General features: G+C 35.9%; 1 protein-coding gene across 6 annotated transcripts; it reads right to left on the bottom strand.

Annotated features, from left to right (window-relative positions):
- Positions 1-3,411: 3,411 nt before the first annotated feature.
- On the bottom strand, positions 3,412-52,653 carry LRRFIP2 (LRR binding FLII interacting protein 2). Of its 6 annotated transcripts, XM_035898110.1 has the most exons (26): positions 52,542-52,653; positions 42,301-42,387; positions 40,707-40,757; positions 37,837-37,890; positions 35,983-36,048; positions 34,007-34,048; positions 32,984-33,049; positions 31,492-31,566; positions 30,783-30,830; positions 30,652-30,696; positions 29,176-29,223; positions 29,022-29,075; positions 26,146-26,253; positions 23,686-23,730; positions 22,897-23,010; positions 22,375-22,446; positions 17,734-17,904; positions 17,000-17,092; positions 14,872-14,964; positions 10,864-10,965; positions 10,483-10,615; positions 9,013-9,062; positions 7,431-7,551; positions 6,318-6,397; positions 5,022-5,126; positions 3,412-4,276 (listed from the first exon to the last, which is right to left on the bottom strand). In XM_035898110.1, exons 1-26 carry the CDS (start codon positions 52,629-52,631, stop codon positions 4,166-4,168), a joined length of 2,124 nt encoding a protein of 707 aa, XP_035754003.1. In that variant the 5' UTR covers positions 52,632-52,653; the 3' UTR covers positions 3,412-4,165. The 6 variants fall into 6 exon arrangements, with proteins under 6 accessions (XP_035754003.1, XP_035754008.1, XP_035754012.1 ...); XM_035898115.1 differs by lacking the exons at positions 26,146-26,253; positions 29,022-29,075; positions 29,176-29,223; ... (6 more) ...; positions 37,837-37,890; positions 40,707-40,757; XM_035898119.1 differs by lacking the exons at positions 22,375-22,446; positions 26,146-26,253; positions 29,022-29,075; ... (7 more) ...; positions 37,837-37,890; positions 40,707-40,757.
- Positions 52,654-62,590: the final 9,937 nt, after the last annotated feature.

The following is a 62,590-nucleotide window of genomic DNA, read 5'->3' as shown; positions in this document are numbered from 1 at the left end:
CACCTGTGTAGCTTCTAGGGGGTCGGGTGGTAAATCAACAGCGTGCGGTGAACGGACTCCCGGGGTTTCAGCGCCGGGTGAAAGTCTCCTTCTGGTGCACAAGCTGAGGCTGTGGAGGGTCACGGTCTCGGTGGAGTTTGGTAGAAAAAGCTGTGAGCTTCAGGCACCCCAGAGGCTGCTTTTTGGCATGCTGTGTCCCTCAAAACACAAATCGGGCAAATCTAGTTTCTCTTTACCTTTTTGGTGCTGCTGTCTGTCCCCCAACAAACACTCACTGGATCTGTCCACCCAGCCCCAACAATGGGCCCCCACAGACCAAGCAAAACCCCTGCAAGATTGAGGGAAGAACTAACTCTTCATGACCTCCATAAAAATACTGGTACTACGCCATGTTACAATTACCCTTATGCCCACTTTTCTACTAACTTTGCACCTTTTTGTGGGTGTAATTGGGTATAACCCCGCATGCAAGAGGCACTAACAACCTTCCCTGTCCCCTTGCAAGCATCTCTAAAATTAGCTGGCTAATATCGTTATAAATTAATCTCAACTTCCTTTTTTTTTCCTCAACCAAACCCCAGTCTGTCTGACCAAACCCAGTAACTTTCCCTATAAGCTTTCTGTAATTACAGCTAATGCTTGTTTTTCATTTGGCTGACAAGCAGTTTGTGGTCTCCAGCAATGCTGGTAAGGTCATGGTCACTGTTCACTTGCCTGTCACAGATACACTGGTTCTGATTAAATGAACTGTGCTTTGATTAAAACAAACAAACAAACAACTTCCTCTATTGCTATTCAAGTGTCAGTCGTTATTTTTTTAATTTTTTTTTTTGTGCCTATACTTGTATTGAGACAAAATAACCTTGTCCTTTTTTTTTTTCCTCTTGTTACTGCTTTTCATGGTACCTCCCAGATCATCTTGATAATCTCAAAAACACTTTGAGGTATTTCTCTAGATTAATGTCTAAATTCCAGTCCATGCTGATTCCTGAGAGCAGAAATTAGATGCTTTTCTCCAGCCAGTGAACGACCCCTAAACCCAGGCCCCACTGAAGGGATGATGGAGATTAAATGCAGGACCTCCGGAGGGTGCAGTCAGGCCACAGAATGCTGAAATGGAAGATGACAGCAGTTGGGTTGAAATGGCTGGTGTTGAGGGGGACACAGTGGTACCTGGCGAGGGGCTGAGTGAGAGCAGACCCTTGCCTCCCAAGCTAGTGCATCCTCGGCAAGCCTCATCTTTCCTGAGGTCATGCAATGCTATCTATTTATTTCACAGCATGGCCCTGCTATTGAAGACTTTTCTGATCTCTTTGGACTCCAGTGAGATCATGCTGGTCTGTCTCTATTTCGGGGTTATTGTCTTGTGCAGGATAGAAAGATAAAACTCCATTACTGAATTCTGTAGACATTACCTTAGTAAAGATTGAAGCACTGGAATCATTTATAGCTCATCCAGGGAGGTGTTAGAAGAGGCAGAAGTCTTTTGAAAGAATTTTCCCCCTCTCCCCCCGTATTACAGAAAAATGATAATAAAAAAAATCTTTAAGAAATACCAACATTTTGTGATGTGGCCTTTAGAGCCCAACTGACTTGGTGCTTAAAGATTAGAATCCTGATGCAATCAGTAAATCTTAAAATTCCCTTATGAACTACCCTTTTCTAACAAATTATGCCTAGGAAGTAAACCCAAAACTTTCTTCTGCAGAATGTTGGGAAACATTCTGCGTTTTCAGTATTAACGCATAGCGCACAAATCAAGTATCTCACCTGCTGTGCATGTTTTGTCCAAGTGATGTTTTTACCTGTGCTCCAGAAAAACTTTTGCAGTAGGCTGGTAATTCTGAGTTAGCAACTCCTTATCTGACTGTCATGGTTTAATATTGAAATCAAGAGTTTTCCCTATGCCATAAGATGTCCAGCTTCAATGGGATGGTTTCGAGGAAGTGACCTAGGAGGCAATGTGCTCCTCACCATATGCCAAGTAAGGTTTTAGCAGAGTTTTGTACATGTAAACGCTCTCAAAACCCCCAAAGGATCACTGTTATCTTCAGAATGCATGCCATGAAGAACAACTAAAGACCCTGATAGTTTCTTCTGAACAACAGAATGCAAAGAGTTTACAGCACAGACAATGATCTTTGTGATCCCTGAATTACAACTGTCTCCTATTTTATGACTAGGCCTAGATCTGCTCCTTATGAATAGGTTTCTCAACAGGGAAGGCATTTTCTTTTCCAAGCCCAAGAGACAGAAAGCTTCAGTTTTGCACCGTCAAGATGGCTGTTCTTTGGAAAGCAGCTCTGGTACAAGCAGAAATACTAACCCTCTGGATTAGAAAGGTCCCAAAACCTGCCTTATTCTGAGAAATACTCCTGAAGGGTAGCAGTTTGCAACAGGAAAGCATCTGATATGAGTGCAAAGGAACGACTCCTCTCAGATTAAACATTGGGCTCCTGCTGGCGTCGAGTAAAGTCCATGGCAGGGGCAGCACCACTTCAAATGCCCCTCACTACAAGAAAGACTTTGCATTGCTGGAACATGTCTAGAGGAGAGCAACAAAGCCGGAGAAGGGTCTGGAGCACAAGTCTGATGAGGAGCAGCTGAGGGAGCTGGGGTTTTCTAGTCTGGAGAAAAGGAGGCTGAGGGGAAACCTTACTGCCCTCTACAACTGCCTGAAAGAAGGCTGTAGTGAGGTGGGTGTTGGTCTCTTCTCCCTGGTAATGGGCAATAGGATGAGGGGAAATGGCCTCAAGTTGTGCCAGGGCAGGTTTAGGTTGGACATTAGGAAAAATTTCTTCACTGAAAGGGTTGTCAAGCATTGGAACAGGCTGCCCGGGGAAGCGGTCAAGTCGCCATCCCTGGAGGTATTTAAAAGATGGGCAGACAAGGTGCTTAGGGACATGGTTTAGTGGTGGGATGGCAGTGTTAGGTTAACAGCTGAACTTCATGATCTTAAAGATCTTTTCCAACCTAAGCAATTCTATGAGGTACTTCAGAATTGCCATTGCAGGTGCTGCTCATTTCCCACTCATGATGTGCCAGCTTGAAAAGGGTGGAAGTTCCTAATTGCATTCACTGTCCATAGAGAATAGGCTACAAGGCAAAACCCACACCATTCCAGAAAGCACCTTCTTATTTGTGCTGCCCCCCTACTCCATGGCAGTATGGTCAAAGAGTAGCAGACCAGGATAAGAAATTGGGGAAAAAAAGAAATTCAAACTCAGTATTGGAAAACCAAAAGGATACTTTTCAAAAATATGGACATCAGAATTTGTTATTCTGCAAAGATTTTGCTCTGTCCTGTTGGCATCTCAGTATTTAAAAGAAAACACAAAACATCTGGCTTTAGTCAGTAAAGTGTCCATTTAATAAACTCCTTAGCCACATCTCCCACCCCTTCCTCCCACCCTAAAATTTCAATTCACACTTAAGCAGCAGATGACATAATTTGATGGTGTACAACAGAAGTTTTTAAATCTGCACTCTTAATACTAAGAGTGTATCAGGGGCTAGTATTTGATAAAATTACCTAGAACTCAGATGTGCCCATGCAAAAAAGCAGATCTTTATATACAGTCCCTACCTTTTTCTTATAAATTTAAATATTTTACAAAAATGTACTTTCAAAATGTATAAAGTTTAGTGAATACCCCAAATGTATCTTAAAATAAAATGTTATCTGATTTCAAAGGTTATTTTCAACAATGAAGTCTAAATTGCACCAGATAAAAGGCACTTGTGCTGTGATGTCTTGAGCAAATATATGTTAGTTTATAGTACAGTAATACAGTGTCTTCTTGAATTCATGCAGTTGTCTCGAAGCATCAAGCATCATTAAAGCAGCCAAAAGAGATCGTGAGTAAACTTGATTCCACAGTTGTAAAAACATTTTCTATCACTAAGTTGAACATACAGCATTGTGCTCCAGCTCTGAGTCTAGAATGAAATGCTACAGAAAAATTGCTGTCATTCACATGGGAATTCAAACTACATTTCATTCTCTCATAAGTTACAAAAAGAAGTATGCCATTTAATTATGGAACTAAACCACCAATGAACAGCTCGGTGTTCAAATAGTTTGTGCCAATGAAAGTCTGTATTTAAAAACAAGCTAGGGGCTAGTTATCCAAGGAGCAGTGCATCATATTTTTCAATTTCCACTTCACTGTTGAGATAAAAGCGCAGTCCTATTTGCCTTCATCTTCTCCAGCCTTTTCATTAAGTGGCTATTGGTCATCTCCATCTCTTCTATCTTATCCAGTGCTGTTCTTAACTACAAAATGAAAGCAAAAGTTACTGTCACTTTAAGTGTACTTGGACTTTCTGCTGTTCTTAAGCTTTGACAGAGGAAATTAAGTCAGGAATACAAGTATTATACGCTTTGTAAGAGTGCCACGTAAGTTAATACTTGACACTTTCATTATTGCAGTCAGATGAACCAGAATTCAATTGTTAAAAAAAATAATTGGGAAGCAACTGAAACATGAAACATGCACTCATTCCAAAAGAGCCACCTGCAACTTCCTATTACATGCTATTTAAAGGTAAAGTCCTCTCCACCATTGCTACTTGCTGATGGATATATATTCCCGTGGGTAGCAGGCATCACGCTAGTCATGCAGCAGCTCTTAAGCAAGCACAATCAACAGCTCAGTTCAGTACAGCTTCTTCCCAGCTCCCCGTGAGGTACATGCTGGACTCTTCCCAGGCTGGCATTTGGCAGAGGGGGCATTCAACGCCGCAGATTGGTTTAAAATAGTACAAGTTATCACATTCAGAAGAAAATACAACTTGAGATCCTTCCTTTCAAGGAAGTACTGCATTGAGTTGTAATTAATATTAGTTTTATGTGCTACAGTCATCTTCTGAATGCGACACTGATGGACTTTGAGGCCTCCTCAAAAAACCACTTAAAAGCTGTAACCAAAGATTACAAAGAAACAGACCTTGGAGGCAAAAGACAGAGCACTTCAAGACTGAAAGGAGCATACAGCTGAAAAGGAAATCATGTGAATTACCTCTCGCTGAAGTTTCCTCTTTTCAGCTTTGAGCTCATCTTCTACTTTTTCTGCATTTTCTGCTGCATTTTTATACCTTGCAACCTGCCCCTCAAGTCGTCCAATCTGCAAACCCAAACAAGAAAAAGGAACAATTACTCAGGTGTTCCACCCTGAGCTTGCCTGCCACCAGTTGTGCTGCCCTTTCTGAAAAGCCACCACAACACAAGGCATCCTGTGAATCATCCACAGTATCTCCCTCTGGAAAGAGGAGGTTTAACTGTGTTAGCAGCAGCCACAATTGCAAAGAGAGTGTTTAAAAGAACTAATAAAACAGTAAAATAAATTGTGGGCAGAAACTTGGAATATCCTTCACTGCCTGTTCCTCCCTGGCAAGGGTCATGGGAAACACTAGGGAATGGAACATGGTATAGGACACAGCTGAGAAGATACAGAAGGTTAAAGAACTAAGCAGAGAGAGAACAGTGGAAAAAGAAAAACAAAACCAACCAACTAGAATTGGGGAACACATGGGATTAAAAACAAAAGCTGAAAAGTTGAAAAGCAGAGACCATATGAAAAGGTGCAAAGTAGAAAGGAGGCTGTAACTGTTACTAGGACATGATGCAAGATGTCTTGAGCTCAAGCACAGACTTCAGCAGTAAAGAGGGGGCTCGAGACAAATCCTGGTTGCAATCTGCAGGTGTTAAACCCCACCTGCTGTACTGTTATATTTATAACTCCCTGCTACCCCCAAATCCAGAGGACAGGCTAGTAGCCTGCTGCTGTGCAAGAGACACCAACTATGCATCTCTGATTCAAATTATAATCCTTTATGTTATTTTTAAGTGATCTACAGAGATTCTGAACTATAATACCATGTCACTGACTTACAAAGTGTGAGTAAATCAGTGTGAGATAGACTATCATATATGCCTATCCATAAAAACAAACTCATGAATTTCAAAGAGTAAATTATGTACCTTCCGTAGTATATAACTTTCTTACAAGTAATTAAGCTACATAAACTGATTTTTTTGAACTACTACCTTCAGTTCCTCCTTATATTCTGTCATACATTCACATTTTAGTAAATTAACTCCAGATTATTTTCTCTTCCGGTTAGACTATGCACAGGTATTGAATTGCAGGAAACATGAAGAAATACAAATGTAGTGCCACTCTGTGCAAACTAAAGAACAAACAGTAAATCAAATGATGAAATATGTTTTCATAAGCTTTTGTTGAAAAAAGTATTGTAAAAGTATGCAGAGCAACTATAATGATAACAACAGATGTGAAGAAAGACACACTTACATTTTGTTCCAAGGTAGTTATATCTTGTTCAGCTTTTGAAAGCTTAAATTTGTATTCACTAATTTGTCTGTTGGCATCTCCTAGACAAAAATTGACATGAATATATTACTCAAAGCAACTCGCTAAACTGTCAGTTTCCCTTTTAATTAACATTCATTAAAAAGACCATTTTATTGAGAAGCCCGTATACTGGATTATGAAGTGGTAAATGTTCTTTCAGAAGTCTTTTTTGAGAGTAAAAAAAGGAATTAATTTTCCCATTACTTAGAGAACACAACTACTGTCTCTGTAAGAGCGTGCCTTAAATCTCAGATGTATAAATGAGACACACACCCTATAAAACCCATATGCTTAGATCAGCAAACTTATCTCCCAAGAAAAGAGAATTGACACGATAACCAACACGCACTGCAAAACGGGTCAAATCACAACAGACAAAATACCAGCATCATTTAGCATAAACATCTGTAGTAACTTTTGAATGATACAGAGCACAAGGCTTGAACCTGCCTGACAAACTCCAAAGAGCTTTGAAAATTTCTGTTGGTGTTATATTTTAGCCCTGACATTGCCAGTTTTCTGTTCATGTTCCTTGCCACAAACATGTTAAATGGCAATCTGTCAAACAAGTAGTTTTCAACCAAAGAAATAGCTTGCTTGAAATGGAAAGTAGCTTAGTGCTCCTATGAAGCAACACTGATTATTGTGTTAAACTTTAAAAATTTTTCTTTTTTGCTTCAGAGAATAATAGTCTTTTAGATTAAGTTTCTGTAAAAGATTCAATAAAAAAATCAGGTAGAATATATTAACAAAATACCTCAGCTGAAATGCTATCATCTAAAAATCGAAATTGCTCAAGTAGTGGCACCCATTCTAGGCAAAGTCATCAACTGAAAAATAGCTTCCCAGTATATTGTTATTCAACACAGAGAGGCAGATTTTTAAGCTGTTCTGCAGTGAGAAATTTCCTGCAAGGTGATATACCAACAAAAAACCTAGCTATTCAATGATATATTCATTCACAGTATTACTACTGCACAACAATATAGAAAAAGAGCTGGAAGAGTCTGCTTCCCCAGTAAGAACACCTTTGAACAGTAACCATATACCTACTCTGCATTTCGATTAGCTGCAAGTCAGAACCGTTCTCTAAGCCTATGATATCTGGATTCATGCCATCGCTTTTAGAGTATTTCTGTCGTTCTTCTTCCAACTGCATCTTCAGTTTTCTAACCTGAAAAAGAAGCATTCTTTCGTGAAAAAGAGACTCCCAGAAGTTCAGTAGTTGTATATCTAAGTGTTCAATGGGAAAAAGGCAAAGCAGTCCTGAGATGCCACTGGCTGAGATGGTTCTGTAAGCAGGAGTAGCAGAGCCACACAGGGAAGGCAGGGAAGCCAGTCCCCGAGGCCCGTGGCTGCAGTCCCCTGACCCCATTGCTGGGCGAGTGCCCTCTACCTGTCAATGCACCATCCAAACCCACCAGTTCGGTCAGTGCTGCAGGGACCTCTGTGCAATGCAGGGGCACCCAGCAGCTCTAACCCAGCTGCCTTTCCAGAGGAGGTGGTGGCATTAAACTCTGTTTATGCATTTCTTTTACAGTATACTTTTTACACTCTATGAATTCACTTCTACAGTAAACTTTTTACATGTATGAAGATAACACACAATATCGTGCTGAGTATACAGAAAGAATAAGCCATGGCTTTTTTGGGGTCCTCTCTTACACTCCACCTGGAAGCAATGGTCCTAGGCAAGTCAATAGCGTATGTTAGTCTTAAACGGTTCCATTTCATGCTACAGGAGCTGTCTCGGGATTTTTCCAGTAGTTAGGGAACACAGATTCCTCAGCTATGTCCTCTGTGTCTGGAGTGTATGAACAAAGTGGGAGCTACTTTTTTTGATTCTCTTACCAAAATATTGCCCTACAGATTAGTGGTATGGGAGTCATACTTGCAAAACTCCCATTCTTTACATAAATCAAATATTTTAACAGTGATTTTTACAATTATATGGTGATAAATATGCATATACATCTTTATACACTTAATAGCCTTGTTTCAATACTAACATTTATTGTCATTCTAACCCAAGTATCTATACTAAAATTAAGGTAACATTCCCAGCAAAAAACAGATGTTGACAAACACTTTAAATTTGCAATGTGTTCAACCACAAGCACAAAAACGATGGTATTCTTGACAACTGTTCAATGGCTATATGCTTTCTTGAGTCCTCTCTTCTCAATACTGAACTGCACTAAAATACAACTACTTTGATAATATTAATTTTCTATTTGATTAACTGAAGTGATCAAAGCAATAGGTACCACTTAGCAATGTGGAAGAAAGTGCCACTTGAGCTTATGAGAATGTAATTTTACTGACTTCAGTATTTCTGCATGAGACAAAATAAAAGGAAGAATGTGCCCTAACAGAGTCAGCAGCAAGTTAGATTTCAGCTATCCAGTTAGTGAAATAAGGGTTCTTTAGCAACAAAGATCAAAAATCACATATATAAAGACACTAGTGAGAGGAGCTGGTAATTCCTGGCAGCCAGCCAGTTAAGAAGTCAAGTATTTTATTTTGTTTAGTGCGTACACGCCTTTGGTGCTTAATATTTGTTTATTGCTAATATGTTAATAGTCTGCAAAAGGATATATATGAGTCTATTTCTTAAAATAATAGCTTATGTTACCTGGGACAATAATTCCTCCTTTTCTCCAGCCAGTTTTCGTAGCCGGACATCTGAAAATGAAAGAATCCAACTAAAAACCAGATAAATCTGTAGCTAAGAACATATTTTTCATAACTTTTTGCTCAGTTTCAAATAAAATGCTCTTCAAACTTAAAGCTAATAGCACTGGCAGCATAAAACTTTGATATCTCAGTAATAACAACATACAAGCCTTCAGTTAATAGCAAAAAAAAAAAAAGGAAAAATATTTCATTCACACTGTTTATTACTATAACAATTTTAAAAGCAAGACCTCTGAGTTTAGTAGTTCTTCAAAGTAAATTAACAACTGAGGATTTTTTTTTTTTAATATTAAAACACAGTTTTTCCCCCAATATCTAGAACAGCCATTTCCAACAAAAGTTTCTTCTGATTGTATACTCTTTTCCCTGTCTTATTCTTAAAGATTGCTGTCTCTTCATGGAAGGTGGTAAGCTTCCCCTTATGTTTAGAAAGTTTGTAGAAAGTGTTCTCAAACCACAAAAAAAGTACTTGGGAAAGGCCCACAGGAATGTTGCAGTATCTGTAATCAGTCAGAAGATCAGTAATAGCTATAAAACAGTCTGTAAGGTAACACAGTGCTAGGGTTAGAGAAGCTCCCTAGCTCCCTTAGAAATTGTAACTTTGACGCTAACAAAGCATAAAGACATGTATTTCACTATGATGGAGCCAGAGCAGAAACATGTATCAAGTCTAATATCTGTCAAAACAAAAATATATAACTATTATTACATATTATGTGCAAATATAATGCAAGTGTATAAAGATGTTTCTTTGCATGTTCACTAACAGTTTTACAGTGGATCGACTATGCATACAATAACTTGTTCAACCCAAGGACAAAAGCAAACTAAAATAAAGGCCCCCAAAATCTGTATCTTTCTGTTGTCTGTGTCATTTTTTGAATGTTTTAAAACTTTTTTTCCCCCCTAATGAATTCAGTGAAAGACTGTACTTGCTTTACACTAATACAGGCAGAAATATTTTAAGGAAGGGGAAAGAATATACAATACATTGTTTTCTATAACTGAAGTTCTTTCACTGATTATACGTACTTCTAAAGAATTTTTTTCATGAAACACAATGAAAAACATACTAATCCAAAAGACTACATTTCTAGGCAAGGTATTTTCTGACAGTAAAAAAACAGAAACTGGAACAAGAGATCTAATCAGTTACAAACATCCACACATGTACTATTATTTAGCTTTTACTCAAAAGATGTATCTGTCTTTTCACTCAGAATAGTAATAATAATAAAAAAAACCTGAAGCTCCCCCCCGAAACCACCACACAATCTTGAAAGCTGTGTAAGCACGCATTCCAGAAGCACCACAGGTATCTTTTTGTGGCTGTAAATCACAACCCACTGTGAACAGGAGGGAAACAAAGATGTCAAACACTCTATAAAGTATGTTAGAATATTTTTACCTAGTGGTCCTTCTCCTGCAGATTCCAAGACTTGAGCAGCTTCCTGTGATACAACTGTTATTGCACCAACCACTGATTCATGGTTTACATCACCATTTGGTGTGCCATCTGGAATAATAACTAATCCATGTTTCTAAAAATACAAAAGAAAAAAACTAATCATACAAGAGCAGTGCTAAAATATAATTGGACAGAAAATTTTTTAAAAAGCTTCTCAAGTTGATCAAGACAGTTACAACAAAATGCGCCATTTATCCTACTCTAAGGTCAGGTTTTGAAACTGCACAAGAACAGTAACCATTCTTCCTCTTTTTCATTGACCTTGATTTCATGCCCCATTCCTGGATTTCTATTACTGTCAAGTAACTACTACCAACATACCTCTCCTCTCTTCATTGCTTCCTTCAGGTCAGCCAACTCCTCTCTGAGCTCATCTCGCTCATTCTTAATGCAGTCAAAGTAATCTTTCTGTCTTTCTAGGGCCTGGGTTCAGGCAGATAGCAAGAAAAAGAATGGTACAGAGAAAAAGTATATGACAGATAGCAGAGAGATTTGCTACAAGGAAATACAAAGAGCTCAATAAAAGTAAAGAAATTAAAAGGGGTATTTAATATATATAAGAATACATCTCTGATAACTACCTGTTACAAGTCACATATCTAGCCTACTTGCTGCATGTTTGTCATGACATAAGTTTTACCCAGGTGAGTCTTAGTAGATTCTACAATAGATTTCTATTTAGTGGATTCTAGTTTTGATAAGCTAAATTGAATACCAAAAGAGGGGTTGTTCTTAATAGAACCAATAGAACCAATACCAAAAGAGGGGTTGTTCTGTGGCCAGAAATAAAATTTGCTGGAACTCAGTTGGAAAGATCCTAAAAAATTACATTAATTGAACTAATTTCTCTACAGAAGAAGAAATCTTACCTCACAAAAGACCTTGGATATATAAGCCTATCATCCACTTAAAAATACTAGTTTATTTACTACTTGCTTAAATATGACAACCACCCTTTACTAAAACCAAAGTGATCAGTTTTAGAGGGGAAAAAAAAAGCAGGAAACTCTAGCAGCACTATTTTAGCACAAGGATGGATGGCAGCTAAAAGCACAATGTGGACATAGATGGGTTTGCCTACCTATGCTGGAGCTGTGTCACCTGGCAATTAGTCAGACATTTTCACTTGACTGGGCAGCATCCCAGCATTCCATTCAAATTCAATACTGCATGCATTACAAATAACCCTGACCATACAGCAACTGCAAAAGTGTACACACATCTTGCCAAGAAAATTATCCAACTACACCTTGTGTCATGCATGAATCTTTAGGAATGGACTGATACGAAGAAAGAAATGAAGGTGTATACCTTTGTATTGTAACAGCTCCACATAACAATTGCAGTATGCTGAATTTTAATAATTATCTAGAATCTGTAATAGTAGAGCAATGTTTTAATGCGTTGTCTTAATTTCAACATAAAAATGCAAGTGCTGTTGCACTTGATTTATTAGTATGTAAATGTAGCACTTAAAATATAGGTAATGCAGCATGTGTGAAAGCATTACCTACCACATCATAGTTTAAGAATTCGTAAAGTGTCCTTTATTTCCTAACACATACTAGATCTCTGCAACTACACTATAAACAGCACAAAGACCCTTAATCATTACACCATTTTGTGTTCCACTTAAAGATAACACACACTTTTTCCATTTTTAAAGAACAGTGGCAGAGGGAAATAAGCTCACCCACTTGAGAGAATGGACACAAAGGCCCAGCCAGAATCACACAGCAAACACAGATCCTCTGTCTGCTTGACAGTGCGCCAACCTTCCCAAAACATCCTTTCTATTCTCACCCCCTATGCGCAAGCGTTGGAAATCAGAAAATTTTGATGGGGAAGGAAGTGAGAGTGATATAACCATATATCTCTACCTATGGAGAGATTAGTAATCATTAGTCAGTGTTGAAAAACTTGAGCAAAACTGCTAGTGTTTGTGTGCTCAGGGGTTATGACACATGATTTTGTACTAAATCTGCTCCTGAAATTCTTCTATCATGGGGCGGGGAGGGAATAAAAATCAGGACAAGCAAGCTCTGCAGGCATGTTTTAACACACAAGTCTGATTAAAAGCTGATCACTTGGCAGAAAGCAGCCTGGGGTCCTATTCTCAAATATTCCAAAAACCTTCATAAAATCTATGCACTCAGACATGCCATTGCTAATTTCAAATTGGCAATGCATGTACAATTTGGCATCACCAAACAGTAAAATAGCTGTATATTTCGGGAATATAATCTGAAGTTTAATGTCTCCAAATTGATCTAATTTAAGACCAAATACAACTACAGATTTTAATCAATTTGTAGAAACAGGAAAATATAAGAAGGCAGGTGTAAATCAGAGTCATGCTATCTGTTCTGCTTGCCTCCCTTTCTTCCTCTGAGGCAGCATCAGTCTTGCATATGTTGTAAAGCTAGGTTGCAATTTGAATTATAAACTACTCCTTTGTGAAGTTTCTCAGAGACTTCTGAAGCTGGAACAGATTAAAAATTAGCAAAGCTACTCAGTACTGGGGAGAAAGAGTAAAACTGTGAGCTAAGAAAAATAATGTAAATGTTTTTAGAGAATGGAAGTGAGAAAGAAAAGACAGCAGTGTTTTTACATTTTAAGAACTAAGAAATTTCAATTCCAACATGGTAAAAAAAAAACCAACTAGAAAAACATCCAGTTATGGTATTTACAAAAAACACAAAAACTGGCAGGAAAGCTTTGGCTAAAGTAAAAAAACAAACCTTTCTTGTCAGTCTGGCTGGTAGGTAGCTTTTTTTAGTTACATAGATTATATGTTCTGCACTAACTCTAGCACCGTATTTGAAAGAAAGAAGTGCTTGCACAGAAAAATTGCACAAATTTGGACAGCCCAGTACACAAAGGTAAATAGTAAGTATGGAAAGAAGATGGTAATTAAAAGATTAAAAAAACCTTTCAGAAGAATGTTCAGAAGAAAACTTAAAAATGTTGAAATATTATTTTATGATGGAAGAGAGGATTGCAATATGGATTGAAGGACGGAAACGTGCAATAAATATAGACTGAATAAAGACAACATAACAGGGCTTTTTTTAACTGGGCACCACTGGCTACAAGTGACCTGAAATCCAGCAAATACAGCAATTTTCAAAGAAATCTGCATACATCAAAATCTGGCATAAAATTAACTTAGAGATAAATGGCCCTAGAGTTACTTAAAAGGCAGACAAATCCTTTCTAAAGACTCTCCAGCTAACTCCTCCTCACCACGAGGCAATATACTCGCAGTCCATTACAGCCACAGGTTCAGAGCCATGTAGTTATTGCCAAGGATCAGGCTGACTCTGAGACAGTTTTACTCTGCTGTGCTGCCCAGAAGCAAAGCTGACAAGCTCTGCCTGACCTACATTAGCTGCATAGTGCGCATCAACTCAGTTCTTCCTGCACCGCATTCCTTTCTACACAGGAGTCCTACAGATGCTCCTCAAACGGTCCCATGCAACCAGTTGTTTCGATTCCAACTCTCAATTCCAGTAGCTGGTAACTCTGGTATTTTGTTTGTGGTATCACAAAATCATCTTGGTTCAGTGTTGCACCCCAGCTAACCAGCCCTAGAAGGATCAAAAGTGCAATACAGGAATGTGCAAGTGTGGCTGCAGAACTCATTCTAAATCATATTTTTTAGCATTAGGTATGCCAAATGCAAGCACGATCTACAAATATTCACTGAAGCTTCTCTACATTTTGACCCTTAGTTCTTGGAGCTCCCTTGGTTTTCCATTATTTGTGGTGTTTTGTCTCTCTTATCCCAGGTAGTGGAGAGCAGACCATTTTAAAACCCACTAATTGTTATGCAAATTGTTAAGAAGATCACAGAAGCAGCAGCCAAATGGCGAGCAAGGTTTAAACTGTTAAAGTTTTGAAAATTGTATTTGTCTCTAAAGAGATTAAAAGCTTTAAAAATAATTCCAACTCTGTATAAAAACATATGATTGCTATGCCATTATGGATCAATATAGAGACCCAGGCAATTTTCACTTTGTTAAGAATAAGGAAATGATGAGTTTTTCAAGCTGTGATTACAGGTAAAAAATATTTTGTAAAAAAAATTATACAATTGTATGCATAACAGTTTCTTATATTATATGTTTAACTAGTATTATTCATCATCATGCAAGTGAAGATGAAGTGGAGCTCATTTTCTAAAGAGAAAGACTGCAAAATGTTTTAAATATTTAAATTGGGAGTGGCCTTCATTTCTTTGGAGTACACAGCATTCCTTGGGGAACAGGGGGCATCCATCTACTTCTAAAATGAAAAAATACCTTTCCCCCCATATTTGTTTCATACCCCTATTTTTTTATCTTTCCAATTAATTGTCTCCTGGAGATCAAACACCTCTTTGGTTATGGAGTCTATATTCTGCTGCATGCGTTGATTCTCCTGTAGTAAATAGGATGAGGGAAGAATAAAAAAGGAAAGAGAAGTAAGGAAACGGAAAAAAAAACCCAAGCATTCAAATAGATAAAGGAAATTAAATAGTAAAAGTCAACAAAAGAGTTTATGAGCATGAAGTTAAAGAAAAGTGCTATTAAGTGTAACATATTTCCCTTATGATTTCATGCAAGAGAATGGTAATTAATTTTATTCAATCACTTAATGTTGATGGGAGAATTTATTGCAACTAGAGCTACTTTTCTTTAGTGACAGTTCCCACTGCAGACTGGGAATAACAGCCTTTCTTTAGGAAAAAATAATTACCCTGTGGTTAATTTTGAGATACCTTCAAGTCCTGTTTGGAAGCAAACACTTACCTTAACAAGTGGTTTTATTAATAATTTTACCTTCTTGAAAGTGTAAAGAAGGAAGTTTGAATCAAGCAGCTGCTGACTGCTTTCTGATACTGTATTGATTCAGATCAAGTGTGGCCCTGTTTCTATCTAACTAACAGTGCATTTTGCTGTTTGCCCTGCAGACATGACTGAAATTCTTTGTTATGCTCATAGAATTATGTATAAAGATGACATAAGAATTTTTAGGGCCACAGATAATTTTTTGCCTTCCTAATGAGTGAACTTGATTTTTCATTTGGGAATGGAAGACAACGTCTTTCTGTAGAAAGCTAAACGGCTTCAGCTAGATTATCTGTTAGTGTTAATAGCTGCAGAAGTTACTCAAATAGATGGCAAATATGGGGCAAACTGTCATTATCTTTGATGGGACTTCATGCATTTGGTGAATATTCAACACACATATATGCTACATTCTACCAAAGCAAACACTCCAGACACATCTATTGTATGTTCTTGATTTACATACTTTTTTCAAAAAAGAAAAAAACCAAAAAACAAAGAAGAAAGTCTAAAGTGTTTTTTTTTTCTTCACAGTGAAGTCAAAGAGAATCCTAAGCAAGTGACAGAGCTACAACCGGAACTTGCCAAGTTTTTGCTTGTCAGCACTACTCTGCAAAATACTCCTTCTTAAGCTGATCTAACCCCCTTTCTTCTGCTAGTTAGTCATATCAACTCCAGGTCACGAAGCATATTATTTTCTCAGTAACCATAACAGATCTGGGACTTTCAGAAGTCTTTTGGAGTTACTGTATTACTGCCTGGAGAGCATGAGAACTTAATGGGGAAAGAAATCAATCAATGAAATACAGTATTATACAGCTTTTGAAAATCAGGTAGTGGAGACTTTGGCCCATACCCTTAAAATCATGAAGTTTAACTGAAACCAAAAGGCAGTGGGAAAACTACGTACTACTAGAAATACAACTTACAGTGGTAGAACCAAAACCAATGGGAAATGGACACCTGCATATTGTTGATAATACATATCTTTGTGGACCATTTTAAAATTAAGACTTATAATAGTGCTGGGATTTTAGGGCACATTTCTTCTGGAAAAAAAAAAAAATCAAAGAGGGGAGGGGGGGAAGAAAAGAACATACTACACACCCAGCAACATGGTTAGGACCCAATAACATGCTGACCAGTGTTGCTATATTTATGCTTAACTGGTAAGCAAACAAACATTTGTTACTGCAAACTTCAGTAGTTGATGCTCACAAAACTCTGAAATAACTGAAAAGGAAACTCTTGGGAAAGGCAAAGAATAATATTTGGTATTATTCATGCATCAGAACTTCTGGTTATGCAAAAATATTTTGGCCATACAAACATTAGCTCTGCCCTCACAAGGAAAGATACAAGGAACATTCATGAGAGAACCGCAATTCTCACAGGAATTAACAATTTTTCACATTTTAAAACCTTGCAGAGGTATTTTCGGCTTTATAAATTGAGAGATTCATAGCTTAAATTCTACCCACTAAAACAAGAGAAATTATTTCTTAAAAATGTGAGATAATATTTAAGCCCATTCTGTGTACTGATGGCTGTTCCCATTCAAATTTTACACCACAATTTCAAATTTATTCACACAAGTTCTATTGTACACTCTCACATGAACATACCTCTATCAATTCATCTCTCTGTCGAAGGCCCTCTTTAAGTTCATCCAGCTTATGTTGTAGAACACTGCACGTGTGTTTCTGCCTTTCCAATTCCTAAATTAAATAGATTCAAGATTTATTTTGATTTGTGTTTGACACTTGTTTTGAACAAAGTTTAAAAAAGTTAGTAATAGTACTTAACATTAACATTGCCTAAGAAATTACTGCAACAATTTGAAAAATCCTACCTACTGAGTGGCTAAAAATCACAGAATCAGTGTTTTAAATTAAGTTCTCCAGATACTTACTATACAGAAGATTTTATTTAATAAAATTTAGAGTGGAGAGAAAAGATGCCATAATATTAACAAGAAAAGCTCAGGTACTGAATTTATCTAAGATTACTGGAAAAAGCTGCCACACAGATCTTCCCTTCCCAAGAAAGTGAGACTGAACACGTCCTATTTGATTCAAATGCATATTTTGCCATTAATGTATTGCATTAATTAAATGCAATTAATTTGTATTTAATTGGGGTGGGGGAGTGTTTTGGGGTTTGTTTGGGGGGTGATTTTTTTTAAAAAAAAAACAAAACACAATATTCAATACATCTTTGGCCCCTGAGATAGACAGACTTTTCTACTAATCCAAAAGTTTTCAACTGTTCTTATGAAGTAGTCCAGGCTTCTGTGGTTTATATTTCAAATTAGGAAAAAAAAAAAAAAACAAAACCCAAAAGTCTTAAAAATCACTACCTTTGATTTCTCTTCATTCTCCCTATAGAACTCTGCTATCTGTTCTTCTTTCTCCTCAATGACGTCCTTTAGAGTATCCACTTGGTAAACCAAGTTGTTTTTCTCATTGTCTAGTTGAGCATTGGAAACCATAGCTTTCTTGTACTTCTCTTCAACCTCAGCCAGTGAATCCTATAGATAGTAGAAAGGCTTTATATGTTAGTCTAACTTTTTGATGCATTGTTAAAATACCACCGTAATACTGAAGAGTGCTATCTGTTATACAGTAAAATTATGCAACCATTTTTGTTTCTGAATTATTATGAATATCTTCTCTTCAGAAAACCAAGTCACAGTTCAATTTCCATTATTCAGGTTAAGTCATACCACAGCAATGAAAAGTTATCATATCAAAAGTATGAAAATTACAAGATAATATTCCACTTGCAGTTTCTACTCTGCTACCTTCACAACTTAACTCATAGGGATAAACTAGTAATATCACAGCTTTATTGTATTTTCAGTGCATGCACAAGGAAACACTTCAGAATGAGGCACAAGTCTGACACAGAAATCAAATGACTAAAAAAGATCACAGAAATATCTCTAAGAGTAGCTTTAACTTAATGCTTATTATTTAAGTAGTGCTGTATACCTCAGATCCAAAGTCTTAAGGTAGTCACACTAAGTAAGAATGATTCTCTGTTTAAGCAGACATTTTGTCTTTCTATTTCTTATTAAGATTAAAAGAAAAGCATGTAAAGATTCACATGCTGGATTCTCTACCTGAAGGTGCACATATGCCTTGCTATATAACCTCTTATGCAATTCTCTCACATTTACCAAAATTATCTTTTTTTTTCCCCAGTACTGTAACAGATGTCAACTATTCAAATGCCAGACCAACTATCACTCCAGACACTTTTAAACATGCAATGATTTCAATATGCATGCTTTTAAAAAACACAAAAATTGAGTTTCAGAGTCCTAATTTTAGAACTGAAAAAGAACTATTAAGCCATTCCCTTTCCAAAGCAGATCTGTGACCTACTACAAATCCTGTAGTATTTCATGTAACCTGTTCTTTGAAGGCATAGCATAACAATGATGTTTAATTATTTCTATTATGACAGTAGAAGTACTAGCACAGGAAGGGCAACAGGCTTTGGTTTTCTAGAAAATGGAACAGTAGGACTAAGATAGAGGAGAGGGTGGTAACAATCTAAGTTCCCCAAGAAAACCTACCACCACCCCCAACCCCTAATCCCATGTTATAAATTTCCCTTTTGAGAAAGCTGTCCTTAAAGTACATATTTTAACTTTTATAATTTTATCAGTCACATGTATTTACATCTTTCATGTTATACTCACTAAATTCTGGTATTCTGTGCTGGAGAAAAACAGTATTTTAGAAACCCCAGAAAAAATAACTTAAGGCATATCCTGACAGACTATAGAAGAGACAAGACAGTGTCAGTAGTGAAAAGATAAGAAAGGTACCATTACAGTCTGGGAAGCAACAGTAAACAAGCTTCATAAGACAGAAGAAAATTAAAAAAATAAAGACCAGATGTAAGTGCATTCAAAGTAATTCTTAAGATTAAAACCACTTTTTTGTGATGGCATAAACATAAACAAGACAAATCTTGTAAACACTGGTAAAACAAAATATCAGAGACAGTAAATCTTCCAAAGACTTTCAAAGAATAATTCAATTTAGAGGAAAAAAGGAAAATACTAGGATTAAAATGAATGCTATAGTCTTTTATGGGGAGATACAAAATTTAACAAGAATTACAACTAGGACAAAATTCCAATTTGGTGGTTTCTGTGAGCGAAACACCTCATGGTGAGTGGAGTCATGCAGTAATTTAGGTTGGTAGAGATCTCTGGATGCCACCTGGTCCGATCTCCTAATTCAACAGGGCCAACCAAGATCAGGCTGCTCACAGCTCATCTCCAGTTCATTTTTAAGTACCTCCAGGGATGTAGACTGCAGAACCTGGATGGATGACCTGTTCCAGTGTTTGACTGCCTGCCTCATGAAAAGTCTTTTTCAAAAGGGGTCTAATTGCAATTTCTGCCCTTACAATGCAACTTTTGTTTGTTGCATCTTTCACTGTCACTGTCCACCTCTGAAAGGAGTCTGCCCTGTCTTCTCTACAGCCTCCTATTAGGCAGCTGAAAACACCAATGATCCTGGTGCCCGCTTCCCCAAGACTTATCAAATCCAGTTGTCCCAGCCTCTTATTGTATGCCCTGTGCTCCAGGACTCCAGCCTTAAAGAGGAGACTAGGCTGGGGCTTAAAAGACTGGATTAAAATGCCATTAATCAACAAGTTAATGAGGGAAAAAATCTGCAGTTACAGAAGAGGAATAAATTGATTTTGAGACAGAAGAGTAAGAACTGCTTCCCAGAAAGAAACCAAACTACACCTAAGAGTCTCTGACCAGTTAAAAAAACTTGGAACATTGCTAGGGCTTCTTTGCAACTGTTTCTTCTTTCAGAATGAAGCATTACACATGTTCCCTGGGGTTCAAGAATTCCATGCAGTTTCAGTAATCTTCCAATTTGGTGAGAAATAACATATATTTGGAAGAACTTCTTAAACACTTGAATGAGGCAGTGGGATGCCTAAGGATGAAGCAGTGGGAATTGGCTGGAATGAAAATGGGTAAGGCTCTGCACATAACCTAAAGATATGAAGAAATACCACCCACAATTCTAGCAGTAAAGCCAAAGGGCTATGCAAATTAGTTTGCTTGGCTAGAATGGGATGATAAAACCCAGCAAACATGAAGAGTGCTCTGTTAATTGCATAAAAGAAATATTTTGAGGAAATAAAAAGGATGCCTTTCTAGTTGATACAAGGGAACGTAGAAAGAATCAACAAAATGGAATCAAACTGAGATATGAAAAGACTTGAAGACCTAACTAAATCAGAACTGTCCACATTAGAGTTTATTATTCTGCTGACACCCAGCAGATTTGTAGCCAGGTAAAAACCACACTCTTAGCAGCATGAGGGATGGGCAACCACAGAGATATGAAGGTAGTGTGATTGCAAATCACTGTTACTCAACCACTGAAAAAACACTTATAAGTGTAAAACCAGGTATCCTAGTAACTCTTCTAATGTAAACAAGACAAAACTGCTAAAGCAGAAGTGGAGAAAAAGGCAGTATCTTCCTAATTAGAAAGAAGGGCTCCTAAAAGAATCTATGAAGGGCAAATTAACTTAGGAACATATTATTCTGTATTAAGAGTAGCATAAAATGCAATTCAATTTTGTAAGCCAAGCACAGATCAAGATCTTACTGTCTACTGCATACCTGTGCTCTTTACTTACTGTAATAGATTACAATAAATAATAACGCATTAGTAACGATCCAGAACAGTAGTCACAAAATGCTGGCAAACACGCAAAAGTGTGAGTGTTAGATCCATTCTGAAATTATGAAGCAATCTCACGTTTTATTCAAATTTAGTACAATCATACCTGTGTCTAATAATCTTGTAATCTACTGCTCTTTGAAGTATTTTTAATATTCATATGGCAACATCATTAAAACAAGACGAACTTCATCTGAGCATATGGCCATCAGATTCAAAGTTACTTATCCTCTAAAGAGGAAATAATTTTTGCTCCACTGAACAGCTCAAATTACATTATTTTCTCTTTACTATATCATCTAATGCTGTTTAATCAAGGAAATTCATGGAAGCTGTTAATACATCACTGTTACATGCTCTAGTACAAGTGACATTCATTAAATTCCGTCTGTTCCTATATAAAGCAAATATGGAAAGATATGTTTACTTCTACATGGAACCATTCACTATTAAATAACAGAAAAGAGAACAAATATCCTGAAAAAGATTTGTAAGGCACATCATTTAGTGTATTCAGTTTCCCTTTAACACAGAAGAGGGGAAAATAATCATACTTTAAATTAACTTCAAACTCTTAATTGTGTGAAAACTTACAAAAGAAAAGTATACATACTGATTGAAACAAGTCAAAACAAAGACAAATCTTATTAACCTAATACTGAAAACACCAACCTATAATTTAGACACAGATAATGGGAATTTAAACCATACATATAAAAAAATAATGGCAAAGGATTAAAACAAAATTAATCTTCTCCTGCAAGTAATATGTCTGCCCAGATTAATTTCAGCACATCTGTCAGAATTATTACTTTGATTTTGCTTTATAAGATGTAGCATTTGCTGAAACTTGGAAGACTAATTCTTAATTTCTTAAGTTCTTTGTCATTAACTATAACCCATTTCTTTCTTCCCCATTCAATACATAGTAATTATTTTGAATATCCATTTATTTGCTAAGAAAACTCTGAAAAATATAAATTGAACTTATCTTACCAGAAACATCTGCTAAAAATATGAAAGTTTAGTACTATTTTAAAATAAACCAAATAATGAACACACACTATCTCATGTACATTTAAATTGTAACTTAATTTACTCGCGTGACAAATTTAAGCTGATGCTCTCTATGCATTAAAAGTTAGATACATGCTTTAAAGAAATTTCAAAACTTGTTAGTAAAGCCTTATAGAGTTAGTGGAACCAGTGGTGTCTCCATTACCCAAAAATACCCATACAGAATGCATGCTTGGGAGGAGCCCTGATACCTTTAGTTCTTTAAGTCCCTGCATGTATCTCCCTTCTACATCGTGTATCTGGTCCTTAAGATCATAGATATCCTGCAGGACATAGGAATGAACCATTGCATAAGAAGTATGGGGAGATAACTTATAGTCAAAAAAGCATTAAAAGGTTTACACGCAATTCTGTCAAATGCCAAAGCCTGCAGTAATTCACAGAAATAATTAATTCGCAACTTGATGGAAAATAAGATTTTATTTATATCTCTGAATCCAAGCAATCTCAAATAGGACAGAATTGTTTCAAATTTGAAATAAACAGTCTTATTTTAATATAAGCTAAAATGTTAGCACTATAAATATTTATGAACACAACAAATATAATTACCAAGATAAATACAGATAAATAAATCTTTCATGATTAAAAAGTACATCCTCATAACTTTTTCTTACTATTAGAAAACCAGAAGTTCTATAGGAAAGGAAAAATCCTCCTAACCACAAATACAATTTTAAACTAGCTCCAAATTCTCTGAAAATGCAGTTTACCCGTAATTCACCGAGGGAGGCATCAGGATCCACCAAACTGCTTGTGTCTCCACTTCCTCTCCTAGATGAGTTGCCACTCAGAGGAGTTGTGCTTATTGAATTGCGAGATGATGGCTTGAAAAGGGAAAAACACTGTATCAGGAGTCATACTGTCATTTCTGGTATACTTAACATTACCCTTTATAAACTGCTACACAGTCATAGAACACTTTTCTCTCTTGTTTTTAACATTTCTTAATATCAGCTTATAGACAACATATTCCATTGATTATTTTCCAGCACTTCTGTTTCTTCTTGGTGAAATGTTGGTTTCTCTTTGATGACTTATCAGTTATCACATTACAGTTCTGAGTCTTCTGTTCAGAAGACTTTCATGAGGAGGCTGTTAGTGCTGAAAAACTGTAGACTTTCAAAATATATCTAAAAATTGTAATTTCTGCCACACAGGATTCAGAAGAAAGTCTCCAGTGGAATCTAACATATGAATTTATAGCCCTAGCCTCTTAAAATTCAACCTTTCTCACACAGAAAATAAATTCTATAGGAAACTAGTACTTGCTAAAAGTAAAACAAAGAATAAAATTCTTTCCTCGGGAAATAGAAGATACAAAGCATTAATTTTGTAGATAGAAAAATATGTCCAAAAATATCTCTTTGAAAGCTCTTAGAAATGACCAAAATGCCCTCTACTAAAAACACACAGCATTTATACTTTTGGAACTATTTTAATACTTGTAAATTTATGGCTGAACACTGACTTTCAGTAATTTTTAAATTAAAAACTCTTACCCTTGAAAATATTTCTGAATGTGATTTTTCACTCTTTTCTTCCAGCTGAAAGAGAAAAGGGAAAGTGATCACAATACACCTTTTTCAATAAGGGACTACTGAATCACCATCTTCTGTTAAAAAATACTAAGAAATATTTAAGAATAAAAAAAATGAAACAATGAAAAAAATAAATTCCAGCAGTTAGCTTAGATCAAGACATGAAAAAAAATATTCAGCCTGAAAAAGTAGTTTTTACCTCAATTGTAAAATAAATGAATGCTTGTAAAAAAAAAAAGCTTCTGGCTTTTTCTTTACATTTTAAAAACGTCATTACCAATACTAAAGTACTGATCAACAAAACATATTTCACTATTTTGAATTTCAACAGGGTAGTGACTACAACACTTGGTGGCATAACAAACACAAAGCTTCATGCAAGTGCACTTCAGACAATCACTGACACCAGTGTGAATCTCCTAGTTATCAGAAAATGCATTTATTCCTTCAATCTCTTTGGTGAAAGCTGCAAATACATCAGGACAAAAGCAATTCAGGTAAAAGCTCAGATCTAAAGTGTACTAATTAATAGCAACCCACAAAAGAATTTCAATTCAATTCATATTTATATATATTGAAGCCTAAGCAAAAGAACTACCATTTCCCCCTTGTTATTTAAGAAACTCTGATATCACAAACTTATACTGTAGATTTCCATATTTTGTACATTTCTATGAATCAAAATAGGTCGAATTAAATGAAGACATTAACATGTTGCTGTATTTCCTAAAACAAGTATGATACCTTGAGTATGGTATCGCAAATATCTGGCTTCTCCAAACCCACCTTTTTTTCCTCCCAGCCCAGGGACAAGAGATTTAGAAGTCTGCTACAATCACAGTAGAAACAAATGTTACTTTACGAGATTCTTTCTTTTTCCTTTTACTGTGGTTTCTATATTGCCTTTCCATGGCAAATTCACCATCTCCAATGATGTACTGAAATTGTAAACCGCACATTATTTGTCACCACTGTGACAATAAAATGATGTTAAGAATCCAACTGATCTGCAGTATCAATTTAGAAAAACTTAAATAAGAATGCAATCTTGCAATCTAATAATACATAATAATGATGATAATAAAAGCAACTGAGAAGTTAGCACAATTGCCAGTCTCAGCCTCCACATTTTCTTTTAGCAGAGCATTAATTTCAGACAAGCAGGTTTATTAGAGAGGAAAAGGCTAAAATAAGAACTGGAGAAATGATTGGTCTATGGCAGGCTTTGAGCATCTACAGACAATAAATACTGTGCATTATTATAATACAAGTTACATATCATTATTAAGAGTATTAAATCATCTAAATGCAGGATGACAGAAACAGTGGTTGTAGGGGTACTCCAGCAGTCACCTGGTCCAGCCTCCCTTGCAAAGCAGAACTGCTGCCAACAGTCCAGGTTAGCTGTGGCTTTATCTAGCTAAGTCTCACCAGCTCCCGAGGACGGAGGTTCTCCAGCCTTGCCGTAACCTGTCAGAGTGCAACACTAACCTCCTCCTGCAGCTTCTTGCAGTGGCTCGTCTGAACCACCCCTAAGCTGCAGTGAGAGGCTGCTGCCCCTCGTTGCACCACTTGGCTCGGACATGAAGAGTCTGGCTCTTACCTGATCAAGCAGTTGCGAGCTGCTGATCACCACATTAGCATCCCCTTTGCCCAACTAAATAAGCCCAGTTCCCTCAACCTCTCCTCCTACTGCATGTGCTAACACTGTTATTTCAAAGACATGCCTAAGAACAGAATTTTCCCTATTTTTTCCACTATTAAACACAAAGTTTTGACCACAAGTAACAAGAGCTTCTAGAACTTACAGCAGCAATAAAGAGAAGGCAGCTAGGTTTGTTGTAAAAAATGTTCAGACTTAAAGGGATGCACAAGAAAACCGTCATCATTTTACTGTAACACGCTGTATTGACTTGAGATTCAGTACAAGGGCATAGCCAACGATCAAGTGCTCCAGTAATGGATCTTGACAAAATCTCATCCTGGATGAATGAACACTAAACTGCACTAACGAGGGCACTGTTTTAAGTATTTATTTTTGTCACTAAACCAAGTGGTAGTATTTCAAAAAGACACAAGAGACCTAGACGTTAATTTTCACAAGAAAAAAACTTCCCAATGTTCTACATTTGAGAGATGCTTAAGCTTATCACACAGACAAAATGTGAAGTGTTAACACTTGTCACATGCTTCTATCAACAGGCAAAATCCCTTCTAAAACAAAGCAGCATGCTTTTTAAAAATTCAGACCGAAGACATTTTTATACAAAAAAAACGGCCCCAACCCCTCCACAAACATATGTGCCATTAAATAACTCTGAATGCTTTTACAGTATTTACCCTTTCAGAGTATGAAAAGAAAATCGATAGTTAGTAAGTTTGCTGTATTCACCACGGTATAACAACAAGAATTACACTCACACTATTCAAACCTTGGACATCGTCTGCATCGGAAACAATGCTTCCCCTGCGGTTGGAACGACTAAAATAGTCAGCAGCAGTTTCACTTTGATCAGAAAAATCAGAGGACTTCAAAAGATAAGGAGAAGGATGAAAGAGAACTGAAGATGATACCACAGAATTAACAGAAGTTTATTTTAAAAGAACAAACAGGAAATACTAACTGAAATCTCCATTACTGCTATTTATTCTAGCTTGTCTAACAGTTTAACAGTTGTAACATCTTAATTACTCTTTTAGATCTTTGCTACTTTAAATGTGTCTACATGAATAAAACATGTGCCACACTGATATGAATACTTCAGCCAGCATATGCATTGTTTTAAAACACACTCTTCACATGTTTAGTATGCCTATAGTTTACTGTGTCTAAAACTAAAAACAATGAACATTTATTATTGGTAAGTTTTCCTCATTTGGAGTAAAATAAAAAATACTATAGGAGATACAAAAGGGTTTAGTACTAGCATAGTGCCAAACACAAGCTACAAGAATTACCTTTTTTTTAAAGAAAAAACAGGTTTGTAGATCATAAAAACAGATTATGTAATCAGAAGTTGATAAATAAAAGTTACTATTTTTCTCTACAAATGTTGTCTTTTCTTCAAATCAACACAATCCCAACACTACTAATTATGAATATGATCTGGGCTTCCCCTCATTCATAATTTTAAGAGGCCTCACAACAGAAGACAAGATTACTCCCCAAAGCTATGTGTCACACAGGCACCTAAAAAAGTGAGGAAAAAATGCTAATGCTACACATCACTGATAAAAAAGGCAAAATATATCGAACCACATTACAGTCATTACAATGCCATGAGAATTCAAGTGAAAGATTTAACTGCATGTTAAACGTACTATTTAATGAGTAGGTTTATCAGAAGTGTTGTATTGATAACATTCTACTTCAAAAGGCAGAAAGTTACTGTAAACATCGTATTTAGTTTTTAAAGTGATTATATGGAAAAAAAATCTTTAAATGAACAGGTTGAAAATATATTGTCCTTATCCCATTCTCACCACCGTAAAAAGTAATTTTTAATTTCCTTTGTAGTTGAGGTACGAGTGATGTAGCCTCATCTTATTCCAATTAAAAGACAGCAAGTTGCTTTTTATGCAAATGTGTCCAGTTACATATAAAATTGTTTGCTGATGAACACCTGTCTTGGATTATGCATGCTTAAGACTGCAGAATTTGTGGGCTTTGTTATTGCTTTGACTATGTTCTATTTCTCTGACAAAGAATTTTCCAATTATACCTACATTTTAAATATCATCTTTATTTTTTTAAAATAACAAAGTAAATAAGTTTTCACAAAGTTGGCTAAACTTTATTTCACTTGCATTTCACAAAGTATAAAGATGCTGAACAGAATTCTGCTTATATGAAATATGCTTACAGCAAAAGAACAAACGACTCGAGGGCTACAAACGTAATCTATGACAACACTGTGCTCTTTTTCATTCAAAACCAACTTATCTTTGCTGTTGAAAAGTCCGTAGGTCTGATAAACCTTACTGTTCCTCCTTCTATACCTTTTGCAATTCTAATATCTTTCTCAACAGGTTTATCAAAACCAATACAGTTTAAGACAGAGATGCACCATACAGATTTTCACCAGTGTTTTCTACTGTTTCTATCTTCTCTCTTACTCTTTCAATTTCCAGCGAGTACTGAGTTGACTTCCAATGCACTACCCAGAGTGAAACCAAAATATTAACCATAATAACAGTAGAAAGTGAAAGTTAAGTTATTAATAAGATTTTTACTTCACCTGCTCAATACCCCTTTCAGAATAATTTCATTAAACGAATACTTTGAACATTCACTACTGTGCATGAATTACCAGTACCTTGCCATTATTGGTATCACAGATACATCCTGAGATCTGATATATATATATATTCCTATATATGTATAAAAACATATACTTTTAAGAAACAATTCTTAACATGAAGAGAAACTAAGGAGACAAGTAGTATTTTCACAGTTCAAGAGACTGGATGTTAATACTGCTTAGGTTTTGAAACTTCATAAAGCAACAGCAAAATTCCCTTTTTCCTACACCCTCAAAAATTCACTCTGACATCTTTTGTAGCTAAAACCACCCAGTCTCTGGCAAATCTGTTTTTATTTCTTTAGTCTCTAGAACATCATTAAGAATATGTGAAAAATGAAAACAGCACAGAGCATTTCAATTTAACCTATACCAGATCACTGATTTGCTTTTTTGTGTAGCAGGACAAATGAGCAGCTGTACCAATGAAACTAAGACAGTTGTTCTGCAGCAGAAACGGGCAGAACTACTAAAAATCACTTTGCAGCACAAAACCCCATCTTTGGAATGACTCTTTTAACACAGCACAGATCCAGGAACAAACTTCTCTCAGTTTTAAATACTGGTCACCATAAAAATGAGCTAGCTACTTCTTACTGCATGATATAATGAAGTTAGCATTAGTCCACTTCCCAGCAAGAAAGACTTTTTCACATGTATTGTAGTAACAGTTTCATGTGCCTGCCCAACTATGACATAAGGTGCTAACTCCAACAAGGTACTATAGTCCAGTTCCCAATTGCTTCCAATTATACACATTACAAACATTTAAAAGATGTTTAGAAAAGCAAATTCCTTATCGCTTCTACACTTTACTGTCTTCCTGCTAAAACTTTACATCTTGCTAAAAATCACATCCTTAACAAATTACTTTAACGCGGCATTGAAAAATTAAGTCTGTGTGTTGGTCAGTAAAGCGATCCCCTGTGTAAATACTCATAATCATTGTGCGTTAGTTTCAAAGCATTCAGCAAATCATGCAAGAGGAACGCTCACCACAGGGCTGCTTCGAACTGAGCTTGCTCTTGAAGAATAACTGTATTCCGATGGCTAAAGAAAAGTTATGAAGGAAATTTTCACAATTTTCACAGTTTTTGTCTCCAGAAAGCAAAGATAATGAAAGAAACAACCAACACCCTGTTACACTTACAGTGCGAGAACTATATGAGCTATGTAATCCATCATCACGTAAAGATGCCTGAGAAAGAGGGAATGAAATACTGTTTATATTCAATCACAGAAACAATTATGCCACACTTATACACTGTACTCTATCTTATCCCATCTATGCATTTTCCAGTTAACATTATACTTTTTGAAAGGATGAACAATTTTTAAGAATTTCCAGCATCATTTCCTCCTACTACTAGGGGTGTCTATTTCCAAATAAAAATCTAAGTTCTTCCTCAAAAAACAGCCAAATAATTAAAAAATAATAACAAATCATAACTATTTTCAGAATAAAATCAAATTTTGTATTTAAATTGCAATTGGGTTTTCACTGTTCTGAAACCTTCAGAAAGTTTAGTCTACCCTGAGAACTGAAGCTGTATAGCATACTTATAAGTTTTACTTTGTGCTCACCCATGTAGGTTTTCTTGAAACAGAATGTGTTACGGTTGGACTTTATGACCTTAAAGTTCTTTTCCAACCTAAATGATTCTATGATTCTCTGACTATAAGGTGCAAGGCTGAAATCTATGTATGCAGTGGATAATAAAAGCAGCTCTGAGCAAAACATTTTAAAAAAAAAATTACAGTCTCATGCTGCTTTCCCCCTGCCTATGAAGAGTTCTCTAGTAGAAATTAGAATTATACGTATATTAGAATTGAACATAACAGCCATTATGGTCTCATTCTCTCACTGGATCTTCTGATGTCTTCTTGAGGATACGCAGAAAGCCAAAAAGGTAAATTATCTCCGTCTGCAATCCAAGTGCAGAGCAAGACCTCACTAACTACATAAAAGAATACTTGATGATTTTCTGCATAGCATAGGTTTAATGTCTCTCAGTGCCAGTATAATTTGGATTTGAACTACTGTAACAGCAAAAAGCATAAAGTTTCAGGCATGCATGTCACTTTTTAAAGACAACAACTTTCTGTAGAGCTCTCTTAGCCATTCTTATGTTACTTCTACTTTTTATTTTGTAAAGATACAGATTAGGTTTTCATCCTATTACATTTTTGTATAATTACTAAATTTAAATATGGCATCTTATTTGAAAGTATTTGAAGAGTATTTACCACAAATTTCTGTAATCTCCTGACAGTAATTTTTCCTGTTCAAACACTTAGCTTAACTTCTTTAAATACTTTATTAGTATTATACATGCAGTTGTTATTTAGTATGCTTGGATTAACTTCTTCTAAATCCAGCGTTCTTCAACATCATTGTTGTATTCATAAACTTTATGCTTGTCTAAAAAGATCAGTAAAACAGCAACTACTAAAATAGTTTAAGAGGCAACTTAATGTTAAAAACATTAAACAATGCCTCCACACGAAGTCACACACAAGCTGCAGCTTTATTTAAAAATATGAAAAAAATGCTTATGTAATACTGTCAAGCCTCATGGCCATACAATACAAATTTAAAGCAACCATGCAAATGGTGCTTACGAACCAAACTGATACTCCTTATCAAACCAGTGTTTACAGAAGGAGACACCTATAAAAAAAAAGTGTAATTTCATATTTCTGAGGGCCATTCAAACATCTAAAGATAAGCAAGATATTATTTTACATTGTACTAACCCTGTAACTCCTAGTTGTTGCCACTGGATCACTGTATAGAGATGACGACTGTAGCACGAAGAGTAGAAAAAGTCAGAAACACTTTTTCTGCATACATCCATTTTTTTTAATATATTGCTCTATATTCCCCAAAAGTTCTAAAAGATTGAAACACTAAATTGTGTATCTGTATTAGAGAGGAACTTTAAAGAAAGTGCAGATAAACATTGCAAGAAAACCCCTTATCATAATCTAAAACATTAATTAAAGCAATCTAGTATTTTTATCAGAAGATCTGTAGAGAATGATAAGTAGTTTTTTAAAAGACACATCAATTTCCTCTAGTTACTTCTTTATACCTGATCACAACAGTAGCTGCAGGTACTGGAAGCAAATACCCATCTCATGACAGACCATTGATTTATCGTTTATATTACTATAGAAGAAAGTAGTACATTGGCACTAAACTTATTGTTGTTGTTTTTTAAAAACAGGACTTTGAAAAAGCAAGTGTCACAGCTGCTCATTCATATGCAAAGTAACTTGCATGTTTTCCATTCATTTTATAAAAGGCAAACCTTATAAGGCAGAAATACAACTAACTACTACTAGCTGTCATAATTTGCAGTGTTACAGAGAGAGAAGTTTGCTTCTTATAGCATAAGTAAGCAAAACCAAATATATGTATTTTATATACATTAAGAAATGAATATAGGAAGACGAGACAGACCCGAGTATGGTAGGAAGAAACTGGTTTACTATATCTAAGGCTGCTATAATTTCTTTGATCATAGTAAATTCCACTCTGTGGGGGGAAAAAAGAAAAGAGAAAACAAAGGTTGCATCTGTAGATCTTAGAACTTATATTTACATCTCAACATTGACCAAATGTTCCCAAGCTTAGAACTTAAACAGAAGACTAAAAATTTTCCCTATGCTTAACCCAAAAATCTACGTAACTTTCTGAAGTAAAGCACAACCCCCCCAAAACCTACTTATGTATGCCGTATATCAGCTTTATCTGTAATGTCCTGCCCAACCAAAGGAACAGTTTTTTCTCCCTAATAAGTAAGAAAACCCTGAAAAGTTTATCTAAACTCTGACAAGTACAGCATGAAATACATGAAAAACATATTTGACAAAACTTGCTAATAATTATTAGTACAATTACTTGCTTGATCTTTTTTTCCATTAGATACCATTCTGAATCAGAGCATTTGGGAGAGAGACAGAAATTCTTAATAATTTAATAAGGGATGGATTTTTATGTGAGCATTAGTCTGTACCCTACCAGTACACATGCTGAAAGCCTCGCAATTATACTTTGGCTTATTTCTGTTGTTTTTTGACACTTCCTACACAGACTGCATATATATGCATATGTGAGGAAAAATTTGGTATACATGTATAAAGAAGGAAAAACACATGAAGACGTGGCAAAAAGTAGTGCTTTCAGAAAGTAGTGCTTTCTATCTCAATAGGCCATAGGAGGCAGAAAGATTCACATTACTCATTTAAGAACTGAGGGAACAGGAAAGTAGCATCTCAAAAGCACACAGAGAAATGCTGTAATACAAATAATTGCAAAGAGATATAAAAATTATTCCAGCCTTGTCAACACAGGCATCCACTGCTGCTCTAACTCCTCCAACCCTTGACCCAACTGCTGTTTCATCAGTGCTGAAACCCTCTGAAAACTTACATCAAAAATATTTAATTTCTTGGCACTATATTCACCTATATTACACACTGAACTTCCTAGAATAGTTTTTGGAAGATCAAAATAATCCACATGGCTTTCTCAACAGTTCACTGGGTTAACATCAAGGTTTATGGTAAATTCAATCTGCTTTACATCTACATTTAAAGTATATCTAACTGATAGCAGACAAAGTGTAAATAATAGAACATGTATCTCCATCCCGACTGAATAAACTTTACTGCAAAGAAGTGCCACTTTTAAATATTTCCAAGAGCCTTCCACAGGCCTCCAAGAGAACATGATTTCTATTCAACTGACTCCATTTGTGGGATTCGACTGCTGTGAGCACAGTCTCAAATGCTCAACTTTGGATCAGAATTTGGTCAATACTAGACGTTTCTTTTTTCTTGAAAACATTTATGCATATATCAGCAAGCTAATAAATTTATCCATAACTATATTAGTATGTAACTCCACACAGTTAGTATATTTATAGTAAATATTATAGTAGAAAACTAACCAATAAATCCTTATGGGAATAAGCAGCTTGCTTCTTTGAACTACGAGATTCGCTGTAAGCATGACTCTAAGAATAAAATTTAGAAAATTAGTATCACTATGTAATAGCATCTTCAATCTTAAAATATGAAGAAGTCAAACCTAAGGATTTAAGATATTTATCACCTACAACGGAAATACCACAGAAAGTTCTAACTACACAATTAGAATAATAGGCCATGCTTCTACCGCTGTGTAAAAAAGAACTGGTAAGTGAAACTACAATCAACCTTATCTCAATTAACACAGGCTTGGCTTAAGTCAGTGTTCACAAAAAATGTAAAACCAATAAATAAGCTAAAAAAACCTTAACATCACAGACTATTTTAAGTATTATATTGTCTTTGCCTATCTGTAGCTAATTCAGGTAACACTGCTGTTTAAACAAACCCAGCTTTTCAAGCTGCTTGCATGTTCCTTTTAGTGGTACTTGGTGATTTTCTTTGCTTAAGTAGACATACACAAAAGTTACTTGGTGTAATACCAATGAGAATGTGATTCACTCTGCCATTGCTTCATAACAATAAGAAGGATTTTTTTTTAAGTAAAGGTATACAAATCACCTGCTTTTTCTCAGGACTGAAATAATTTCCCATTAGATTAAGTTTAAGTTTCTATATGGAAATGGAGAATTCAAATATATGCATACACACCCTTTTTTAAAAAAATGTATGTCTTCCAGGTCTACTCTGTATATGTCACTTCACTACAAAGTTTAGAAATAACAGATAAATACTAACAAGTGCTTACTGTAAGATAGCTGTCTGTGAAATGTGACTTCATTAGATTTTCTTCCAGAGAAACTTTATACATGCATTTTATGGGATGTGTTAGAATCGTACTGCTATTCTAGGTCTGAAAGTGTGATAGTACAAGTTTATATATTTTTTTAAAATCAGTAATTTAAAGTAGCAAGTTAGTGTTATTACACCTTAAAAACAGAGCACAAAAGCAGTCTTCAAAGACATGCAAAGTGTTAACATACAGGGACTGAGTATCTTGTAGATCTATCCTTAGTGCTGTCATACTGAAGTAAAAGAAAATGAAATTAAAATCATGAAGTTAAAAAGATTAGCTTTTTTCCAAAGAATTACTAAAAAGACTTAAAAGGAAGTTACAAGAAAACTTATTCTACTAATTATGAAAACTTACACATAAAGGAATGCCATTTATCCAATCTAAAGGGCATTCTGAAGCTGGAACATTTAATAAAAACTATTTTTTTTTACCCCAACAGCATTCCAATTTCTGAAAAGTTAAGTAATTTTGGACAGCAGTAGGTTGTGTGAAATATTTCATGTGGTTTGGGTAGCAGAATTTTAAATAATTAAGCAGTCTCACAGTGGATTGTATTACACTAAGACAGTATTTTGTTAGGTTACATGATAAAAGGCTCATGACATGTGCAAAAGTGCCCAGAGGATCAGTCAGCCCCGCTGTCAAGGTATGAAACCCATCACGATGTGGGGGCTCTCCAGGGCACCCTACAGACTGAGGGAGGTTACTGCCTACAGGGCACAGAAGACATTACAGGATGCAGGGGAACAGCAGCTTGGGATCAGGGGAGGAATCAAAGGTGGGGAAAAAGAGGGATAAATGTGTTTTCAGAAGGAGCAAGTGCATGAAAAAGATAGGACAGTGGGACGAAAGGGCCACCTGTGTGCAAAGAGACTGCTGGTCTCCTGGATTTGGCAACTCTTAATAATACTTATGAAAACAGCTTTGTAATAATAGCTTAGCCAGTGTCCCCTAAACAACAGCAACATTCGTGGAGTTTTACATTCTTTTTTCAACATACTGATTTTAAATTTTCAGAGCAAGCTAGCTTTTTCCAGTTAATTTAAAATTTCACAGGTATAACATAGCTATTCTGACTGTAGGTAATGCACAATCCAAAAATGTTACTTAGTATCACTCTAAGCTTTCTTAACAAAGCAAAACAAATTAAAGGTAGTTTACTTTGAGAACATTACATGTTATACTAATAGCATGCTACAGCATTACCCACTGTAATTTTCAACGTAAGAACTACTGAGAGGATTACAAGAAAAAGTTTCTTCTTGTCTATTGATAGGTCTGAAAATTCCTTCTAGAGATCAAATTAACACCAAAAATTCCCTGGTTTTAGATTTTATACTTGTTTATAAGTTAATATAGATCAGGTTCAGTTCATATTATTTCATATTGTTTTCATATTGTCTCAATAGTTCCAATATATCCAATATTCATACTATATTAAATAATAATTTAATATTATTAATGTAATTTACAGACTATAGTACCCTTTTGTGTTGCTAAAAGCATTACTGTACAGGACCCATAGGACACCGTACCAGTTGTAACCAACTTAACCATTTATTTTTTTTAAAAACAGTTTTTATATTTAATTATTTATCTACCAATAAGCACTCTTGCTATCAGAGATGTGAGATAGATCACTCAGATAATGATTATCATCACAACACTTAACTTCTACCTTAACTATTAACAGCTTAACAGTCTACTAATGAATACTTAAGTTGCCTAAACTAGGAATACCACAAAATAAAAAGAAATACCCATTTCTGTATATTTTCCAGCCTTGACTGTAGGACTAACATTCCAAAATAATTGAGAAAAAAGGTTTCCTGCCATAACTTTTAGCAACACCTTTGTACTTCTCAAGGTTGATGCAGATCCTTTACCACTTTTACTTCTCTTTTGTGACATTAGAAGAGAGAGACTGTAGAGATTAATTCCCTTCAAACTTGGATTTATCTTCAAGACAGAACACTTAACACTTCCTTTAAGTCCTCAAACTTGTTATCACAAAGTGTTGAAATACATCAGTCATCGCAGCAGTCCACTTAATACCATTTTCTATAAAGAAGCATGCTTTCACCAAACTACTGCTTTGGTAAGTACACACAGAAAACATTATAATGTGAACACATCAAAGCATGCTCATTCCAGGCTACACACCACAAGATCTCTCCTTCTGGAGGTACTGGCTCTGCTCCTGTGAGACCCACTGACATCCAAAGAACTCTTAAGAATGAAATTGTAAAAATATATCAATACACAAAATAATTCTGAAAACCTCTAATGACAACTGTTAATCTTCACTGAAAGGCAAAAAATAACCGAGGCAGTCAAAGAAATTCTGGGTAAGCCCCGCAAAAATGAGCTCAATTATCTGCTGAGTTCAAGCCCCATTCTTTTGTCAAGGGTAAATTACTTAATCTATGTCTTGGCATATTTTGTCTGTTAACCGAGCTGAGAGCAGATCTGAGCAAACCTGTAGCAGCTCATAAATTTGTAAGTGTTGCTGCACAGCATATCTTACATGCTTTTTCTGTAAACCATTTATTGTTTGCAAAGTAGTCAACGCTACCTGAGTTTAATTTATTTGGTAAAAATCTCTGTGATAAATTTCAGAAACACTTTACTTAACACCAGGACTTGCAAGTTGTTAACACAAAATTCAGTTAATCAGAGATTACATTTAGTTGCTGAAACCTCTTAGTGACAACCACTGGTTTTTTTGAAGTCATGCAAAGAAACAGCTTATTCTGCCTTCCAAAATAAACAAAGCCAACCCTTTTATTTTAGTAATTTGTCCCTCTCTGAGCTTATACATGCAGATCAATGACAAGCTGATTTCTAGGCAGATCTACTAAAAACAGGAAAATGTTTAAAAACACTCAATAAACCCATTCTTTAACAATGCATATGGCATAGCATATAGGAGAGCCTAAAGAATGTAACAAACACTTCTATTAGCCGACTCTGGGACACCTTGCATCATTCAGGTTAAGTCTTTGCCACTAACGAATAATACCTCCCTACATTCTCAAAGAAATAAAACCCTACATCATATCAAACTCTTCTTCAAATTGTATCCTAATGTACTATTACTTTTTCTTGCAGAAATATTATAGAAACACAGGAATACTTAAAGCACAAGAAAAGACACAACAGCGAGCAGATGACTATCGGCATGAGTTTGGAATGAAAGTCCAAGATACAAATCAGTATTACTCATCTTCAGTAAGTGGCACTGATTCAGGACAACTGAGTCAGCAGTAGTACTCATTTTATTTAATAAAAATTCGCCTGCTTACAGAATTTCTGAGACAGATAAGGAAAATGGGAGATTTTTTTTCCCCATCAGACTTCTCTAAACTAGACCAGTGTTTGATCATTAATAGCACCTTCACATCTGACCATAAGATTTGATCTGTAGTAGTGATCATAACACAACTGACAACTTACGTAGGAATCTTAATGCTCTACCCTTTCAAGACAAGCCAATTAATTCTTACTAGCTGGCAATATCTGAAGTCTAAGCGACTACAATTACTCAGCTTTTTAAAAAAGAAATAAATCATATTAGACTGGAATAATACTAAAAGATGACACTTAAAACTTGTCATTAAATATTCACTATTCCAAAGAACTTATTGTTGAACTACATATATTTCCAAATGCCTACTCAATTATTTTCAGCAATGAAAATATACTGTAAACAAATATATGTAGAAGAAAAAAAGCACGAGCTATTTATAGTAAAAACATAGTCAAAGAATTAAAATGTGACAACATTAAACGCAAAGATTGAAATACATACAACTACCTTGTTGTCATTGATGCAAATAAAGTATCAGATGAACTATAACATTATAGGCGATTTAAGAGATTGACTCTGACACTGCTAATACTTGGAAGACTTAAAGCATCATCCGATCCCTAAGAAAATTAAACCAAAACCCCCAATTTATTTTTTTTTTTAAAGGCCATGGTGGAAAAGGAAAAATATACAATTCGAACACAAACCAAATATGAATGTCGACTGGACCGGTGAGAATACCTGGCCCTCTCTGAATCTTCCTGAGAAAGAAGAAATGCAGAGTTATTTCATAGAGGGGAAGAAGAAAAAAAAATATGATAAAGTAAAAGCAAGCAAACGTGAGCAACATGCTGTTAGCACTTCTAATGCACATATTATTTTGAATAATCCACTGTGGCAAGTGAACTCATTCAGGTAAGAACAACTGTGATTTCACCTGATTTGCGTAAGTATGCCAACACACTACATTAGGAGATGTAAATAAGAGGGGTTAATATAATTAATAATTAGTGTTCAGTAGTCAATCTTTCTTCCAATTAATGTGCAGAAAAAAGTACAAGATTTTTTAAATTAAGAAATTAAAGTAAAAAAATTTAAAAGCTTTACAAAATTACATTATTAAGAAATTTACTATAGAAGTACTACAGTCAGATTATGAATATTTTACAAAGTTATTTTAGCCCTAATAGAGATAATTCTCAGTTTCCTCACACATACTATAGATTTTCTCCTCTATTATAGGAACAAAGCTTCTTAAGCAAATTGATCAATTATAAGTCCTATAGGTAGTTCTGCTCTACAATGATAGTGAAAATAATAAACCCAACTTCTAAAATTTGGGGTACGACAACTAGCTAGGGCACCTTACTATCTTTTGCTCTATTGAAAGATTGAGAAATGCTCATTTTGGCTCACACAAAGGAATAGGTGAGAAGCAGGAGGACAACAATACAACTAATTTAAAAATAAGCATTAAAATGCTTCATGTGCCATAAGCTTCTCAAATTTTTAGTTACAGTAGGTAAGCATGTTAAGAATAAGCTTAATTTTAAACTAACCCATCTGAAGGCTACAACAGGGCTCTAAAACTAGGAATCCTTCCTTAAATTACTCACTTTCTACAGTTTTCAATATGTCAAACTATTCTAAAGACTGTAAGTGAGTTATCCTTAGGGTTAAAAGCTCAGCCTCCAGATCACAGATGGATAGCTAAAGACTGAAGCTGGCTTTTGTACCGCTTGTGGTCACATGGGTATTTCTTGCATTATCACTGGGTACATTAATTTGTTTAATATTATTTTGTGACATTTAGTCTTCCTTTCTATAGTGTCTACTTTGAAATGTAAAATGAGTATTTATGCTATATAACTTTTCAACACATTACAGTCACATCACTGCCGATTTTAAATATACTTTGTGTCTGTAGTCTAAATGGACAAATATCTGCTGCTAACATTTGCAGCTTGCAAGTAGACGGTTTGCTATCTATATAAGATTACTCTTAATTGCTGGCATAACACCACAGCTAATAATATGTTCCTGTTACGCAAAACTTCAACTTCTAATACAATTTTCTGTACATTTCTGTAACTAATCTACTTAGGGTAACAAGTCTCTTCCTGACATACAATCAGAAAATAGAAAGCCAATGTTAAGTGTTCAGCATATTCAGCTCAAAGGATAAAGTACCTACTACAGTACATGTTACAAACAGATAATTGTCGCTGGTAGCTATCAAGCTTGATTTCTAAGAATTTAAGCTTGAAATCTGTACTTTATCTAAGCCAAAGGTTAGGTCTCCCAATCCAGGAAAGGAGTGCACGCCTGCTCAGAAACCTTCTGCAGGAGATGTGCCTCTTATGAGTGCAAAAAGAAGGTGGCATTCAACTGAATGGCATTAATTTTGAAGTGAGATTGCTCATAAATGCTATCTGTGTTCCACAGGTTGGAAACCCTTGCTCTTCAGAAAAAAAAAAAAGAAACCAAACAAAAAAAACCCACAACACAAAAAACCCAAACAACCCCACACTCAAATATGCATTTCACCACGAGATAACAGAAACCTACGTTGTTCTTTATATGTGACATGAGAACTAATATACACACAAATGTCAGCTAGGCAAAGAAACATTATAAAGTCAGTACAACTTTTGCAAATAAAATTCATAATGACAGCTCTAGGATTTCTCAACATAAGTGCTGATTAACTGTCATGGTAGTTTTAACTGTTTGAAATTATGGTTACTCTAGGCATGTATTACTTAAATCTTCTTGATTCAAAATATTCACACAGTGAACACTTCCCTAAAAACACAAAAAGAAACTCACATCTCCCATGGGCCTTTTTAAGAGGCACATGAATTCTGTGAAAGGAACTCTCTCTCAAAAAAAATTGCACTGAATTAGTATAAACAGAGCAGCAGCTTTCTCAGATTGTAACTCAACTCCTACTTAGTGAATTTAAACTAAATAAATGAACAGTCAAATATAATTATTTATTGAAAGTGAGGGGCAAGGTGTAAAAGGATGCAAGTGATGCCTGGAGTGGTTTTTTGCTTGGGTGGGTTTTTTTCTTTTTGGGTTTTTTTTTGTTTGGTTGTTTTTTTAATCTTTTACAATTAGTTTTTTTCTGTCACAGAAGTGACTTTAACCATCAGTGAAAAGACTAGCATTTGCCACATGACTCAAAGAAGAAACAAATAAATGCAAGTCTGCTAAGGAAAAAAAAGTCAAAAACCTAAACCCCAGAAATTAACTGAAGCAAAAAAATTCACTATTGAAAAGATGTTTACCATGATTGAAATGAGTGTAATTTCATTTAAAATAGATTCATGACTTTAAGCCAGCACATGGTAGAAAGAAGAAAAATTTAATTTTAAGAAAAAAATCTCATTTCATAGTTTGTCTTTTGCTGCCATAAAGCGCCCTGCATATCCACATCCATATATGTAATTGTTTTCAGTAATAAACCACTTTGAAATGACACACAGCAAACCATTAGTGAATTACTTCCTTCGAATCCTGTGTTAGTTCTCTTGAGTGGCAAAACCATGCACAACAGGTGGTTTTAGCCTACCATCCATTTCTGGATATGAGCCCATTTTCTATCATACGAATGCTGAGAAAACTACAGAATGTAAAAACAAAAACAAACCATTTACAATATAGATTAGTCACCACACAGACTGGATTCCTAAATTCCTAATCAAAAATTTGGGAAAACCTAAGTTAATTGCCATGTAATCTTCAGTATAATATCAGATACCTACAGCAATTAGAAAACTGGAAGTATGGAATAATGAGAAGCATATAAAATTGAGGCAAAAACATATTTTGTAAATTGTACGTGTTATTACCACAGCAAAAAACACACCCCAAATATCAACATTTGCATGGATTTGAATGTAATCATGATAAATAATAGATTCTTAATCTTTTGCATGCTATGTCAAAACCGGACTCAAATGCAATAACCATGAAATAATCAGACTGCTGAAAATCTAGTTCCTAGGAGCTTTTTGTTGGTGTTTGGTTGGTTGGTTTTTTTTCAAAAAATGCAAACTGGTTTTTAGTAGAAACATGTGGAGCAACACACAACCATATGTGTAAATATTATCCCAGTTCTATTTTTTTTTTTTAAAGATCCTGACAATAGGTAATTTATTGTGAACAATTTTTGGTATAATCCATATGGGAAGAAATTGACTGAAACCTGCATATCCAAAGTCACATGTCCAAATTATCCATATACTAAGTATATTACAAACACATTAAAAATAGAGCAAAATAATTCTCTCTACTTTTTCATAGTTTATCCTATGCATTAGGCAGTGTACATTTTGGGTATGATCATGTTTATCATTTATGCTGTGCTGCCAGTTATCCATATTTAATGGACCTTTTGCACAGCAACAAGCAAAGAAACTGCCACACGTTAAGTAATTCTTCTTCTAAAAGCACAAAAGTCACCAGCTGAGTCAGCCATAAATCTAGTCATTCAAATCCAGACAATATTAAACTTCACATTAGAAGTTGAATACTGTTCCTCTCTATGCAAAATTATTTATACAAGTCTGAGTTCTGGATATTGTCATCATGTTCCCTCTTCTCATTTAAAATCAAATAAGCAGTAATAAGAAAGCCTCAGCCCTTTAAATATCTAAAGATAAACATTCAGATTAATCTTTAGCCCTTTAAATATCTAAAGATAAACATTTAGATTAGTCTTTGTCCAATTTTGATTACTAGCCTTAAATTTGCTGCATTTGTTAAAGGTAAAACATCCAAGCATCTGATCTTGCCTGTAAAGCTAGTATTTAAAATCACATTAAAAACGCTTTATTTTTCATTTGAAAGCAAGAGCACGAATAGTCTATTTTGTATAACAGAGTTTTTCCACAATATGAGCATAACTATTAAGGAAGTTCAAAATGAATGGTCAGATTAATATTTTGTGAGGTACTATCCACAGGTTAATAGTTATCCTTTTAGTTATGTAACCTAAGTGGAAAGGGGGGGATAGGGGGGAAGAATCTAACAGTTGCCTGATGCTGAAAATACTGGCATGCAGTTGAATTACACTGAAAGACAAAATCTGATGCAAGTACAGAAATAAAATCCATTAAGAATTTTAATAAAAGTTTGCAATAATTCCTCATGATTTGCACTACCTCTTTTTGCTGTCGCTCCAGCTCTCTCATTCGTATATCTCTTGCTTCTGCTCGAGCTGCCCGTTTGGCTGCAAGCCTGGCTTCTGCCTACAAGCAAATTGAAAATACTGGAAGTTAGAAACACATTTTTTGTATAATGGCTTGAGTACTTAATTTAATAATCTCTTCACAAAACCACATTAAGATTCTAACATCACAATATGCAGGCAGTAAAGAAATCAGAGTTCTCAGAATGAAATTTCAGAAAGGATGTATACCCAAGTCTTTACAGATACCATTACTAGTCAAGAGAATTACACGTTGATAGAAGAATTGAGTTCAGAAATATTGCTGTCCCTAAATCAAAAAATTAATGTCTTGCAGACTTTAAGAGGACTTTGTCTATGCATAGTATTTAAACAGGCATGTATGCAATGCAGAATTTTTGGCCACAGAAAGACATTAAAACAATGAATCAAAGATATTAAACCACTCCTGTTCATGTCATAGTTAAAGGCTCTGCTATCATTTGGAATTATTTCAAAAAGCACACATCATTTAGAAGTTGAATTACTTCAAATAGCAATCATAAAGCCAAACTGATTACTGGGCAAAATGTAAGAAAGAAATCTAAGGTTACAGTTACTCAAGAACTGTAAACATTCACCATCACAAAGAAGGAACTTCCCTACCTTTCTATTCAAACCTTTATACTCCCAACACCTTCCCTGGACACAGCTCCAGCACTCAGAATCTGCTCTAAACCAATTTAACTAACTACCATAGCAGAAAATTAACAACAACAACAAAAAGTAGTTTTTTGAGTTTTCTGCTATGTTAGTGAAGTGAATTGGCTTTTACAATGATTTTATGAACACAAAACCCAGCAAAAGGGACTGGCAGGACAAACAGTAGTGAGACCTCCCCCTTTTCAGTGGCAAAAATCAGTTATATCTCCTGCACTGCTTGTGAAACCTGGGTATTGACAGATATAACTATGTATTTTCTCCACTTTATCCAGCCTCAACCAAAAAAGAAACACATTGACTTTCAGACCCTAAATGCTACCTGAAATTTAATCAGTTAATTAATTACATGAGGCAATAATTTTTTGCATAAACTAGCTGAGGAAAATACAAGCTCAATTTTTTTCATGTTTCAATAATGAGTTGATGAAGATTTTATCTTAATTTAAATTTTTGAAATATTAAACCACTGAAGACAGATTTTCCACCAAAAATTCAGTTGTTTATCTGATATTAATTAAGAACTTATGAGAAACACCAGCAGCCAAAAATTTAGATCTCCTAACATCCAAAACATTTAATCTTATAGAACTTTTTAAAAATGTAAAATTCAATGGCATTTTGCCTTTGGTTAAGGATATAGCCACTATCACAGAATAGGTTTATTTAAAACATAAGAAACCTACAAAATTCATGACAACTGCAATAACTATCACTGTGCTTCAGGAAAAAAAGGGCATTTAACTCAGTTTAACTTTACATTTTTATTAAAGTACAGGTACAAAAATATCAAATAATGATGAGAAAGAAGACAAATACATTACAGCTTTATTACTTAAAATCGTTTGCCTTAACTTCAAATGACTCATTAAGACTGTTTTTCTGTATTTTGCACACTACAACGAAATGATTCCAAGTCTGTGTCAGCTGTGATGTAATCCCTTTTCAGAGCAGCATAAAGCTACTCTTCTTCATATCTGATAATAGTACACAAGCAAAGCAAGGGGATTCCCATGCAACAAGAAGTCTTCTCACTTGCAGCCTATTCTGTAATTGTCTGTAATTATAGCTCTGTCCCATATAACCTTTCGCACAAACGTGTATGCAGCACAGAAAGAGGAAGGACCCAAACAGATGACATGTCTGGGTTTAGTTCTGTCTATAGATCAGCAGACAGCTAGATCTAGCCTTTTAACAATAAAGCCTTGCCAGAGTTTAAGACAGAAAGTTAACTCATTTACTGATTCACACTAAAAATCAATTCACTACTCTCTCCTAGTCCTATAGCCAGAGACCTCACTTGCACATTCCGACAGTAGAGGGGAAACTCCTTTTCTTCCAATTTACTAAACCTTTAAATAAAATACAGGAGAATTCTACAAACATTTGTCATAAAATGGGTGCCTGGAATTGAAGTAAGAAACCTACCTTTTTAGAGAAAATTTTCAGCAAAAATTGGTTTGGTATTACATTAATTATTAATATGAGCAACGAGATTCCTCTAAAAAGCACACAATTTCAAAAAGACAAAGAAGTTGGCAAGTTAACTGAAAGCGCAGTTCTCAGGCTTCCTTCACCAAAACTTAGAGCAAGAGACAAATCACATTACTATTTGAAAGGCCATCATACCAAGTAATTCTTTATTCTCAGCAGAATTGTTAGAGAACAGACCTCATGTTATCAATAGAGCACTCATACAAATCTTGATAACTATGTAATTGAAATTCAAAGCTAAGATTAATAAAGAAATAACCATAATTCAAAACGACAGTTTTCTCGACAGGTGCTGCTGTTCACTCTGTTATGTTACTGAGGAAAGCCCATAAAAGTTGTGAAACAATTTTCCATTAAAACTCTTCACAAATTAAATTCTTCAGGTATATTGAAATAAAGTCTTTAAATATCTGCTGAGGAAAATACAATGCCACAACAGCTTTGGATAAAGAACTGAGTTGAAAAGATGAAGCTGTTTGGACTACAGAAGCAGCACAGAATGTAAATCGAGACTACTTATGTTGGGGGGAAAAAAACCCAGACAACAGTGAAAGAATAGGCAGTCACGTTATAATGCTTTTCTAATTAAATTACTATTTGAGTTGTAGAGCATTCTAAATACATCACTATTCCTTGCTCATAGGAAGCTGGGAGTCAGTACAGGTTACTTAGTTCTACAGTTTGCATTAAGCAAATTTCACTCTACAGACTCACCACTACGGTCTTGATTTCAGTTTTGTTAGTCATTATTCTCTATACAGTCTTTAGACACACATAAATAAAATATATTATTTATGAAGAAGATATATTACAATACCATCTAATTGAAGTACAGCTTGTTAAAAAGTAATATAACATAGCGAATTCCTGTTTTCATAGAATAGTTTGGGTTGGAAGGGACCTTTAAAGGTCATCTAGCCCAACCACCCTGCAATGAGCAGGGACACTGCTAACCAGATCAGGTTGCTCAGAGCCCCATCCAGCCTGACCTCGAATGTTTCCAGGGATAGGGCATCTACCACCTCTCTGGTCAACATGTTCCAGTCTTTCATCACCCTCATCATAAAAAAAAAGTCTTACTTTATCCAGTCTAAATCTACCCTCTTTTAGTTTAAAACCATTACCCCTTGTCCTGCCACAGCTGGCCCTACTAAAAAGTTTGCCCCCATCTTTCCTATAGGCTCCCTTTAAGTACTGAAAGGCTGCAATCAGGTCTCCCCGCAGCCTTCTCTTCTCCAGGCTGAACAAGCCCAACTCTCTCAGCCTTTCCTCATAGGAGAGGTGTTCCATCCCTCTGATCATTTTTGTGGCCCTCCTCCGGACCAACAGGTCCATGTCTTTCCTGTGCTAAGGGCTCCAGAGCAGGATGCAGTACTCCAGGTGGGGTCTCACCAGAGTGGAATAGAGGGGTGAATCACCTTCCTCGACCTGCTAGCCATGCTTCTTTTGATGCAGCCCAGTTACAGTAGGCAAGCACATATTGTTGACTGAAGTAAAAATGAAACTGTGGACTGTCCAAGACCTAGCAAATCTGACACTGAAAGTTTCTAAAGGGGACTTCCAATTGCTAAAAAGAAACGTGGTAGCTGAATTTTCTTAAACACTTTAACTGAGGTAGATGAGGTATCTGAAGAGATGAGGTATCCAAACCTGTTAGAGCCATACCAGTACACTTACACTGGTAAGTTAGAATGGAAAGAAATAGCATGGTTTTAATTCTGGAGGGCAATAGGAGCCATGAGGTATAGATACAACAATTTTGCATGGAATTTATTCAGAGAAGCAATCAAGAAAGGAAACAGAGGACTACAGAGATCTTTGTAACAAAAGAGATTGGGTAGAAAAAAAAACACAAGGAAGAGGCACTTCAAGACTTTGGGTAGGGAAAAAAGGATTAATTAATAAAGGATTAATTAATAACTAAATCTGTAAATTTTTTTTAATATATGAACATACTCATACTACTCATTACCTTTTATGTCCTACCCTAAGGACAAATATGTGATTTTAAACCAAGAGCCATGTCTGCATTTCTTTGGGTACTAGCTCTGCTCTCAGTAACAAAACAAAGCCATCTGTTACCACTGACTTCTGGAATTCTTCGTTTTGAAATAGGTACCAAAGAACATCATATGCAAAAATAAAAGTAATGTTTCTTTGCACCTGCATAAACAGCATTTCATTCTTGAAGATTATGATGATTCTGGCTGTTTTCAAGCAGTTAAGCTACCACCTCGAAGCAGTATTCACTGATTAGGTTATTTCATAGCATATGCCTAGTAAACATATGGGTAGAAAGAATATTCTCCTTCCATTACAGGCATCATGGTCAGTTTCCTCATTTTCACCTAAAACCCAATTACTAACAATTACTTACAGTCATTTAGAAAACATCTCTGCTTATTCCATTTTTTTTTAATACATATTCTGCCACAATCTTTTGAAAACCTTTCAAACCATTTTATCTCAACTTCCAAGGATAACATTTAGTTCTTCAGTTAAATCCAAGATATTTTTGGCAAGAAAGTAGAAAAGGAAAAAGACCAGATTTTAATTTGAATGCTTTTGTAAAGATTGAGTCTGGAGTCTCTCCTTTCTGATGTGTTTTTTCTTAGTCTCTTCACAGCAATGATCAAGTTCTTCACCAAGATAAGATGTATACTAGTACATAGAATTTACATGGTAGAAATTTCCCCCATGTCAAGCAAGGAGAAGCATAACATGTCTCAGGCGTCTTCTTCCTTCCCCTTGCTTGCAAGAAGGAATTCACTAGAAAGCAAGAGTATTTTGATTTTAACTTTTATACTGTAGAGAAAGCAGTTCATTAATTAGCTCAGATTCAGCATAAAAGCTTCAAAAGGACAAAATACAAGCTATACTAAAATATGTTATTCACCTCTGAAAAAAATATGAATGCTTTTCATTGAAGAATTAGAACTATTTTGTCATCATGGGCTACAACACGTATAACTCATTTCTCCCTCCGTCAAGGGATATGCATATTTACATCCTGCGTTTTCCAAGATAGGAGGCCCAGGCAAGGAAGGTTTTTCTCCTTCCACCAGATGGCAGCGGCGAGGGCGCTTCGGCATTCTGCCAGCTCCAGCAAAGCATCAGGGTGAGTGTTTTAAAGCATTCACCGTATTTCTTAATACACTATTACACGCTGCAATATAAAGTTTATTTCATCATTTCTTAAGTGAACATGCATAATTTATTTCTTCTCTTGCTCATTACTTCTGTATTTGCATTTCCATGCTTTTTACCCTCCTCATCTCCTTACTGTCTCATGGACCCAAGGCAAGACCATCACTCGTGTGCCAAATATTTCTTATATATTCTTATATTTCTTATGCCTCCTCAGAAATATCTTCCTTCCACTTATTTCTGATGTGTCTACTCTTCCTCCAGTTGCCTACAAAGCAAAGACTATAAACAACAAAATCTTACGGTATACATAACTAAAAGGTTTAGGATTCTTTATTTCTGATGTCTCTTATTCTTCTGCCAGTTATTATACAGCACCATATATAGATTAGAAAATATCTAGAATACCTTACCTCCTATAAAATATCCTTAACCACACTTAACCACTATTAAAAACAACAGCAAACAAAATTTTTTAATACTAAAGTAGAAATAGCCAATTTAAAGATATTTAAGAGATCTCTTACTAAAACAAATTTAAAAATCATGTAGCATCTACAAAGAAATTCTCCATGTGAGGGTGGGGTTCTCTGGAGTTTTGTTTGTTTATGAAAAGCTGAAGCTATACACAGAGAGAAACAAGTACTGAACTTTGAATAGGTTCAATGTGACAAAGACTATATTGTTAACTGTTTTAAAATTGATGATATAGCCTTCAAACATTTTAAAATATTGAACTCGGCTTTTTCTACCCTTGCAATTTAAGTAACATGACATTTTTACTAAAGTAAGAAGAACTGCACTCTACTCAAAGTTTGAGCAACTACAGGGTGAATTTTAAATCCAAATGAATCTTTATTCTCTCCCATTAGAAAACATCTCTTAAGAGTTTCAAACTTCCTGCTATGCAATGAAAACAGTCATGAGAAGGGTTTCTGAAAAAATACAGACAAGATGCTAGAAGGAAGAAATTAAATGAATAGTGATACAATAGTTGTCCATAAGCTATAGTTCTTTGTCCTCTAGAATGGAAGGGTTGCTGAAGCAAGCATGGAAAGAAAGGATATAAAAGGTAAATCCTGATTGTCCCTTCAAACTGCTGCTTATCAGGTTGAGGCTGGTGAGAAGACAAGAGTCATGAGTCTCTTCTCACTTTCTGGCATGATGTTCATTGTATCTGAGCTTGAACTGAAGTTACTGTAAGAATGCAGGAGTGACCGAAACCTCTGCGATTGCAGGTAGGGCTGGTCCTGGAGAAAGAGGTTTCAAGTAAACGCAAGAGATGCCTGGCGACAACAGGTTACTGCTGAATATTTAAAATGAACACAACAACTTGTCTCTAAATTACAAAGACAAGTGAAGCAGTGATGCAGAAGTCAGCTGAACATAAGCTGTCCACAAAACAGCTTTATAAGCAGATAATCTCCACAATAAAACCCCAGGGAAAACAGATCTTGAGGTCGTACCAACTGTATCCAGCGTAGACTGTGAATATAACCTTGAGAATACAAACCTCAATTTTTATTTGTTTAGTTATTTGTTAAACAAAAAGAACCTAATCTAGACAGGAGCCTGAAGTCACACTAGACAATCCCTATGTATTATTTGGAATGAAGAAACTTTCCACAAGACAGAAGAAACTGTCTTCTACACCAGCTGTCTTATATTTTTTTGTCAATCTGAGAAAGCCAACCGCTTCAGAATCCATTACAACAGCTAGAGAAGGAACCAGAACATGGTATAAAAGAGCTCTTAATATTTGCAGGACATAGGCATTTTTAATTTTTTTTTTTTTTTTAAAGAAGTGATTACCTGACTTCATGTTAACCTTGCTAAAATCAGAAGACACTTGCCAATACTCCACTTTAATGTAGCTGGGTGTATTTACACTCAGAGATCCTTTTCTCCTTGCAGGAAACACCTCGACAATATAACCTACCACCTTTTTCTACAGCTTTTGAAAAAAAACGTGATAAACTGGTAATCCTCCCCAAAGAGGGGAGGATCAAACTGATCAACTGCAACCAATCTCACTCAAGACACTGAATCATATGAAGAGTGCATTATTTCCAGAAAAGGATGCATAGATTCCCTTCCCTGGATATGTACATCACCTTTACTCTTCCTCAGTTTCAGTGAGCACAGGGAATTCAATGCCAGGAAGGATAACACACAACAGAACACAAAATAAGTCCCAAAGAGAGAAGTCTGGTAACTCAGAAGTTCTTGGCATAAGGCAGTAATTCACCCCAATGTTGCTGTTTTAGCATACTTATGCCTTGTTTAGTGCAGAAGCATTGCAGAAGAGCTTGTCTCAATGCAAATCCCCACAGCAAGGAAAAGATATGAAAGAGGTCTCTAAATAACAGTGCCAGTGTTACAAGAAGTGAAGGGGAAGAGATACAACCAAAAGAGGAAAAGAGTCTTCTGAAGCAGAGGAAAGATGGAGAAAATGAAAGACGACTCACAAGGAGGAAGTAGTTTGACCAAGCCCTCAGATTCTATGATAGTGCCCTTGTCTTCCATTAAACATTTTCATGTAAGATGACATCTCAAATTCAACAGTGCAGAAGAATAACTATATAGAAATTAATTTATTGAATCAGTACCAAACAATTCTTTACACAACTTTTCCTAGAAAGCAGATGTTTGTTGGTACCAAAAGTAAAAAAATTGTAGTGTTTTCCATGTCCCACAGAACAAGGAAATCTCAATTTTGTCAAATTAGAGTGGTGAGAAAGAATAGGACTAGTGCTTTCTGAAATCTGAACTTTCAGAGGAAAAAAACCCTGAAATTTCACTATTCAAGAAGTCTTTGCTAGTATTACAAACTCTGATAATTCCTAGTGCCATTCTGTGACTGCTCTAGATCCCAGAGCATTTCTATGCAGTCTTTCCACAAGATCACCTTGAGTGCCAGTCTTTTGTTTCAGCATATTCTGTTTACTGTCTCGATACCTAGGACACCTTTTAGGAATGTTTTCCACACAAAATGTCTGACTTCTGGATTACAGGACTCCGTTCAACTGCTGTAAGTAACATCTGCTAAAAAGGTAACTTCAGCAGAGGAAGTTCTGGAACAAAACACCCTTTGACAATAAAAAGATAAGCAAACTATGTTGCTGAGATAATGGCCACAGAATGGTAAAGTACATCTACTCTATGTATTCATGCACTGAAAGATTGGCATGCCCTATATCAGCATGGTAACTGAAAACTTTTCCCCAGCCTCAAATGATAAGGCATATGTACGACACAGTAAAGTCAGATGTTATTTAAAGACAGAAATTAATGTTGTTAACTGGCCTGTGCTGTTATAGCCTAAGAAATGCCTTCTGTTTCTTTAAAGTAGAAGTTTTCTTTAGAATAAGTTGGCTAATACTATGAATTACAGTTACCAATTCAATGACAACAGCTGCTGTCTGACATAAGATCTAAGGAACAGCTTGTCCTACACAGACCTCTAGCTATGAGACATACTACTAGTTTAATTTAGCATTAAGGGGGAAAAAAAACGCTTCATTTTTGTTTAATTTACGCTCATGCTCAAATTTTAATTGAGGGGGTTAGCAATGTAAGGGAACAAAGCCCCACAGTAATTTTAAGTGAGATAATAATAATTACACCTTGTGATTGAGACGTTTTTATCTAGGCTAAGTTGTAAGCTGATGTTACTGTACTGGAACCATGCAAAGTATACTCGACAGAAACTTAAAGCCAGATTCCTTCTCCTTCATTAACTGTTTTCCCCAAAAATGGGAGATGGAACTTGATGACTGAGCCCATACATGACCCAAAGGCTCACACAGAACATATCTGGTAGGGCAAGAACTTCCATTAGATTTGGTGTGAACACAGCTTTCTGGAAAGTTACCAACTAAATGAAAATGATCTTTTTGCTGACAGAGCATTTCCTTTGCCTACAGTCTGTAATGGCTACATTTGAAAATTCATACACAAGTTGTGTTTTCATAGACCTATCACCTACCTATTTTGTCTTACATACACATATATGTATATATACACTACACACAAACGTATAGGCAACAGTTCACATTACAAGGCCAATTAGAATCTGCATTTTGCACTCATTTATGTCAACTAGGGTGAGCAACTTTGTAGATAGTGTAGTTCAAAGCTTCTGTATCTACTTGTATACAAATGGTGCTAAGGCTTTTCTTTCCAAGTTGCAGAGTTTCCTCCCAGAAAAACTCAAGTCCAAATAGATAGCTGTAAGACTAAATTCCAGCTGCTTCTAAATTCCAGCTGCCTCCTTCCTATATCCAGTGGGACAAAATTCCCCTTTGTATCAACTTCTTGTAATTGCATTTTTGGCTGGTTACCACCAGCTCTCTATTTTTCGGGTGGTGACTCTGTTAATAAAGTCCTGGTGAAGCATATATATTATTAGGCTTATTTAGCAGAAATGTGACTTACCACATTTGAAATAGAATATATTACAAATACCTTTTAATAATGACTATAACTCATTCAATACTAATACACCATACTTACCATCTTAAGAATACTATACACATCAATGGGATAAATGTGGAATTTTTTAGTTTTAGACAGGAGATAGCAACTGGATTTCTCATTTATCTTTAGCTAAGCATATAACTATTTGTAGAAATATCTGCTAAGCCTAAGTATGATCCTATGAAGTCACGTTAATATTATAATTAATATATCATTGTGACAACATGTCAGTAAATGTGATTTTTTTGATCAAAACTACTCTTAGTCTGTATTAATTGACATACTGTTGGCTAATTACGCTTTTTAATACACAGCTTAAAACATTTAACTTCTTCTGGATAATGAGATTGCTTTCATCCCTATTTCTGAATTTAAGACAATTTGAAATTAACAAACCTCTCTGGCAATGTTACTCAGAGCTTCATCTTCTGCAGAAAACCTGTCTTTCACTGGAGTTCTCTTCCGTCCTGATCCAGGAGTTCCCATTTTTATTCTCTGGTTCTGTATTTGCAAAAAGAGGCAGGAAGAAGTTCAGTTTTCAGATCTGGAATTAAAAACAACCCATACCCCCAAATATAATAAATTTTCCAATTCTTTAGCTATATAATACTCAAGAAACCTACATGCCACTGGCACAAATTTATCCAGCAATTGTATTTCTAAGAAAACTTTATCACAAAATCTTGTGAGAACTTTATAGAACACCACTGCATCCTACAAAATGCATATACAGCATTTTTCTACTGAACAGAACCCAACAGTTTACCTACAGCTTAAGAGTTACGCACAACTGTCAACTGGTCCTAGCTCAATGACGATACTATGTACCTTGTCACTTTTCACAACTTCTAAAAATAAGTATCCATTTAATTTTATGGACATGAAGAAAACCTATAGGCAACAACGGCTTCAAGAATTAAACTTACACAATCATTAGAAGTCTCTCCACAACAGGAAAGACAGATTCTGCGGACAAACTTTGCAAAGCATCCAAGCAGGTAAATGGGGCTCATTTACACCCTAATACAGCTGTTCTTATTCAGCTGTGACTGAATGAAAACTGCAGTCTTCTACTAAAGTAGAAGTTTTACTGTAGTAGAAGACAAGACTTTTCTTGACAAACAAACATCATTTTGGCAAATGAGATTCCTAATTTGGGAAATGAAGAGAGAAACGTACCAGCATCATATACCCAGAATAATACATAAAGTACCCTCTCAATCTTCTTTCAGAAACCTGTTATCAATTGCAAGAATATAAAAATCACTCCTAAACCAAAACATAGCACACACCCTACTTCCAGACATCCAGGTCCTTCCAAAAGCCAGATCAGACTTTGGTGGTAGTCCAGCTATTTGATATAAACGAGATAAGTGTCCCACACAGGGCTTGGGAAAACACCTTATTTAGAACAAAATTATCTTCATGCAAATAGAAAAGGTTTAGAAGGGAACTACTCTTGGCTATCCTTTTGCAACTGAACTGGTGCAAGAACGATCCTTCATACTGGGTCTAACCATCAAACATTCAAGAATTCCTTACTGTTTAATCAAAGTGGGGAGGGGGGGGGGGAAGGAGGGAAGAATGTGACAGGAGTATTTTTGTGCAAGCACAGTTTTTACTTTGTTATTTTTATACAGCAATCACAAAGCCAAAATATATCGTGGTACTTTCTGGCACTCAAAGATGTCAAGTAGCATTAAAGCTGCTTTAGGGGTTTTGGGGGTTTTTTGGTTGGTTGTTTTTTTTATTTTAGCTTCTACACTTCTTACCCACCCCCCCCAAACTTAATGCTGCTAGTCCTCTCTTTTCCTTGCAGGCAAGAAGTCTTTTACTCTGCTTCAAATTCTGCAGGTGTTTTACTATTCTTTATGTAATTGCTGATGAGAGAAAAGACAACAAGGACTTGAAACTATACGTACCCCCTTCTTGAAAGCTCCTGCATAGGACAAATACAACAATTTCCAGTTGCTATTCTGAGACCAAAACTGAACACACTCAATACTGCAGGTGCACAACTCCATTGTGTAAAAACCTTAAAGAAGAGCTTGCAGTGTTTGTGAATGAGTAGTAGAGGAATAAAACCACAGTATCTGAAGGGCCAGAGAAGATGTAATTCATCCAGTAATGAACATACTCATGATGGGGAAGGGTGGACATAAGTACCCCCCAAATTCCATCCATTCCTCCACAGGCTGCTCATTCATTTTGCAGTGCAGAGTGCTTGGATAAAATACAGGCATTTGGACCAACACATAGGACTCACCTGCCAGGGAGCGTTTTCACCATCTGCCTGCGGCTCATGGTTCAATTTATTTGTTACTCCCCCACATGATTTCTTTGTTGCTGTTGTTTGGTTTGGCTTTAGCAGCACGCTTTCAGGAAGAAATACAAGATTCCAGCCTCACTATTACCAGAGGTCTTGGAAGTAGAACAGCAGAGCTCAAACTCAGGGTGAAGGGAGATCTGAGATAAGGCCTGGGACAAGTATTGTCACATTAATGCATTTGTTAAGAGTCTTTTTTTAGTCTTAAAAGCAAGCAAGCAAACTTATGTTTTGTACTCAGATTAATTTAGATATTTACACACAGAAAGCAGTTTGGAAATCTCTGTGGCAAAGGTTTAAGCTCAGAGCTACAAGGTTGCTGCCCACATTTGGAAGAAATGTCTCAAAGAAACTGCATCTTTTTTCAGTAATTCTTATTGTCTGACTTCAAATAAGAAAAGCAGCTAGGGCCCAAAGTAGAAGTTGCATCAAGACATAAACCGATACTCCCCTATTACTGACAGTTTTCACAAGGTTATATATTAGCCAAAAAAGAAAAATCAAGAAATTACATTATCACAGTAGTTCACATAAGCAACAGAACTCAAATCTATCTACTAAAAAAGGTCACTAAGCATGAAATGAAATTATTTTAATTTGTATGTTAAGGGTTGTATTTCTTAACTAAATCTTCACCGCGTAAGTAAAAACTGCAGAATAACTGCACATACCATAGACTTTAACTGTATTTGTGGACATCCTTTAAACAACATACCGCTTCTAATAGACAACTAACTTGTCTTCGTTTATTCAGTGAGATTCTCTTAGCTGGCAGACTGACTTGGGGAATCAAATGTTATATAGCTATTTTTAATATAGCTATGTTCAGACTGACAATAAGCACTAATACATATACACACATAGAGTAGTGAATTTGAAAAAATTAGATGCTGATGCTTTAAATGAGCAAGCAGCACTGCCTCTCAGTCTTGCTGTAGCGTAATTGTGCCAAAGTGTGGTGTCCCTTCCGGCCATCTGCCACACTTCTCACCTAGGATGAGGACAGAACTCCTGACTGAGCCAAAATCCAAAAAAGGAAGCAGGCACAGATTACCTGGAAGGTATATAGAGATGTTGCCTTTGCCTAAGAGGAGGAGTTAGGAAAGCAAAAGCTCAGCTGAAGTCAAAACTAGCGAAGGCTGATAAGGACAAAAAGAAAGGCTACTGTAAGGACATTGGGAACGAAAGACTAAGAAAACTGTAGAACCATTGCATAGTGATGCATGGGACATAGTGGGGGGGTGCCAGCAAGGCCTACCCTTTGCAAAAGGGTCTGGATAACAACAAATGTGACAAGAGGAATTTGTGCGCATGTTAATCAAAAGTGCAAAATTGTCTGACTGGATATTTGACCAGAACTGGTCATGTTGAAGAGCAAGAGGATCATCAGTTAGATTAAACAGTAACCAGAAAATGACAAAGATGTGTTTGAAATAAAGGAGTCCTCTTGAAAAGTAGTATAAAAAACTATGAAAAGCTGTACCAGTGGGTTAGGCCTTGGAGGGGAAGCAGCAGCGGTCAAAACCTGGTTTGACACTGCCAGAAGTCACCCTGCTGACAGCATCACGATACCTGTCCAGGCCAGACAGTGCAGCATCCCTCCTGGAGGATGCAAGGTCCTGCACTCCAGCTAGCAGGGTGCAGCAAGGGAGGAGAACGCACACCTTTGGTGCATGAACACGAGCTTGTGAAGGATGCTCTTGCTGCATGTGCATTGCAGGCAACAGCATAGGTACACGCAAATCGCGAGCGCCCACATCTCCAACAGGAATCATGTGCAAATAGGGGACCCTGGAGCTAAAGAACAGAGGGTAGTTAGACACTGGCCTGGAGAGGCTGTGAATAGTCCAGTCCTGAAGATACTCAAAACTTGACTGGACAAGGCTTTGAAAAACCTGCTCTAATTGACCACATTTGGGCAAGGGGTGACCTCCAGATGTCCTTCCAAAAGAAAAGATTATATGATTCTATAGTTATTATTGCTTCCAGCTTTGAAACTAAACCTCAATATAAGCTTTCTTTAATAAGATGTTTTAATATTCCTTTAAGGAGTGGTGTCACAATTTCTTCCTTTCCACGTAACTTTTAATTTAGCTGATGTATATCAGAGTATTTAATATCTTGTTATACATTTCGGTACTGAAGAGTTCTATTGCTAATAGACTAATTAGTTTAACACTAAATGTATCATGATGTTACTTCTCAGAAAAATATAAGGTGCCAAGTATTTCACATGCATGCAGAAATATTTCTTGGGTGCTTCACTTACAAAACTTGCTAATTAGAGGGAAAATTATTTTTCTGCATGTTATAAAGAATTTAATACATGCTGTAACATTAGAATTTTCACAGATAATAACTAAAAAGAACCCCAAAACAAAACAAAACCACACAAAGAACAGTTTGTTATCCTGGCCTTCCTAAACTGTTGAAGACAATAAAAGGGAAGTACTGCATTTACAGTTCAGAATTTCCCTAGTCACATCTTGTACATGTTTATTTCTTACTGTAGGCTGGGTTACATATTGTATTACACGACTGATGAAATGACATCCTGTTGTATTTCATCCCGAAAACCTGATGCATCTGAAGTCCCCAAACAAACCAGAAGACCTGTGACAAAATCCCTCAAGTTCCCTCTCTCACCGTCTTCACTTCAGGCCTCTATAATTTTTATCTCTTCCCCAAGTCTTTTGCCATCTACTCTTCTTCTATTACCTTCTGACTAAAGGTTCTCTTTGTTTCTTTTTCACTTCCTAGAAAAAAAGTGTGACCTGTCTTATATAAAACAGAAGCTACACTACAACTTAAGGCGCTATCGCTCACCGCCTTCAACGGCACCACCTGTTCTGATGCCTGGGTCTATGCCAGTGTGCTTGGCATCACATACATGCAAGGCATTCAGATACTACAGTGTGAACAGGCTAAAAATATACAGACTGAAACTCTCCTTTTCTCTTTCAAGTAAGACCACAAGATAATTAAAATTCACCTGCATAGAAACAATCTCTGTATATTTGATCCAACAACAGAAAAGAACAGCCCTGCTCTAGAACCACTGCTGTTAGAACCAGCTTCTATTTCCTAATTAATACCAGAATATAAGCCAGCAGCCCCTGCATTTCAAGTCCAAAGCCACAAACACATCAATTTATATCTCTAAAGAAGTAAATTATTTTAATCCGGAGAAGGAGTTGCACCTTTTGTCCATAACATCCAGGCAAAGTTTCTTGCAGTTTCAGTTGACCACTTGTAAAGCTAGTGTTTTTTATCTGCTACAGACCTTTAAATATCTGAATTGAGTGGACCTTAAAGGAGGTTCTACAGACTACAGCAATAGTGCTAACTGCCTCTGCTGCTGGAAATGGGTATCTTTAACATGTGATAAGACAGATAAACACTACTGGGAAGTTGTTCATTATATCACCTGAATGTAATTTCACAATAACAGAGTACATAAATACCTAGGTTTGTTACAGAATTTTATCTGTCTCTTAACAAACAAGACATAGCACTGAACATTTTCGCAACAAAAGCCCAAAATCTTATAGGATACGTAGTAATAGCCTGTGCGATCAATTTCAATTATAAGATGATTCAATGTAAATTAGTGGCTAAATTATTTGATTTCATAAGAACAAAAAGGCAATGAAGCCAGTAGGAGAAGGGAACATTAACACAGAGGAAAACTGGAATTTCTTGAAATCAAACAGTCTAAAAACCTAACCTAATTCAAGGTTACTTAGACAAATAATGTTAGAAACACATTAATAAGTAAGGAGGATGAATGCAAGAAGCAGGAGGAAAAAAAACCCAAACATTCCTCACCAGCAAACGAATCACAGGTTGCTGATAAAGCACAAACAGTAGTAACTCATTTTGATTTTTGACAGTTCCACAGATGTTAAATATACTAAAAATATACTTGCGAAATATACTAAAAAGAGCAAAAACTTTTTCAAATAACTAAGGGGGTTGAAATTAAAGAATCTAAATATACTTTATAAGTTAACTGAACACTTGCTCTTTACTTCAACAAATGAATACTGCTGATGAGTGAAGCTACCATACCTGCAATTAAAGCAAAGTTCTAAAAGCTAATGTGCTCAGAAGAACAGTGGAAAACCCAACCCAGCAATTTTAAAGAACAGCCTCACGAAACTGCAGCTCTATCAACACAAAGCTACAAACAAGCCAGAGGTATTATTACTGCAAAAAAGCAGAAGTAGCATTCATATTTGAGCAGAAGCAGGAATAATCACATTGGAAATCTTATTTGTTTAAACTTCAGTGCTTTTCTCAAAGCAAACTCTAAAGGAGACACAAAAATAAATGGGCATAGAATAAAAATACATGACTTTAACTTAAAATTATGCAAGACTAACACAAAAGTCTTACCCAGAAGAATGCCCCTATACAAGGGTATGCTCTTTGGAATTAATATGTCTGTCCATGGGCCCAAAAGCACCTGACCAAGAAAAGGAGCTGCATGATGACAGGATGACCATAACCCAACGAAGAAGCGTGTGGGGAGTGAGAGAAGGAAATAAACAGGGGTTTAATGCAATAGTCTTAAGGACTCCTTTAGATTTTTTCATTCAGAATAACCTTGTTCAGAAAAAGATTCACTGAAACTACAGCTATTGCAAAAAAGAGCTGCTAATATGAGTAAAAGATATAACATTAAAGGGAAAAAGCAAAGACTGAGAAAAGCATGTAATTACTGTCTGCCAAAAGATTACAGAGCTTACCACTGTGATGGAGGCAGTTATTCCAGTTCATGAATAGTGTTTCCATTAAAAAAAAAAAACACAAAAATAAATGGGCATAGAATAAAAATACATGACTTTAACTTAAAATTATGCAAGACTAACACAAAAGTCTTACCCAGAAGAATGCCCCTATACAAGGGTATGCTCTTTGGAATTAATATGTCTGTCCATGGGCCCAAAAGCACCTGACCAAGAAAAGGAGCTGCATGATGACAGGATGACCATAACCCAACGAAGAAGCGTGTGGGGAGTGAGAGAAGGAAATAAACAGGGGTTTAATGCAATAGTCTTAAGGACTCCTTTAGATTTTTTCATTCAGAATAACCTTGTTCAGAAAAAGATTCACTGAAACTACAGCTATTGCAAAAAAGAGCTGCTAATATGAGTAAAAGATATAACATTAAAGGGAAAAAGCAAAGACTGAGAAAAGCATGTAATTACTGTCTGCCAAAAGATTACAGAGCTTACCACTGTGATGGAGGCAGTTATTCCAGTTCATGAATAGTGTTTCCATTAAAAAAAAAAAACCAACAAAACCAAACTGTTCATCTCTAATCACGGCGCACTTCAGAAACCATTGGCACAAAATTTCTGCTCTGAGAGGACAAGCTCACGTCAGCTTCTTCAGGAAAAAACATTACTCTCTGGATAGTTAATCCAGTACAAGCTGACAACTGCACAACCTACCCTTTTAATGCAGCATATTTGCAGTTTATTTGCTGTTTTAAAATTCAGAAATACAACTTCTTACAACTTCACGGTTTTTAGCAACAGAATGACAATTCCGTAGAGGAGGTTGAAATCCCTCAGTTTGTTGGCATTATGAAGCTATAGATGAACATAAAGTTGCCAGTTCAGACAATCAAAAAGCCATTACGCAGCCTGCAAAGAGCACTGCCTGACGAAGCCATAAAGTGTAACCATGCTTGGTTAGCAAACTTAAAGCAGTGCAAGACAGGAACGATGCCAATGTTTCCTACAGCCCTGTAGAACCACCAGGCATCTCTAGACCCACCAAGCTATCTTTGGTGACCTTCCTCAGTCTTTACAAATTACCAAAATTCCAAGACAACATCATACACTGGTGCAACTTCAAGCAGTAGCACTGATTTTATGAAGTACAAATTCTCTGCCAGTCAATTGCTAACAGCTGCACTTGGAGATACCATTACTCCACAAAATAAAACATTACATACAGGATATTATCATCAGTGAGAAGAAGTATCTGCAAAGCTCTTATAATGGTCACTCATCAGAGGATCTCTCGGGGCACAATGTAAAGTGTGTGTAGGTTTCAGACAAGCAGCATAACACAGTTGGGACTTTTCTAGAATCCGTGCTACCATAAATGCCAAAAGATCCAGGAACAAACTAAGAAATCAAACATGATTTTAAAATATGAGGAAATGACAGCATGATAATGAGCACCATGAGAAATGATGGGAATGCATAATAAAAAACAAAGTCACAAGAATCTTCCGTGTTTACTCTAAAACAGAACAACCACCATTTTTTACACTGTCAGGTTTTTCAAAGTGAGTATCCTTTCTGTCATTTTGCAGAAGAATGATTCATTACTCATTGAAAAAAAACCAAACCAAAACACTGCTACTATATTGAGGCTCCTATTTTTTTTTAACGAAACAAACAGAGAGCCCCATGGTAACAACCCACGTTCAGTAACAAGCTGCAACTATTTAAGATATTTTTCCATTACCAATTTAATACACTCCTACACTCTTTTCTACTACTGCTACAGTTACAGTACAATGAAGAAAAGCTACTGAAGCAAGCAGAAACAATTCTCCTGGGTACCCCTTAGACCTTTCTCCACCTGCTGCTTCCTCAATCAGCTGACATCACTCCTGCTGTGGTAGCAGGCTGGTAGGCTTAGAAATGCTTGTTCCCACCTGGCCCTTTGGGAGGTGCCCCTTCACCTCTTCCATTGCAGCAGCTCTAACTCTGCATGCCTAATACAAAAAAAAAATATATCAACTTTATCATCATTACAAAGCAGACAGCACTATTTACATAAACTGTCATCAAGGACATGTAACGCATAAACACAAATCGTCCATTACATACACTTACATGTTACCTAGTTTCCAGATATTTGAGAAAATAAATTTTGATTACTTTCTCAGAAAGCATCTCTAATCATTTTTTGTAACACTACTGGACTGTACTGACCCATAACTATCACCACACAGCTTCATATCAGGTTCTTACAAACACAAACAACAACATAGTGTCAAACCTGTTACTGGTTTCTAATCCTCTGCTGGCATTATATACCAGAGGTATTCAATTATATATGATAGCAGTGTCAGGTTTTTGGGTATGTGCACATGACAACTTGTGCGCTATGTGAAAGTCCAGACCTTAACAGGTTCTGTAGATCCGCACTACTTGGAGTCCAATCTAAAGAGCACTTTCTAAAAGTTCACACGTGTTGAAGTAATATGCCATCTTCTGAGACAATGAGAGTCATTAAAAAAATTTAAAAATAAGCTGCTTTGGAGGCAGTTCACAAGAAGTACTGATGTTTAGGGCAACAAGTTTACACCTGATATATTTCACACAACTGTCTTCTATTCACAAATTCTCAGGTACCGCCTGGAATTCAGTTCAGGTAAGACTGACTTCACACTCTAAGGTAAGCATCTCCAAACCCAAGTAACACAAAACAATGGAAAAAGCACGTCATGTACGTCAAACTATTATGTACTGCTAGAGCACCTTTTGTCTGTTCTTACATCACTGCTAAGCACCTACGTTAACTAAAGAAGCAGATGTATATTAAGAAGGCAACTGTTTCTGGGTCCCAATATTTAGTTACAGTCAAGATATGATGAAAGTTTAAAGGACTCACCAGGCAAGCATTGATTTAATCTTACAAGAAATTTGTAACACACCCCCCCACACCCCCCCCCGCATCTCTAAAGACAGTCAATGCTAACATTGATACTTTAAAGGGATAAAACCAATCCTAGTCTTTCCTCATTTCAAGCCAAAAATGTCTTAAGTCTCTCTAAAACGAGGGAGTCACTGAGGGGATCATACATATTCATCGTAGCACCACTTCATCTACCAAACTTTTTTTGTATCCGAGAAATACCTAACACTGCCCTTCAAAGTATCGCGCTAGGATTCAAACTGGAAATCACTTGGAAGACAGGGAGCAGATCACAGCCCAGAGCTAGTTTTGGGCTCCTTCAAAACTCGTGAACATGCCCCTCTCTCTTATCATCAGTCTCTTTTGCAATTAGAGCAGCAGAGCACACCAAGAATAAATGAACGTGCTCTGAAACAATACTAATTAAAAAAAAAAAACAAAAACCAAAAAA

This window comes from Egretta garzetta, unplaced genomic scaffold, assembly GCF_000687185.1.
Source record: "Egretta garzetta isolate BGI_Z169 unplaced genomic scaffold, ASM68718v1 scaffold670, whole genome shotgun sequence".
Classification (NCBI taxonomy): domain Eukaryota; kingdom Metazoa; phylum Chordata; class Aves; order Pelecaniformes; family Ardeidae; genus Egretta; species Egretta garzetta.
Note: the sequence above shows the minus strand (reverse complement) of the source record. Positions and strands in the feature narration are given on the sequence as shown.

Bases quoted from the DNA above. Each gene is read 5' to 3' on its own strand.
- LRRFIP2 (XM_035898110.1), bottom strand. From the start codon at position 52,631: ATGGGAACTCCTGGATCAGGACGGAAGAGAACTCCAGTGAAAGACAGG. The intron at 29,224-30,651 runs GTTCGTAAGCAC...CCTCTTTCTCAG, and splicing joins TGATAAGGAGTATCAGTTTG to GCATCTTTACGTGATGATGG. The intron at 9,063-10,482 runs GTAAAAATATTC...TTTCATTTTCAG, and splicing joins TGCAGGAGAAGGACCACTAG to ATGTCCGGCTACGAAAACTG.